The sequence below is a fragment of the Solanum dulcamara genome, chromosome 10 (assembly GCF_947179165.1).
Source record: "Solanum dulcamara chromosome 10, daSolDulc1.2, whole genome shotgun sequence".
Lineage (NCBI taxonomy): Eukaryota > Viridiplantae > Streptophyta > Magnoliopsida > Solanales > Solanaceae > Solanum > Solanum dulcamara.
In genome coordinates, this window is record NC_077246.1 from 28559467 (window position 1) to 28624930 (window position 65464).

General features: G+C 35.9%; 1 long non-coding RNA gene across 5 annotated transcripts; it reads right to left on the reverse strand.

Moving 5' to 3' along the window:
• Window positions 1-13887: 13887 nt before the first annotated feature.
• LOC129870877 (uncharacterized) lies at window positions 13888-57426 on the reverse strand. 5 transcript variants are annotated; one of them, XR_008762145.1, is made up of 8 exons: window positions 57346-57426; window positions 56664-56711; window positions 53793-53879; window positions 39023-39136; window positions 22444-22507; window positions 16828-16881; window positions 15402-15449; window positions 13888-14281 (listed from the first exon to the last, which is right to left on the reverse strand). It is a non-coding gene; the product is annotated as an uncharacterized LOC129870877 (long non-coding RNA). The 5 variants fall into 5 exon arrangements; XR_008762144.1 differs by lacking the exon at window positions 53793-53879; XR_008762147.1 differs by lacking the exon at window positions 39023-39136.
• Between the last annotated feature and the right edge of the window lie 8038 nt (window positions 57427-65464).

A 65464-nucleotide genomic window follows, 5' to 3' on the forward strand; every position in this document is an offset into this window, starting at 1 on the left:
ATGGGATTTTAGAGTTGGTGATTTTGAATTGCTTTTCAACTCTCGTCTCTAATTATTTCCTAAGAAGTTAAAGTCTAAATGGTCTGGGCCTTTTAAAGTCATTCATGTGTTTGAAAATGGTTCTAATGAGGTTGAAAAAAAACACAGTTAGGTGTTCAAAGTCAATGGGCAGCGCCTCAAGTTGTATTTTGGTGAAGGCCCTAATCTAGGAATGATTGAAGTGGTGTATTTAGACGATGCTTCAATGCATCTCCACGTCATGCCATGACATTAACTAAGGCACTTCTTGGGAGGCAACCCAAGTTTTAGTGTATTTAATAATTGTGTGTTCATTGTGTAGGTTGAAGTTGGACTCAATCGAAGTGCCTCAGTGGGAAAGAAAAGGGACCTAATTGGCGAGCCGCCAAACTTGGTAGGTGAGTCCGTTGGGGAGAACCTTTTAGGCGTCAAGATGGCTACTTTATCCCTGGAGGTTTTGATCATTTAGGTGAGCCAATTTTCTATTTGGAGACTCACCCAAGTACCAAGGCGAGTTCGTATGAGATCCCATGTCGGACCTCCAGAAGACTTCAAGTCTCCAGGTGTTCTGCAACTATTGGCGAGAGTGAGTACAATTCTGCGACTCGCCTACTATAATTGGTGAGCCCCATCATCCTCGCCAACTCACCAAACTAAGATCCTAATTATTAGGGCTTATTCAGCGAGCTCCACAATGATTGTAGACTCACCAAACGTGTCAGCAATGTTAGTTGTTCCTACACTGTTCACCTCCCCTATTTTTCTTATTTTAGTAGACTTTCTTTCTTTTGATTGTCAATCTTTTGCGCATCTGCTTGAATTAAACTTTTGCTCCCAACCGTCTTTATCTTGCTCAGTTGGTTAAGCACCTCCACCCACGACCGGTAGGTCCTGGGTTCGAGTCACATTGGAGGGGAAGTGTGGAAACACTATAAATCCTCCAAAATGGGGGGTAAAAAAAAAAAGAAAAAAGAAAAAAAAAGAAAACTTAGCATTTTATAGGTGTGTTCCTTGGTTCATATTGTTTATTGATTTTATTTTTTTGTTAATACTTTGAATAGCTTAGATGTTCTTAACTCTATGTTTATTGGGCATGAGGATATACGTTGTTTTTGTCATGAATGTTCAAATTTGTAATTTTTTATTGGTTGAGAATCATGTTGACACCTTTGGCATGAATTGCATGTGGGGATCTTTCAATGTTAAATGCTAGGGTATATGTTTAATAGCCTGTTTGGGGGTGAAGTTTGAGTAACCTCGACTCTATGAATTCTTTATTTTGCCAATGATAGATGGGTGACGTCATTCTTAAGGGAAAATTTTGTCAAATTTATAGTGAGTTTCTTAGTTTCGAAGGGAATTGGAGTTATTATATTGTTGGATAATGGGGAAATTCCATTATTTTTGTGCAAATTGTATTTGGGTATGGTTGGAATGCCTATGGGAAAGAGTATTACTCGGAAAATTTGAAATTTGTGTTTATGGGATGATTTGCGGTCTCAAATGAGTTCGCTCTAGGTGTTTGGAGAGTAGCAAATGGATGAGTTTACTCACCTTTTTTGATATCATGTACCACTTCTTTTTGAAAGATTTTGTGAGCTACTGATGGCTCACCGATATGCCTCCGCGACTCGCCATTTTTGAACTTTCACTCGAACTTTTTACATACAAAATTGAGTTTTAGGCCAAAATCATTATGTCATTTTTGGCGAGCTGACCCTGCCAGCCGATGATGTTCGGTGGCTTGCCAAATTTTTCAGAATCTCTCCTAATGAGCTACCCTTTTGTCTTTCTGTGTTTGGAGGGCTCGACTGATCCTGCCTTTATTTATTAGGTGACTCACCCTGTTTTCTTTGGTGGGCATCAGTTATGTTTCACCCACTTGATTGTTTATTTTTATTTTAGCTTATTTTTGCACTCACCTATCTCCCCATGTGCTTTGCTAGTGTATATCTAGTGTGAAGGTATGGCTCGGGACAAGCATCTTATGCATAGATGAAAGTTATAGACCACTTCGAAAAAAGGCCCAAGGTATTACTATTGATGAACCATTCGTGCCTCACCGCTCCACTTAACATCCAACTTGGCATGTGAGTAAAAAAGACAAAGGGAAAGGCAAACGTCAAGTAGTTGCTGAATCCAGTTCTCATGAGTCCTCCTCTAATAAGGAAATGCCACGACGTGAAGGTGAGGGGTCCTTAAGCCCATTGCATACACATATTATGGAAACTTAGCCAGCTTCTTTAGCTATAGAGCGAGGCCACGAGCGCGCCTATATTGAAATGCCCTCCAAGGCAACTCATGACCTAGCAACGAATAGGGTAGTCCCGATGGTTGCACCTCGATCAATGAACCGTTTAAAAGTTGCTGGTCTTCATACAATCTTAGAAGAGAAACAACTCTCTACTGATAGAGTAGTCGATAGGTACCCCGACATTTGGAGAATGATTCAGTTCCACCAATTCAAGCGGTTCACTAGAGCTCAAACTCCATATTTTACTTCTTGTTTTTATGAATTCTATGAAGCTTATGAAAATGCCATTCCAAAGGGAAAGAAAAAGGATATTGTAGTAGGGATGTTGGAAGTTGTTACTATTCGGGGTAAAGAGGTGAAATGCAGTCAAAACAATATCAATGATTCTCTGGGCTGCACTTTTTGGTATCATCATTCCCTAGAAGACAAACTCAAAACCTGCACTTTGGATGATTTAAAATGATGGTTAGCCCTATTGATTTCAGATATTACTCCAACGTGGATTGGGAAAGGTGTTGTGATTAAAAAGAAGGATATAAATGTGGCTGCTAGGTATTTTTTTAGTTTCATCAGTAGTACGTTAATGCCTAGTCAGAATGAATCTATTTTAAGGCATCCCAAGGCTGCGTTGTTGGGAAGTATCATGGATAGGGAGGGCCAGAACTTAGGCTCTATTATCTTTCTAGAGATCATTTTATGGGTCAGGCAGCAACATACATTGCTTCCTTTCCCTATTCTTATTACTGACTTGTGTGAGAGTGCAGAGGTACCATTTATTGAGTCTACAAATGTGAGAGTGGCACCTGCATCGTCTAATGATATCCGTCAAATTGAGGCAGATTATTTTTGTGATGTTGAGGCTAGGAGAAGGCCTCCATCAGTTGACACTACGTCGATTATTGATATAGAGTCTTTGAAGACTGGTACTCTACCTCTCATTTCTGATATGCTGGGTTTGTCTTATACCCCATCTGCTTCTACAGCCCCAACAGCTGGTTCTACACCTCGTCCTCCATTAACATAGGTTTTGATTTATAAAATGGGCAATCTAGCTCATTCAGCTGATGTAAGGACCTCTAGATTGGAGACGGGTGTTCCTTCTATGATCTCTACTACTATTAAGGCTACTCTTGCACTGTTACAAGCTAAGGTAGCAGGAAAGTGGACCACATTGACTGAGATAGCTGAAACGCTACCCATTCTCACCCCTCGAGTTGAGAAGCATGAAAAATTTGAGGGCCCATCTGCTGATTTGGAGTCCATTTGGACTGATATTGTTAGACTGAAAAAGGATGTGGACGAGTTGAGGTCCACAGATATTTTGATGTAATGGGGTGGGGTTGACGCTCCCGAGGGACCTAGTTCTGAGCCTCCTCTTTCACATGGTCCTATTCATTCTACTGATCTTCCAGTTTCGTTGGATGGACCTATGCCTATTGTTGATGATGTTTTTCCTCTGGCCACTATGACCGGAGATGATTCTTTGGTTGGTATTGATGTTGAGGAGCTATCCGAGACTAATGAGGAGGACTTGGAGTCGGCTGAGTTAAAGGTTGAGGATACTTATAAGGGTCTAGCTGATTTAAAGGATGTGTAGTTATAGACTTCCATGGAGTGTTCTCTTGCTGATTCTACTCAGTCTCGTGATGATCCTTCTTCTGCGGCACTATCTCTAGTGCCTTCTAGTAAGACACCACTATCATCTGCTGCCATGAGTGAGCTGTCGCGCACTGATTCCCCAGTTGAGGATGTTGCTGCAATCCAGAGATCTCCTTAAGCTTAGCCTGACAAGGGGATACTTATCTCACTCTCTTTTACTTTTTGTTTCCTTTTCGCATTGAGGACACTGCTTATTATTTTTGGTAGAGTGAGGGTTCTAAGTACCTAAAAACTAGTACTTTTTCTTTCATTTTGGTTTGTAAATAAGGTTTTGTTAATTCAGTCATTTTATATATATGTGATTTGCATCCCTACTTAAATTGCTATGCCATTATCCAGTGTTCATTTACATAATCAAAAACCGGTTTTGATCAATATCTATGACTTGAATAGTGTTTTTGATGAATAACCTATTTTGTACGAATCCAATGAGATGAAAAAGAGTAAGCATAAGTCTTGTGTGAACTCTTGGCATCTCGTTGTGACTGGTTGGATTTCAAGTGTGAGTTCTGTAATGATTTATACGTGTGAGTTATGTTCAATTTTTGTAATTGAAATGCGATGAGTGCTGAGATCTACCTGAAAAAAATGCATGAGAACACCTAGAACTTACCTTGTTAGTCCAGTTGGTTGTGATCGGTGATTAAGGGAAATGATCTTTAGCATAATTTTGATGAGTGAGCCCGAAATGGCCTTAATCTATTGTGATTCCTTTATGAGCGTGTGAGCCCAGCTTGGCACCGTTTGAGCCTAACTTTTTCTTTTCCTTAGATACAACTCATACCTCAAAAATCAACCTTTAAAGTCCATTATTTCTACCTACCCATAAACTCCTTGGAGCATTAGATATGTTGGATAGCCAACATAGGCCAAAAGCCTAAGTTGGGGGTGTGGTAAGATTGAGAAGGAAAATGGTAAAGTAGTTTGTGAAAGGTTACCCTTGGATGATCAATAGAAGGAAATAGAACACCTTCATATACCCTTTGCATAAAAAAGAGAAATAAATGAACCTCGGGTTAGCCTTTTCAAATGAGTAAAAAAGGAGAGAAGTCCAAATGAACAAAGCAAAAATACAAGAGTAACATGAATGAAAAAGGGTGATTTGTGACGTCAAAAGAGGAAAAGAAAAGAAAAAGGGATATGTCTACAAAAATTGATCCATGCTCCTAGAAAATTAAGTCACTAAAACTATAATAATCATACCTTGCATGTTATTGTCATTTTGAGTGTGAGAGTAGTGTGTGATTACAATGCTATAACATGTTATTGACCTATTGAGAGTGTGTAAAGGAATCATTTCTTTGATGTGATGGCATTCTAATTTGAGCATTGGACATACATTTTCACTTGGAAGTGAACAATTGAAAGCATGAACTTGCATTGGGAATTGATTAGTCATTATTTGATGCCTTGAGTGCACGATTGAACATTTCAAGCTAATTTGAACCTCGTGTGCACTTCTTAAAGTTGGGGTGTTGATGAATAGGGAATTTGGACTCATTTATAACTCAAAACGCAAAAAAATAGTGTCCTCTTTGCCTTTGTTGTGTCCAAAATTGACTACAAAGTGCTCATTTACAGGTGGAAGGTGTTAACGATCAATCATGAGTTAAACGTCTAAGAAAAGAAGTTAAAAGGACAAAATTGAACAAAATGGAAACTAGAGAACGCAAAGATCTTTATGCGGGTCACCAAATATGTCAAAACCTCACCGATTGCATCAGAACTCAAGGCTAAAAGATTGAGATTTATTGCAAGGAAGTGGATTTTGGCAATTTGCCGAAGTTATTTAGGAAAGTTACATCATCACTACCTAAATTCCATTGACAAAAGGCATCAAAAGAACATCGAAATGGCGAGTAGGGAAGTAAATTCGCGACATGCGAATAGGAATGGCAGGCATGTCCAAGCCCGCCTAAAATATCAGAGCCTCAAGGGAAGAAAGCAAATGAAGAACCATGTGAGAGGTAAAATCGATAACTCACCGAATGTGTTGGTAAGAGAGATCGAGCTCGCCTAATCAGAGATCATGAACTGAAGGAGAAACATTCCAGTAGGCGAGTCAAAGGACAAATTGGTGATACGCCGACCACTTCGGCGAGCCTGGCTAACATCATCGAAGTGGCTCCAAGGGACAATTTTGCCTGATGTTTTGTACTCATATAAATAGGGTTTTCAAAGTCAAATGAGGCACGTTTTCACTACTAAGACTTAGAGACAAGATCTTTGAAGCTATATTGGGGTTTTAGAATTTGTTTTGGAGATTTTAGCTTTGGGCTTTGGATTTTGGATTTCAAACTTTGCTGAATCAAACGGATGATAATTACTTTGGTTTAATTTCTTTAATTTCTGTTATGTGTACTTAAATCCCCTACTTCTAGGGGGTGCTATTGAGTTAGATTGTTGTTCTATATCTAGGTTTTTGTTACAGCTCATAAATTGTTAATTTGAAATGGGTTTTGTTAATTTGGTGTGGAATAAATTATGAATTATGGTTGCAAAAATATTTCTATGTTAGATCTTCATTATTAGATATAAATTGTTATGTGAAGTGACCAAATTATCAAATAGTCGTTGATTCTTGTTTACCAATTGTAACCTCTTTCGTGAGAGGAGGTTTTGCTAAAGAACGGGTTAGTGTTGTTAGATTGCATGTTTAGGTTCAAAAGTGCTTGCATGTAGAAATGAATAGCGATCGATAGATTCTATATCATACAAGTGATTAACATTTGCCTATCCATTGAGAATTAATAATGTTGAGCTGTGTATTTACCCTTATTAGAACCTCAATTTCAACTTTGTACCTCCCCTAGAAGCCTTTGTTAATTCGTTACAAATCAAATTGGTCAAATGTCTTTAATATCGAATCTTGCTAACTCTTAGAATTCTGATAATGAAATTTACAGATTTACTTTATGTTACAATCTACTTATTTTTACGCTACAAAATTCTAGAGCACGTTCTTACTTCGTAATTGAAGTCTATTCTTAACCGTTCTTGTGAGATTCGACCCTGCCTCAAACATTAGGTTTATATTGCTAGCGATCGCCTACACTCTGAATTGTAATAAGTGTACTTGAGCATTATCAATAAGTGGGCAGCATAACCTGGCTTTGAATATGTAAAGATAGCGGCTACCGAATAATATCATGTCATTTCATCATTGTGAAACCACCGTGGATCGACTTCTACTCTCAGATAATCAATTCAGCACTCAAAGCTTGACCCATACCCGGTTCTAAATCATCAAATGAGGCCCAAAAGCTCAAAGTGTTCACAACAAGCCATAAGAAAAGGAAGGGAGGGTAGAAGGTTGTTAAGCTGAGGTGACGCCTAATCTAAGGTTCAAACTACCAGACCTAAGTCTGCTATTCCAGTCTACAGGATCTAAGTCATACGTATCGACGTCGGAGTAAAAGCAATGCGTAAAGTCTCAAAATATCACAAGTCTATGGAAAATACTAGTCTAAGACTAGACTAAGGCAAATATTCTCAATATCAACATAAAATAGTAATTTTCAAGGCCACAAGGTATGGATGATTGCATTTAAAATAATAGCACGCTCACAGTTACCTAGTACTACCCGAAAATGCCTAAATAAGGATTTCAATACACATTCAAGCATGCTTAATCACTAACCAACCCAAATTCTAAATAATCTTCATGTTATCACATAAACAAACTCCATCTATGGAGAGGGAAGTCGTAGTCTACCTGTAGCCCAATGGCACGCGCTCCAAAATTAAAAAACTGAAGCTTTCCCTTTCCAAATGACCTCTAAATGCTGCCATACTATTAAAAATAGGTACATAATCTCAAGACGGTCATTTTGACACTAAAATTAGAGACAGACCAATTTCAGAGGCAAAAAGGAAAATTTGTGACCTGGTTTGGTAATTTCAAAATAAACTCCGTGACAAGGTCCTATTTACCTCTTGAACTTGAGTTTCAAAATGTAAAACAATTCGGGGCTTGGAACAGCCCAAACACCGAACATGCAATTTCTCACACTATAAGCTAAAAGAACAACTATGACAACAACTAATTTACAGAATTTACCTCAAACAAAACCTCCCCACTAACTTCCTAAGAATTATATATATTTTCCCGTTGAATACCCACAATCCAGGCTTTGAATATCCCTAATAGGACCTCTACGGCTTGAGATATCACTCTTTGAACTTTTGGTACAATAGTTGATCGTGTATGGTCTTAAGTTAAAAGACCAGACAAACATATACATCGTGATCACGAGCAAAAGTGTTGCAATCGCGACAACCCCATAAAATGACCATTGTAATCATGTAGGTCAGGCCTCGCGATTACGAAGACCAAGTTGTGGTCAACCCCAATCAACTACTCATTACAATCGCAGTTAAGAGCCTTGTGATCGTGATGTCTATGCTGAGTACCCCTCCGAGATAGCGTAGGCTTCATCACGATAGTGATGAACAAAATCACTTTCACCAACAGCTACTAATATAAGGAATTTTTGGTATTGTCCAAGTCTTCGATGGGGTGCTCGGGATTCATTAGGAATTTTGTACGCACAAACGAGATATGCTACTCCATCAATTTTGATGTTCTGGACTTAATGGCACAGTTAAAATTTTAATACAAGACCATTTTGATAAAAGTAGGTACCACACTCAAGTGTCATTTTTATTCAAATTCCACAAAAGGCCTCAAAATTACACTGGAAGCCTCGAAAAGTGCACGAATGGTTGTTCTAGACCAAACTCAATATTCTAAAGCTAACCGCACTGACCAAATTTCTATCTGAGCATGTTTTCCAAGAATGTCAACAAAAATCAAACTTTGACTAAATTTCAAAGGCTAAAATTTCTAATAGTCCAAACTCACAAGAAAAGTCTCGATACTCATGCCGACCATGCTACTAGCATGATTTGGCCATTTTGAAGTAGATAGAATCATCAAAGTTCCATTCTGAGGTTGTTTATTTGATTTTTTGATCGATATCAACTTTTCAAGTTTCAAAAGCTCCATGACATGGAAATGGGCCTATAGCCCAAAACAAACGACCAAGCAACCAAACAATTAGTTCTAGCAAGTCATAAATGACTTGAGGTCGCTATAGGAATGCTCTAAATGATAAAATAAATACATTAATTAAAAAATTAACTGGAGGGTCACTGCACTTTTTCATATGTACTTATAAATCTATTTAACTATCTTAATATCTTAACAAATCTCTATATTTATATGACAATTATATTTAGATAATAAAAAGAATTATAAGGGACAACCCACGAATTGTCAAGGAGATATTTTTTTATCTCCATATAATTTCCTGTATTGCCTATTCTATAAATAGAATATGAACTTTTTTCTTTTGTTGTTTCATCAGCAAGCTCTTTTGGATACTTAAACTTACAATAACTTTTTTCATACAAGGACTTGTTGAATTTAGTTCACGTAAGGCCCATGGATCATGTGTTTTGTAACAAGTGAAAATAGATGAGAAATAATAAAAATAACAAGACAAGAGAAATTAATAACAGTATAAACCATGAAAGAACATATGTTGTTCATAAATAATGAAAATACTAAATTAACTAATTATACATTTCTTGAGTTCTATAATTATTGCTCCTTGTAGTAACACTTCAGGTTGTCTTCTTCTTCTTAAATATTCTTTTGATCTTATTTCCTGACAACTGTGAGTTAGGATCTTCTTCATCAACTGTTGCGGCATCAATTTTTTGTAAATTGTTAGGTGGTGTTGAGATAGTGATCAACTCAATATCTTCGGTGGAATTCAACATATATAAAGTAGTGAAGTTTGTAAAGTCGGTTTTGAAGGATTTTTGGGTTTGTATTCATAAAATGAATGAATAATATATAGAAAATAAAAGAATATTAACAATACATTGTAAAATAACCATGAATTCACGATCGTCAAGACTAACTTGGTTATCATTGAAATTTGGATCCTAAAAAATGTGTATAAATATTATAATTTAGTTCAATCGTAGAAATCAAATTTGACAAATATTTCAATATAAAATGATACCTTGAATGCCTCTTCACGTGGAGGAGGATTGTATTTTTCTATAATGTCATGGTCATCAGTAAACATAACAACTTTAAAGACTTCATCTTGACTTTATTGTCGGAGCTCTTTAATTCCAGTTTTAACATGTATGTATTTTCGACAATATTGTCCAACTTCATAGGATATTCATAGTTATTTGCAGGACTAGTAGTCTTAAGAAAAGTCATATAATGCAAAGTTAAGTATAAAATACAAGAACAAAATGTACTAACCTCTTTAAAATGACATAATTTAAAGAGGTTAGTATAAATAAAGATCATAAACTCTTGAATGAAGAAGGGGACAGAGAGATTGTGTTGGGAGATTTGGAACATACAGGGAGGCATCACGATTTTGGGTGTTGTAAGAGTATTATGGTGGAAGAGGTTAAGGCTGCTGTGCGTAGGATGCGCTGGGGAAGAGCGAACGGACCTGCTGAGATTCGTGGGGAATTTTGGAAGAGCGCGAGCTCGGTAGGTTTGGAGTGGCTGACTGGGTTATTTAATGTCATCTTTCAGATGGCAATGATGCCCGAAGAATGGAGGTCGATCATAATAATCCCTCTATACAAAAACAAAGGGGATATCCAGAGCTGCAATAATTATAGAGGTATCAAGCTTCTAAGTCATACTATGAAAGTGTGGGAAAGAGTGGTAGAGATGAGGGTGAGGAGAGGCATGTATATTCTAGAGAACCAATTTGGATTTTTACTGGGACGCTCAACTATAGAAGTCATCCATCTTATGAGGATACTGGTGGAGCAGTATAGGGAGAGAAAGAGGGACTTGCATAAGGTATTTATTGACCTAGAAAAGGCTTACGATAAGGTTCCATAAGAGATACTATGGAGATGTTTGGAGGCTAAAGGTGTACATGTGGCATACATTAGGGTGATCAAGGACATGTATGAAAGTACCAAAACCAGGGTAAGAACAGTAGGAGGGGACTCAGAGCACTTTCCAGTTGTGATGGGGTTGCATCGAGGATCATCTCTTTGTCCATTTTTATTTGCCTTAGTGATGGATGGATTGAAGCGAGAAATTCAAGGTGAGGTTCCATGGTGTATGCTTTTCGTGGATGACATAGTCCTGATTGATGAGACTCGCAGCGGAGTTAACACTAAGCTGGAGGATTGGAGACATGTCTTGGAGTCTAAAAGGTTTAAGCTGAGTAGGACAAAGACAGAGTACTTAGAATGCATGATCAGTAAGATACCTCAGGAGGTTTACGTGGAAGTTAGGCTTGGTGACCAGGCCATCCAAAAGAAAAGTAGTGGCAAGTACCTTGGGTCTATCATACAAGGTAGCGGGGAGATTGACGATGATGTCACACATTGTATTGGGGTAGGGTGGATGAAATGGAGGCTCGCTTCTGGTGTGCTATATGACAAGAAGGTGCCACCACAACTTAAGGACAAATTCTACAAAGTGGTGGTACCGGCTATGTTATATTGGGTGGAGTGTTGGCTAGTTAAGGTCTCTCACATTTAAAAGATAAAAGTTGTCGAGATGAGAATGCTGAGATAGATGTGTGGGCATACCAGGAGAGATAGGATTAGAAATGAGGCTATTCAGGACAAGGTAGGAGTGGCCTTGGTAGAAGATAAGATGCGAGAAGTGCGACTGAGATGGTTTGGGCATGTGAAAAGGAGAGACACAGATGCCCCAGTGCGGAGGTGTGAGAGGTTAGCCATGAATGGTTTCAGAAGAGGTAGGGGTAGGCTGAAGAAATATTGGAGAGAGGTGATTAGGCCAAGGGTCTCCCAGAAACAGTCGTCCTACCTTGATAGGAGTAAGGTCTGCGTACACATTACCCTTCTCAGACCCCACATTGTGGGATTTCACTAGGTTGTTGTTGTTGTTGTAGTAGTAGTATAAGTTAAGAAATCAAAGTTAATCATGCTTATAGTCTTAAATTATCTCAAATAAATCAGTAGCAAATGTTTTGATCATCCTTGTTGCTACCTAATCCCACAACATCAGAAAAATTGTGTCAATGTAATTCAAAACTTTAACTTTTAGTTTGTACTTTAAAATAGTTAATTTTTAAAATTATTGAGTTTGTATGATACATTCATAGAGGAATGTGAATTTTGATCATACCTAAGGATTGTTGATTCAACATGCCCACATCTTATATAGTATAATTTGTCCCCCACTTCATCAACCCCCTTTGGGCATTGCCTTAATGCTAAATAAGTATTAGGACCAAAATAATCAGGTGTCATGTGAAAACTAACAAAGCGAACATCAAAAGACCATAAGCAAGAAGACAATGAGAAATATACCAAAATAGACACAAATAATTAACATGATTGGGTCAATCAACCTATATCCACAAGAGAAGATGAGCAATCCACTATAAATATGAGAGTACAAAATATCAAGAGAAATAACCTCACACAATTCACTCAGAATAGAGTACAAAATATCAAGAGAAATAACCTCACACAATTCACTCAGAATATGAAGAGGTTCTCATAAATTCTCACCCTAAATTAAACTCTCAAAGACCCTAGGATGACATTGTGAATGCTACCAATTTAGAAAGAATGAACCTCTTTTTATAGAGTCATAAACTTGTACATGCTATTGGTAAATGGATGCCATAATGTTCTTGTGATCTTTGTGTGTTTTATATACTCTAAATACTGTGTGATTGCTGAATTTGAAAGGGACGAAACTAATCAAGCTCTAAGCTATGCTCTGTCTAGACTAATTGATACAAAATATCTTTCAGGAAGTGCTACTACCATCCATTGTTTGTGGAACTTATTTTTTTTCCAAATACCATAGTTATTGTTGTGTATCATTTATTTCAATCAACACAAAGTCAATATTTTTCAATATGTAATACTTCTAAAGAATCACTAAGGTCCAAGATTAGTATTGTTATACCCAATCCTACACCTTGTATATTTGTATGATTATTACATGTCAACTATTTTATACCCAATACAAACATTTCATAAGATAATCAAAATTGATTTTTCCTAGATATACAATTTTCACAAGGGTTCAAGCCTTGGAAATAGCCTCTCGCAGAAATGCAAGGTAGGGGTGCGTACAATAGACCCTTGTGGTCAGGCCCTTCCCGAACCCCACGCATAGCGGGAGCTTTAGTGCACCGGACTTCCCTTTATACAATTTTCACAAAGAACATATTTCATGGAACATTTTCCTTCCTACCAAACATTGTTAAGAATCCCACATTGGTTGTGGGCCTGAATTGTAGTCTCTTTATATGATCTTAGAAAATCTTAATCTCATGAGCTAGAGAATCATTATACATAACAAAATTAATTGATTAACAATTATAAAATATTAAAATATTAAGGAAATATTACATAGTGAATTCCGATATATTGACAATAAATTACTTAAATGATTCAATGCTTATTTGGGTCATGAATATGAGCAATTAGAAGACAGATGAAAATGAATCATATGATTCCAAAGAAAAATTAAGGTTTTTGAAAATTGGTTATTTTGATTTGTATAAATTTCATCAAATTTTATTTTTGGGGGATTTTGAATTTTTGGATTATTGGTTGACAATTGCTTGCTTTCTCTTTTTTGCTCAAGTAGGTGTGAATATTTTTGTCAGCACTATATTCATCTTTCAATGGTATTGTGTGTTAAATCACAAATTGTTGGACTTTTTGATTGTTGATTATTGTGATTGAAGTTTTCACTTTGGCCCGTGTCTTAAATTGAGGAATTAAATTTCAAAGTGAGCATATTTTTCCTGTTGGTTGTTGCATGTTATCATTTACCTATATTTGCAATCTGATTTGCTTTTATTTCTAAGCTAGCCTATTGTCACGACCCAACCTCATAGGTCGTGACTGGGGCCCGACCTGGACACCCACATACATACCTATCAGATGTAGTCAAGCTGAACCACGAACAATATGATAACTTACATAAGAACTCCAATGGTTCATAATATTTTCATATAATACATCCATATCATTTGTCTCCGGAAGAGTCACCACCATTATATCATGAAAGGAAGCACAAGCCGACAAGGCTGCCATTACATGTCAATATCCATAGCACATCGTATAGAATCAGCTAGACAAACTTATACACAACCCACACATATATCTACAAACCTCTAAGAGTATCAATAATATCATATGGCGGGACAGAGCCCCTGCCGTACCCCTGAATAAACATATTTATACATCAAGAGGATCGGTACCAAAATCTAGGCTCCGGTACAATAGAGCACTCCAAAATAGCTGAGTGGAAATCCTAAGCTGGCGGATTCCCAAAACGATTATCTGTACCTGCAGTCATGAAACGCAGCTCCCCAAAGAGAGGAGGTCAGTACATAATACGTACTGAGTATATAAAGCATAAAATATCATAAAGGAGATCACATCTGAAATAAAGATTTAGGAGACAAGTATGATAATCAATAAATCACTATACCTGCATCTTATGAAATAAAGTCATGCATATCATCATCATATACCGTACCCAGCCCATTATGGGACTTAGTGTCATAATTATATCATTATATCGTCATATATATATATATATATACCCGGCCCTCTAGCAAAGGACTCAGTGAATAGAGTAGTCTACACTTTACCGTACCCGGCCTATTATGTGACTCGGTGTCATAACCATATCATCATATACCTTATTCGGCCCTCTAGTAAGGGACTTGGTGAATAATATAGTAAAATTGTGCATAACAACATATCTGACTCGGGACTCGATAAAAGAGGTAATAATAGTATGCACGAGTAGAATATCATGAGCAATCATATACAATTAGATCATCATCTGAGACTCAACAGAATAAGTAACACTCGAATGCCTAAAGTATGGAATTTATTGGCCAAGTCAATGTAGTTTGTGACAGGTCCGCATCACGAATCAAGCCATGAGGAATAACCCAAGCAAAATCAAGAATTTGAGTCAGTATGGTCCGCGACAAGTCCACATCGCAGACTTTTGACATGTAGCGACCAAATTGAAACTTAAACTTAATCTGCGAGGCAGTGTGGTTCTCGACAAGTCTGCATCGCAGACCTGGGACAAGTATCGATCAAAATTGAAGCTTGAATATAATTTGCTAGATAATGTGGTCCGCGACAAGTCCGCATCGCAGACCTGGGTGTGGGTAATGCAATAAGATGACGCGAACAGCTATTGTAAGTTAAGGATGCTAAGTATGATAAAGTCCGTAAAAATAGGACTTTTATATACCAGCAACTATCCAATATATAGAGGATTTGAGGGGCAATAGCTCAATCACATTAGGAGCTCTAACATCAAGAATTAAATAAGGATTGTGAATTACATTCGGAATTTATGAATAGAATAACCCCAAATTTATATCATTCATTACTTAAATCTAAGACATGCCAAAAACAAAGAAGGGATAGCTTTACATACCTTGAATTCTATCTAAATTTCCAACGTATACTTCTCGAGCTCGTGGGTCTAAAATTAAGATGACATAGGCCACAATTAGATAATCACATCACTTACTAACTAAGCCAAGTACAAATGAAACTTAACAAAATTCCGGCAGCATTTCCCCTACAAACATAATAATGCTCAAAATTATAATTTATCCACACACCAATTAAAATATCAACAACAATTTCATATCAATATAGAATTAAATGCATCCTTAAGCTACTTCCAAAATAGCCCAATATACATTCGGATGTTAATGCTTGTATTCACTCCTTTATTTCCATATACCCATAGTATAACAACAATGACAACTACAGCCAATCCTCCGATATTTCATCCCACAAAATAGTTCGTAATAACCACGAAACAATCCCTAAAACATCATTGCAAAACAGCCAGAAATATTATACCAAACCGCCCCAAAATATATACAATATCTTCATACACTTTATTCTTCCAAATTTAAGAACAACAACTCATAAACAACATCAACAATTATTATACATCATAACTCAACTAATTCCATCCATTTAATCCACCCAAAATATCCTTTTAATCCATAAATCTCAACAAAATGACAAACGAGTTTATAACGCTATTTTCTCTGTTCTAATCCGTTAAAACTCTAAATAAAGTTGTTAATAATAGAAAAGGGACTTTAATGACAAACTTCTCAGAGGCTTTTTTGGCAATGTTTATCCTACGGAGCATTCGGGATCAGCTCCACGATCAGTTTTTGAGGTTAGTAAAGGGCTTTATGACCATATCAGAGTACGAGGTCAAATTCCATGAGCTCTCTCGTCATACCACCATGATTTTACCTACTGAGGAGGAGAGAGTTCGGTGTTTTGTTAGAGGATTGAGACTCCAACAGCGTATTGAGAATCAGTACATGGTTTCAATGGAGCCATCCATTTCTAGACATTATGGACCATGCACCATACATATGAGCAGCTCTACTGGGAGGCCCATGGGGCAACGACAAGAGGGCTACACAGAAGGATAGCCACAACGAGGCCCATTTTAGGCCTAGAGACTCTTATGATAGGATCCGTCTCAGGCTATGATAGTGCCTATTGTGACCCACCAGTAGGCAAGGCAACCCATATGTCAAAACTATGAGTAATAGGATATTAGGGTAGAAGACCAACAAATTAATCTAAAACAGTAAGAAAAATAACAGGAGCATACATGAACGGGCAGAAGCAACTAAATATATATAAACCAAAAAAGAATCCCTCCCAAAACCTGGAAGTCACCTATACAGAGCTGCTAGTAAAAGAGAACAAGTTCCAAAAATGGACCACGGAAACAAAGTTGTCTTAAAAAGCAAAAGACAGACAAAATATATATACAGAAGGAGACACATAAATCCAGAACATTATGTGTTCACCCTCACCTCCGATCATGACCGCAGCTGGCTCTAATTAACGTCGATAGCTAGAACTCAAACCTACATCACGAAAACAAATTCAGATTATAGCATGAATACCAAAAACAACAGGTACCCAGTAGGCATCATAGGCCGATTGAGCAACATAAGCAAAACTAAACTAAAATGCGAGTAAAATATCACAATCAAAGACAGGGCAAGAACTAAATATAGGTATGTACACGAGCGTACAAACAAATAAGAGAGAGAATTTAACTAACTCCGTTGGGCTCCTATAAACCCCGATGGGTATGCATGTGCACAAGTAAAAGTAACCACCTGCATGGACTCCCATAAGCCAGACAGATGCAAGAATAGCTAGGAGAAAATAAATGGAACAAAAAGGATTTCAATAATATTACCATTTCCCAGACTTGAACCGAACCATTTCCAACTCTCATACCTCAACCCAAAACTGAGAGTAGACGAAGACTTAATCGAAGATTCATCAGGGAATTAGGAATTTAACCATATGCAAGCTGGACCACTGACTACAACCGGGTAACTGTAGCTAATGAGTCGACATGAGTAGGCTAGACCACGGACTTTAATGGGTAACTGTAGCCAAAGGTCAATCACGGGTAAGCTAGACCACGGACTTTAATTGGGTAATTGTATCTAGGAAGCCTGAACAGGTACGTATAGCTAAGGAGCCTAACACAAGTAAATTTGACCACAAACTTTAACCGGGTATCTGTAGCTAAGGAATCATACCGAATTAGAATCAGTGACCAATCGTGCATCACGGGGAGTACCCCTAAACCAATTTTCATCAATGCACCACTCCAGCCCACCAAATATAGCCATAATCGCCGAGAAAGATCCAAACATAAAGAATCGAATGATACAGGACCAATAGGAGAATAGGGCATTATAGAGGTAAGGTCACAATCTGATTTGCTGCCTAGCTAAGGCTAAGACTATCAGACTCAAGTCTTCTATATCAGTCTACAGGGATCTAACCATCCAGAACGACGTCGGAGAAGTTCTAAGGCCCAAAGGCACCAAAACCGCACAAGTCTAAGGCAACACTAGTCTAAACCTAGACTAAGGCCAAACGTGTTTCCAAACATATAAACACAGGCACGTCATTCTTTATAGGGTAGGAACCAACCAACAACCATAGGAGTCATGCTTACACAGTCCAATAATTACACGAAATAAGGCCTAGGACATAGATTCTAGGAATTTGGCATGCTCGACACCCAAACCCCTCCAAACGCATATAAATCAATGTAAAATTACCTAAACATGCTCAGTCTTAAGAGGGAAAAATCATAGCCTACCTCTAAGCCGACCATGCATGCTCCAACTCACGAAATTAGAACTTTTTCCTTCTAAGCAGCCTCTAAATGCTGCCACAATATCAACAATAGAATCATAGCGTTACTATGGTCGTTATGACTCTAAAATTATAGAATTCGGAGATAGACTAATTTTGAGGTCTAAAACAGGAAATATGGGACCCACATTTGGAATTTTGGAATTGACCCCCAAAAATAGTTTTTAAACATCACCCCAAGCTCACAAATAAAAATTATAATACAATTTGGGGTGGAAATTGATGCGAGACAAACATGCAGCTAAAATTCAAAAAATTCAAACTAAAAGATGAAAATGGCATCTTCTTGATCAGCGAATTCTGGAAAAAAAGAAGACCCTCCCAATCCAAAAAAGTAACACCATGACGTTCCTTATGAAAATCCCCACAATCTAGCCTAAAAAATCACTTAAACGGAGTTAAATTGGCATAGTTACAATTCTCCAAATTTCAATAACTATTCACTCCAAAAATCACAAGAGCAGTAGCTAAATATGAATTCTTACCTCACACAAAGATTACCCTCACATTTACGAGCTCACCACTAGATTTCCCACGAAATTTTCTTGAATTTGGCCTTGGAATCACCTAATTTGAGCTTAAGATGGAGGAAATATCTATATTTGAAGTTGAGGAAAAAGTGTTGAAGTAGTCCTTGGTCTTTATTAAAAAACCAGGAAATTGGCCTCCGCATTCGCAGAGCAGTGGAAACTTGACCTTTGTGAATGCGGCCTGAGGCCCGCGATCGTGGAGGACAAAGACTCAAGCCTCCGCTAATGCAGTCAAGGGCTCATGATTGCAGAGAGCAATTTAGTTGCACTAGATATCAGCTAAAAGCTGAGTTTTTCACCAAGTTTAAATACTCTGATGGGTTGCTCGGAATTCGTTCGAAATTCCACGCGCGCAAACGAGATATGCACCCTACCAAATTCAATATTCCAGACTCAATGGCACATTAAAAATTTTCATACAAGGTCATTTTAACGAAAATTAGGTCCCACACCTAGGGCCATTTTGCAAAATTCTAAAATGAGCCTCGGGATTATACTAGAAGCCTTAGGAAGTGAATGAAGGGCCGTTCAAGACCAAACTCGACATTCCAGAAATAACCGCATTGTCAGAATTTTCCTCCAAGTACATTTTCCAAGAATGTTGACCAAAGTCAACTATAGGCCAAATTTCAAAGGCAAAATTGCCAAATGGTCCTAAACTCGCACTGATTGCCTCGGTACTCATACCAATTATGCTACTAGCCTAATTTGGCCATTCCAGAGCTGATGAGATCATTAGAATTCTGTTCTGAGATTGTTTTCCTGAAGTGTGATCGAATTCAACTTTTCAAGTTATAAAAGCTCCAAAACAGAGAGACGGGCCTAAAATCTAAACGAACGACCAGGCGACTGAACAGTCAAAGCCAACAAGTCATAAATGAGAAGGGTCTCTACAAGAATGCTTTAAACAATAGAATGAATGCTTTAATTTAAAAATGACCTGGAGGGTCATTATATGTCTAGTCTAGGGGTGGGCATTCGGTAATTTGATTCGTTCTCGATTTTCTTATTTCAGATTTTTAGATTGTTGGTTTTCGAATTATGTGTATCAAAAACTGAACCAAATTAATTAAATTAAGTTTGATTTTTGTAAATTTAGTTCGGTTCAGTTTTGATTTAATAATTTTAAGTTTTTTGATTTATGGCCTGTTTAATAGGATAAATTTTTTGTGTAAATTGGACTATTTTTTAAGGTTAAAATTTGATTTTCCCAGAGAAGTTACAGATGAGAAGGGTGTCAAATCATCTTTCAACTCTATGTCTCAATTTGCTTGGGAAATAGAAAATAATTTCCTGATGCATTTTTATAAAAGGTGAAACAAATGAAAAAGATAGAGCATAAAGGACTTTGTAGAATCAAATTAACAATATTTGTCCCGATGGTTGTGTAGTTATGAGTTATAATATGTTGAGAAAGCATTATTTTTCTCGGAATGATCAATGCTATTTTTCATTAGGATAGGTGGTAGAATTACAGCCGATGGTTCACCAGTGTTAGCTATCATTTGTCGCTGGAGTTCGCCACCGTTTACAGGTGGTTCTCCATCATTGCTGATGATTTGCCGTCGATTGGAGATGAAGCTTGAAATTGAAAGTGAAAGAGTGAAGAAGGTAGCAACGGTGTTGTCTCCTCACTGTTGTCTAGGTTATTTTAATTGTTTATTAGAATTAGGATTTAGGAATAGGTTATTTTGATTTCTAATTTGGGCTTGGGTAGTTGGGCTATTGTATATATGAATAGGTTGTGTGTTTGTGGGCTGCTATTTCTTTTATATATACAATATAACTATGTGTGTGTATATATATATATATATATATATATTTGAAAAGGTATATTATAAATTTTGGTTTAAATCAAAACATCGAACAACATAACTCAATAATCGAAAACCAAATCGAAATACAAAAATTTTGGAAAAATAAACCATAACCAAATCGAAATACCAAAAAACTAAAACTGAAAAATTGAAATAATTTGGTTCGGTTTGGTATTTTAGCTTTTTGGTATTTATGCCCACCCCTAGTCTAGTCATCATTTCAGGCCTCTTACATGCTTCAGAGGGTGACTAGCACCGCCCAGGTGGTTTTTGTACCAGTACAAATAACGGTCGAGGTAGTTCACAGTCGGGTTCTTTATGCCATGGTGGCCAGCCTCTAGTAGCGAATAGACCGCCACAGGGTTTTTATGATTATGGGGAGCTCGACCACTGGTCCAGAGAGTGTCCCTTCCATAGGACAGCCACACCAAATGCACAAACAACTATACTTGTCCCAGCAATAGAACCTTTGGTTATAGGCAGAGGCCAGAGTCAGGATTGTTGGGCTGGTCATAAGGGTGCATGTGGTTGTCCCTAGGGATCCAGTTCAGGTTGCAGAGTTGGAACTCGATGTAAAGACACCCAAGTTCACTTTTATGCAGCTTCAGTAAAAGCGGAGGCTGAGACATTTGAATAATATAATCATAGGTACAATTCTTTTATGCCATCAACCTACGTTAAATTTATTTATTCCAGGCTCTACTTATTTGTATGTATATATGCATTACTCTCCTCGATTGAGTATGTGTTCAGCCCTTAGCAGTACCACTGAGTGTTTCGACCCCGGTAGCTGACTCTTTAGTAGTGGATTACATTTTTAGATCCTGTTTGGTGACTATTTAAGGGCAGGACCCCCGGGCTGACCTTATATTACTTGATATGTTGGACTTTGATATGGTTCTGGGCATGGACTGGTTATCCCCTCACTGATTAGTCTTGGATTGCTATGCCAAGACCGTTACCTTACCCATGCCTTGTATTCCACCGTGGTGTGGTAAGGCTTTTGTAGTTGCATGTTGGTTAAGGTTATCCCTTTTATACGGGCTCGAGGTTAGTGGCTAGCGGGTGCTTAGATTACCTAGCATATGATGTTAGTAGGAAGGGCCCTACAGTTGATTCACTTCCTATAGTTCGTGACTATGTAGATGTGTTTCCTATAGACCTGCATGGCCATCTCCCAAATCATGATATTGACTTTGTCATTAACTTGGAGCTAGGTACTCATCCTATTTCTATCCCGCCGTACCGTATGTCCCCCTTTGATATCAAGGAGCTCAATGTTCATCTATAAGATCTCTTTGGTAAGGGATTCATTCGGTCTAGTGTATCACCTTGGGTGACCCACTCTTGTTTGTGAAGAAGAAAGACAGCTCTATGTGAATGTGAGTTAACAAAAGGCTACTAAACAAGGTAATGGTGAAGAACCGTTACCCCATGCCTCGTATTGAGGACCTATTTTGTTCAAATTCAAGGTGTCGTGATGTTTTCTAAGATCGTCTTGAGGTCCGGTGAAAATCAACTGAATATTAGGGCAGCGGACAACCTTAAGACTGCATTTAAGTATTAACTTCATTGAGTTGGTCAGACCACCTGTCACGACCCAACCTAGGGCCTAGTTGAAACACGGCGATCGCAACCTCTAAGTATTCCAACTAAGCCTCTTGATATATCATAAGCATACATAAGGTAAAGTAAATACAAAAATTAACATATGGAGAGTCTAAACATAAATCATAAAAGAAGAATGTAACTTGACGACATAGACTCAATAACATTTGTCCAACTAATACCTCTGCTAACCAAGAAGTGCAGGGGATGAGACATGTCTTTAGATCACCCCTCAATGAGACATAACGAAAAGTATTTGAAAGTAATAACCAACTCAATATCTCACCAAAAGGTTGTCGGAATGGAAGCTCACTAGCCACGTGTACGACTGTGATCCTCAACCTCAATCCCTACATTATGAGATAATATAGGCAACAAATATGCATTAGTATGTTTGAATGTAGTAAGTATGTGGTCATGTTATGCAATATAAATCATAAGATGCAATGATCAATAATATACATAATAAAGAAGATCGGTAAGGTGATGAGGACAATATAATGATCAAAGCATTTAAAGGACTTAGCTGAAAATCATAAAAATAACATAATAAGCATATACATATGTGGGATAGGAACCATAACCGACAATAAGACCATGCGAGCTATAACATGGAATCCCATTGTCTATCCATACAGTGAAGAAAAAAGGGAATCTACTTGCCAAGGTAGACTCTACCCTACTAGGTGGGTCATGTACATACGCTATATGTAGATCCACTAGCTAAGTCATGAAGACAAACCTATGGTGGCACGTAGGTTAAGGGACAAGAGGCTACTAGTAAGGATTTGGTAGGGGCCCTACCTCAAGTCCGCTCGGTGCTAAGTCAAATCCCACGGAATACATACATAGCATAGAAATCATAATGAACATAATACCATAGACATGATTATAGGTTTGAAATTCATAGAGTGGATCATTTTATAACATAATTGTGATGTGAGAATTGGTCTTTCATCATTACAAATCATACTTGCATAATTTTTATCATGAGGTTCTTAGGTCCCCACATAGGGCCCTAAGTCACCGTTCTTCATAACTTGCATGAATATTATAATTTGATCATAATTGAAATCCCTAGTCATGATTCATACTTGAATTTAGAAGAAAACTTGAATACATAATCAATTTTATTGAAAACAATAGAATACTTTGAAATCTTTGAACTTCATGTAATTCATTATAGAAAATAGATTCATGCATGGGCATTCATGACTCAACTTAAAATCATATAATTTACGTAGAAACATATCTATAATGATCATTAGTAAAGATTAAAAACGTAATTGAAATAGCCCAACACTCATCAAAATTAAAGTTTAAAAGTAATGAGACTTCATGAGATTTTTGAAGTAAACATTGGACTCCATGAGTAGAAGGGAATCATGAATCAATCCACACATATCTTGATTGAAATTGGACTCAAATTTGAGAAAGAAGGCTTGATCTTGAAGAAACCCTAACCAAAGTTCGATGAACTCTTAAGGAACCTTGGGAGAGAAGTCTAGAATTTGTTTAGGGAAATAATGAGAGAATAGAGTTTAGGAGCATTTAGGACATAATACTTAATCAATATAGTCCTTAAAAACATCCACATACATTAGTAGGATATAGGAAAAATTCCAAGCTATCCCTCATTAAATCCTGAGTTGGGCAACCCTACGTCTGGATTCTACGAATCGTAGAGACAGTGATGAGTTGCAGGAATGACTCATCCTACAAGCCCTGAGAATGACTTGAAAAAAAAAGTCTCTAAAGTTTTATTATGAGTCATGTTTATGATTGTTTTCACTTCTACGAGTCCTCGATTGGACTCGTTATGCAGGTCTGATGGAACCCTAAAATAAGGGCCTCTGATATTTAGCTACGACTTGTGGTTACAACTCGTAATCTTCCTTATGAGTCATAAAAAAACACTCGTCTTGACGGTCTGAGAAACTTGTAATTTTGGAGTTCTCTGAAGTTTCACCACGATTCATTCTTACGAGTCATCTTTGTTCCTACGAGCCATCAAGTGACTCATCAACCTTGTTCTTGCCTTTGTAAATTTCCAGCTTTTTACTTTACCTCCACGAGTCAAGTTTACAACTCGTAATATCCTAAATGAGTCGTAGACTAACTCGTAGGCCTAGGTCAGTCCAATCCTTTTGAAATTTTCCTTTCGTTTGACTTTTCATCTTACGGGGTATTACAATATCTCCCCCTTGAGAACATTCATCCTCAAATGAGATTCAACTAGCATAGGAAGGAAATAGAAAGAGGACTAGCAACCCAACATGAACATAAGGACACCTTAAAATGCATAGAACATGAAAACTTCAAACTTAACCTAAAACATGACTTTGAAAATCAACTTACATGAACATGCATGCATATGAATAACATAGGAGAGACTAAATATGTAGGAGTTTAATTGATTCGATCATAAATAACTTAGTACATTAGCTTGAGTTCAAGGAAAGAGAAATGGATAACTCTTCATCATGTCCGCTTCCTCCTCCCACATAGCATACTCTACTTGTTGATTTCTCCACAACACATTGACGGACGCAACATCTTTACTCCTTGATCTTTTCACTTGCCAGTCTAAGATTTCCACAAAAACCTCTCCATAAGTCAAATTCTCTTCAACATTCATAGTTTCCAATGCCACAATAGAGTTTGGATCCCCCACAAACTTCCTCAACATTTACACATGAAATACCGGATAACCCATAGCTAACTCAAATGGAAAATCTAACTTAAATGATACTTTACCAACATGTTTCATTATTCTATAGGGTCCTACATATCTAGGACTCAACTTTCCTTTCTTACCAAAATGCATTACACCCTTAATAGGTGAAACCTTCAAATACACTCAATCATCTACATCAAATTCAATCTCTCTTCTTCTAATGTCCGAATAGTAATTTTGATGACTTTGGACCATCTTTAATCTTTCTCTTATAAGCCTTACTTTCTCCATTGAATCAACTAACAAATCAGGACCAATCAATACCATCTCACCCACTTCAAACTAAACCACTAGGTATCTACATCTTATCCAATACAAGGCTTCAAAAGGAGACATTTGGATGCTAAAGTGATAACTATTATTGTAGGCAAACTCAATCAATGGAAAATTCTTATCCCAACTACCTTTCAAATCAATCACACATGCCCTTAACATATATTCCAAAGTTTGGATTGTTCTTTCAGCTTGTCCAACAGTTGGATAAAAAGTAGTACTTAGCTTAAATTTTGTACCAAGAGCCTTTTAAAATGATTTCCAAAAATGTGAAGTGAATTGAGTACCTCTATCTGATATAATAGACAAAGGAACACCATAAAGTTTTACAAGTTCATGAATGTACAGCTTAGCATAATCTTTGGCACCATAAAACGTCATAACTGGTAGGAAATGTGTCGACTTAGTCATTCAGTCCATAACAACCCAAATAGAATCATATTGCCTTCTAAAATGAGGCATACCCTTTACAAAATCCATATTCACATCTTTCTACTTCCAAGTAGGAATTTCAATGTCTTGAGCTAAACCTCCCAATTTTTGATGCTCAACTATCACTTGTTGGCAATTAAGACACTTAGCCACGAACTCAGCTATGTTCTTCTATAAGATATTCCACTAATATACTTCCCTCAAATCATGATAGATCTTGGTGTATCCCGGATGAATTGAATACCGAGAACTATAGGCCTCTAGAACACCCTAAAAATTTCTACACTAAGTCTTGAACCACTCTTCATATGTGTATAGGATCGAACTCGATGACTTTTAGATTTATCTATGAATTCGGATCAATTCATAAGTATTTTAAGTGTATTAGATGTGTTTTAGGGTCATAAGGAATCTCTACTACCAAACCAAGTCCAATGAATTTTTATCGATTAGGTTTTTGGATGACTCCGTATAAGGGTCAACTTCATTTAGCCATATCTCTCATAATATTAAGATTTATATAGCCCATGAACTATCACATTAAAGGTATTTTATTTTTCTTTCCAACTCCACCAGTTTTATCTCATTTGGAATTTGGAGTATAAAGTTATGGTCATTTTAGCAATGCATGTGCCGACAAGATAATTTGGCGAGCTCCCAGCCAATTGGGCGACTCATCGAATAGTTTGGCGAATTGCGACCTAGATCGCTGAATAGTTCCTGAAATCCTTTAGAAAATATTGGATTAGGTGAGCTAAAGCAACATTTAATGACTCGCCGAATAGGTCGGCAAGGAGACCTCCAACTCGCCGATTTGGCCGACGGAACTCATTAAATTGTCACTTTTCCAAATCTTACAACCTAACAATATTTTTACACTCTCAAATCTCCTCCTACAAAAAAACTCCTCGCAAAATCATGAGATTCAAGGCTTCTTATGAAAGGCCAAACATCTATATTTCTTCAAACTTTACTCTAAGGTATGTGGGTTTCTTCATTCATGGGTTCTTCCACCCATGGAGTCCCCAACACGCTTTCCAACTAATTCCTTCGAAATCAAGTGTTAATTATTTGTGGGTTTTTCTAATTTATCCTTACTAGCATGAAACATAATTCAAATGGTAGTTATTGACTCAAATTGCATGAAATTGATTACTACCTATAAATGCCCTAATTTCCTATCTTGGGTTTATGAATTTTCAAATGGGTATTGTTCAATCCTTCTCAAATTGCTAAATTATGGTTCAAATTATTGATATTATGTTCAAGTAATTTTCTATCTCAAGCTATTATGGATATTTTAAATGAAAGGTGGCTTATTTGTAGTATGTTTTTAATTGATTCAATCGATAATGTTATTGCATGGTTCTTTGAAAAGCGTGTTTTAAGGATGAATTGAATAGAATTCACCTCTTTTGAATATATTTTTAATGAAGTTTGATTTAAAAGTTTTTGACTATAAATAAAAGTTTACGAAATAAAAGCCTATCTTTAAGGGAGTCTTGTGAAATGATTGAATGATGATGAAAGAGCTTTTAGCCAAAAAAAAGGATTCAATGTGAAAGGAAAATTCTCCCATATTTAAATCAAATGAAATATTTTAATGAGTTATTCTACCGAATATCATGTTTGATTTCTCAAGCTATATGATATGACTATTTCAAAGTATTAAACTATTCTATGGGGTTGACTTTATGGTTTATGATTTATCTATTCCGTTGAAATCTTACCTAGCACCAAGTTGGACTAGGGGCGAATACCCATATCCCAGAAATACATTCCACCATAGATATAAAGTAGTTAAGGTGAATACCCAAATCTCTAAGAGGTGAGTACCCAAAATATCAAGGTTTGGAGGTGAGTACCGATGTCTAGGAACTTGAGGTGAGTACCCGGTTCACAAAATCGCTTAGTGGATCAACTTAGGCATGCCAGAATCTACCTTGGCAAGTAGTCTCCCCCTTTCTTCCGGTGTAGGGGTAACATCGAGAGTCCATGTTATAGATCACATGGTTTATGTTGTTTAACGGTCTCTCTCATAAAGGTACAAGGTCCTTCTCCTAATATTTAAGATATTTCCTATGATGTCTACTATAATGGTTCCTCTTACAAAAAGGTAAAACATCTCTCCCAAAATGATTAATGTATTTTCTTACTATAGCGGTTTCTCTCACAAAGTAAAGTATGTGCTCTCACAAGGTTAAAAGTTTCTCCCAAAGGATTTATGGTATACTTCGTTATGATTTATGGTATTTTCAAATTATATGTTTTCCCATAATAACTCATTATTTCCATTATGGTGGTTAAGTTCTTTTATGTTTTCATAATTGTTCCTATATTGCATTGGCCAAGTCTCATTGTTTCAAATAGTATTTCAAATGGTTTCATAGTTTTAAAATGGCCCATTATATCACATTTTCTATCATGACATTCTAGAAGGAAAATGACTTCTTTATTTGACTTATGATCATTACTATAATGTTTATGTTTTCACGTGACTCCATTATGGTTTCCAAATTGCAATGAGGGTGTTCATGAATTACTATCATGATTTAATGATTTACTTAGTATGTTTCTAACTTGATCAACTGCACATTATTATGACATGCATTGTACTGCTCACATACTTAGTACATTCAAAGCACCAACGCATGCTCTTTGCCTACATGATATCACCATGTAGGCACCAACAATCCTCTTTATCCTCCTCCACATTGCTAGTAGAGATTGCTCCAAGGTTGCCTTTAGATGAGTTCCCATGTTTTAGGGATGATACTCCTTCCCTTTCTAGCATATGTTATGTTGAGACATTAAGACACCTATTTCGGTACTTCATTGTTAGCTTATTTGAGGGTGAGCTAGGAAAATGTTTGATCCCCACCAAGTCTAAGACTAGATGATTGAGGATCGATCATCTTTTTAGAGTGCTTCAGTTCCTAAGTATCACAAGGATAGGGTGCCTAACCCTAGGTATCAAGGTGAAAATGTTAGTGGTCAAACTTTTTCTGCATGCCAAAAGTGTGGAAGGTACCATCCGGGAGATTGTTTAGCCAGTTCAGGTGTATAGTTTGGTTGTATTGAGATAAATCATAAGTTGAGACACTGTCCATGGGTTGCTAAGAATGATAAGTATAGTCATCAACGATCTCAACCCTACACCTCTATGGAGCCCCAAGCTTAGCATGGCACTTTGTCCGAAAAGGGTGAATTATTTTTTCTTTTCTTTTTTGAAATGGTAATAATTGGTATGGTATGGGTACATGTAAATTGTGCCCTTGTTAGGAGTTAATGGAAATGTGGATGTAGAGATGCTAAGGTAGGCATGGAAATTCTTAAGTAATGTTGTAACAGCCCGAATATTTCTACACCGAGACATGTCCAAAGAACTTTCATCGGCTTAGTTATTGTATGAGTATGGAATAAGGTTAACTTCAAATTCCCTATCTCCTATTATATAAAGAATTTGGGGTTCCATGACTTATCAAATTAAAGGTCTTTGAGTCCTCTTTCCAATGTCACTAAGTTCGCCTCATTCCAATTTTAGAGTCAAAAGACTACTACTACAGCAGTTTATGGGCTTGGCGTAGTGCGCCAGCAGCGCGCCCGAAACTAGCTGCAGTAGTTTGTCCCTTGGCGCGGCGCACCAGCAAAGCGCCCAAAACTAGATACAGTAATTTAGCCTTTGGCACGGCGTGCCACTACTGCGCCTGCAGGGTTTTGAGCCCATTTTCTAGATTTTTTTTATGAAAGGCATCTTAGACAATTATCTAAACAAATATATACGAACTTAGACGCGTTTTGGGCTCATTTTTCAGTCTTTCATCTCCTCAAAACCCTAAACTTCACCCTCCTTTCTCTCAAATCATCCCCTCCAATTTTTCTCTCAAACTCAAAGGATTCAAGCTTCCCATTTAGGACAAAAAATCAAGATTTCTTCAAGTTCTACTCTAAGGTATGTGGGTTTTCATCCAAGGAGCCCAAAATGTTTTCTCAACTTAGTATTTAAATTTTAAATGATAAAACCCTATGGGCTTTTATATGATGGTTCCAAACGAATAGATTATGGTATATTTTAAGTTTATTTACTCCTGTTGATATATATGTATATTGGCTCTCAATTTCAAGCGATGAGTTTTATGGATTTTTATACTACGATTCCAAATGCATAGATTATTGAATATTTGAAGTTTATTTACCTATATTGACTTATGTTGATTCTTATTTACATGAAATGGATTGTTTATCAAGGTTCTTATATGAAGGCTTGAAAGATAGTTTTAAAGTGTATGTGGTGGGTTGTTTAAGATGTCTCATATGATGCATTTCCATCACTCTCATGCATTAAATGTGTTTGAAAGTTATACGAAATAAACCCACCTAGTCTTCTTATGTTGAAATGAAGTTGAATTGAAAGTTTTGACTCCAAATGAAAGTTTATGAAGCAAATACCTATGTTTAAGGGAGTCTTATGAAATGATTGAATGATGATAAAAGGGCTTTTAGCTAAAGAAAGGATTCAACGTGAAAGGAAAATTCTCATATATTTGAAACAAATGAAATGTTTTAATGAGCTATTCCACCGATGATGATTTGATGTCTTAAGTTATACAATGCTTATGTTATTATGATATATAAATGTTATTTCATGAGATTGACCTAGCACCGAATATAGCATGTAGATAGGGACTCGACCTAAGGGGTCCTTAAGTAAAGTCTCATCTTGTATTAACTATGCGCCAACATAGGAGTTCTTGTAGGCTATTTAAGCTAGTGGATCCACAATTAGCCCTTAAAGTCAAAGTTAAAGAAATGATCAAAGTTGACGGAGTTCTACCCGGCAAGTAGTCTCTCCGTGCCAACGTATGGGGTTATGTTGGATTCCATATAATAGCTCGCATGGTCTTAAATATTGGTTATGGTCACTTCCCCACAAAATGAATATTTTAAAGCTTCATATGATGATTTCTAATGCATGCATTTACTTATGCATATTGCTTACTCATGTCTCTCTTAGGTTCTTTATTTCATAGCATACTCACATACTTATTACATTCAAAGTATTAACGCATACTTTTTCCTATATGATAACACCATCTAGGAACCAACATCATTCCTCGACCTCCTCCATGTGGCTAGCTCGGATTAGGTTGAGGATTGCTTGTGGTGAGTTCCCATATTTTGGGAACAATATCCTTTTTATTCTAAGCTTATGTTATGTAGAACATTAAAACTTTTATTAAGGCATTTCTTGACACTTATTTTGAGGGTGAGCTAGAGACATATCTTATCTCCCGCCAAGTCTTTAATGCAGAAGGTATGGTTGGACATATAAAAAAATGTTATGTTGTCGTTGACTCTTATTAAATATGAATCCCCTTAGTCCCTACATCCCTTTTGTTTTCCGCTTAATTTGTTTATCATTACCAATGAAATGCTTCATGAATGCTAAGAGGCTTGGGTGAGGTACCTCCGGGTGTCTCATTCTCCGTGTTATGTCTAGACCCTAGGCTTGGGTCATGATGGATGTTGACTTCAATGGAGCCATAAAGTAGTTAGAATGATAGGCTTGAATGCATGGTTGTAAATATGGGAGTGATTGTAGTAGACTATTGATGACTTTTGTTAAGAGTTTCAAATGAGTGTATTAGAATGGTGATATAACTAATCTTGAATATGGTGCTGATGGAATGTGGGTGATACAGGGCGTATGATGAGGGATTTTTCGGTGGCTGCTAGAAGAGGGAAGGCAACGGCTTAGGCGGTTTCATCTGGTATGTTATGGTTTCCTTTGGTCATGATAATGGTTGGCATGGATTGGTTTCATATTTGTTGTATTGTAATTGACTTGATAATCCGAGTATTTGAGTTCCCCCCCAAGTTGAAGTGTTAGATTCTCATGTCTATCCTTAAGAATTTTTGAGTTCAAGTTATTCTTATGTCTTTCCATATGCATACATGTTCATGAAGTTTAATTTTAAAGTCATGTTTTATGTTTTATGATTCTTCTTTCCAACACTACCAAGTTTACCTTATTTGGATTCGGACTAGAAAGTTATGATCGTTTGACCGAAGCATGTACGGATATGATAGTTCGATAAGCCCACCATCCAATTTAATAACTCGCCAAATAATTCGGTGAACGGCGACCTAGCTCGCTGAATGGTGCCCGAAATCCTTTAGAAACTATTGGATTAGGCGAGCTAAAGTACCATTTGGTGACTCTCCAAATAGGTCAGTGAGGGGACCTCCAACTCGCCGATTTGGCTGACAGAACTCATTAAAATATCATTTTTCTAAATATTACAACCTAACAACATTCTTATACTCTCAAATCTCCTCCTACAAAAAAAATCCTCTCAAACTCATGAGATTCAAGGCTCCTTATTGAAGGCCAAACATCAAGATTTCTTCAAACTTTACTCTAAGGTATGTGGGTTTCTTCATTCATGGGTTCTTCCATCCATGGAGTCCCCAAAACCCTTTCCAACTAATTCCTTCGAATTCAAGTGTTAATTCTTTATGGGTACTTCTAATTTCTTATTACTAGAATGAAGCATGATTCAAATGGTGGTTATTAACTCAAATTGCATGAAATCGATTACTACCTATGAATGCCTTAATTTCCTATATTGGGTTAACAAATTTTCAAATGGGTATTGTTCAATCCATCTCAATTGCTAGATTATTGTTCAAATTATTGATTTTACGCTCAAGTAAGCATATATTACCACTCAGTTAAATGGATTGTTGAATTTCAAGTAATTTCCTATCTCAAGCTATTATGGAATTTTAAATGAATGGTGGCTTATTTGAAGTATGTTTTGAATTGACTCAATTGATAATGTTATTGCATGGTTCTTTGAAAAGCATGTTTTAAGGATGAATTGAATAGAATCCACCTCATTTTGCTATGTTTCAAATGAGTTTGACTAGAAATGTTTGACTCCAAATGAAAGTTTATTAAGAAAATGTCTATGTTTAAGGGAGTCTTGTGAAATGATTGAATGATGATGAAAGGACTTTCAGCTAAAGAAAGGATTCAATGTGAAAGGACAATTCTCACATATTTGAGTCAAATTAAATGTTTTAATGAGTTATTCTACCAAATATGATGTTTGATTTTTCAAGCTCTATGATATGACTATTTTGAAGTATTTAACTATTTCGTGGGGTTGACTTTATGTTTCATGATTTGTAAATTCTATTGAGAATTTACCTAGCACCAAGTTGGACTAGGGGAGAATACCCATGTCCCAGAACTATGTGTCACTATAGGTATAAAAGAGTTAGGGGCGAATACCCAAATCTCTAAGAGGTGAGTACCTAAATTATCAAGGCTTGGAGGTGAGTACCTAAATTATCAAGGCTTGGAGGTGAGTACCCTTGTCTAGGAACTAGGGGTGAGTATCCGGCACACACAATTGCTTAGGGGATCCACTTAGGCTTGACGGAGTCTACCCTTGCAAGTAGTCTCCCCTTTTCTTCTGGTGTAGGGGTAACATCGGGACTCCATAGTATAGCTCCCATGGTTTATGTCTATTAACGGTCCCTCTCACAAAGGTACAAGTTCCGTCTCCCAATGTTTAAGATATTTCCTATGATGTCTACTATAACAGTTCCTCTTATAAAAAGTTAAAACGTCTCTCCCAAAATGATTAAGGTATTTTCTTACTATAGCGATATCTCTCACAAAGTAAAGTATGTACTCTCACAAGGTTAAAAGTTTCTCCCAAAGGATTTATGGTATACTTCGTTACTATTCATGGTATTTTCAAAGTATATGTTTTCCTATAATAACTCATGATTTCCATTATGGTGGTTAAGTTCTTTTATGTTTTCATGATGGTTCCTACATTGCATTAGTTATGTCTCATGGTTTCAAATAGTATTTCAAATGGTTTCACAGTTTTAAAATGGCCCATTATATCACCTTTTGTATCATGGCATTCTATAAGGAAAATGACTTCTTACACTTACTTATGATCATCACTATAGTGTTTATGTTTTCATGTGACTCCATTATGGTTTCCAAATTGCATTTAGGGTGTTCATGAATTACTATCATGATTTAATAATTTACCTAGTATGTTTTCTAACTTGATCAATTGCACATTATTATAACATGCATTTCATTGCTCACATACTTAGTACATTCAAAGTACTAATACATATTCTTTGCCTACATGATATCACCATGTAGGCACCAACATTCCTTCTCGTCCTCCTCTATGTGGCTAGTTGAGATTGCTCGAAGGTTGCCTTTAGGTAAGTTCCCATGTTTCGAGGACGATACTCCTCCCTTTTCTAGCATATGTTATGTTGAGGCATTAAGACATCTATTTTGGTACTTCATTGTTAGCTTATTTGAGGGTGAGCTAGGGACATGTCTTAACCCCTGCCAAGTCTAAGACTAGAGGTATTGTTGGACAAATGTAAGATACATATTGACTATGGATGTTTGCTATGATGATTTCCTATAGTCCCTTTTTTCTAATTGATTGTCATTTCCTATGAAAGGCTAAATGAATGCTAAGAGGCTTGTTTGAGGTATCTCCAGGTCTCTCATTTGTCGTGTCATGTCTAGGACCTAGGCTTGGGTTGCGACAACCTCATTCAATATTAACTCTCTTAACCCATCAATATTAGGAACACACAAACGACCTTGGTAACATAGTACCCCATCTCCCACTTAGGAGAAAGCCTCAATGGTTGTTTTGGTAACCGACTTCTTTAATTCAACCAACACTGGATCATTGTCTTGTTTGGCTTTTACATCCGCCACAAGAGATGATTCCGAGCCATTATGTACAATAACACCTTCATCATCTGAGTCAACCAAACGCACACCTAAATGTGCCAATCTATGGACATCTATGCAAATTATCCATGGACAACTAACTAAGAGCATCAGCTACAACATTTGCCTTATCCAGATCATATAACATACTCATGTCATAGTCCTTTAGGAGTGCAAGCCACCTCATTTGCCTAAGGTTCAATTCCCTTTGGATAAAAAAATATGGCAAGCATTTGTGGTCAGTAAACACATCAACATGCACCCTATAAAGATAGTGACGCCATAATTTCAAAGCAAACACAACCGCCGCAAGTTCAAGATTATAGTTGGATAGTTTCTTTCATGCACTTTAAGTTGCCTAGAGGCATAGGGTATAAACTTACTTTTTGCATCGAAATACAACCCAAACCAACATGTGAGGCATCACAATAAACAACAAACCTATGTGAACCTTCAGGCAATGTCAAAATAGGAACCGACGTAAGATGATCCTTCAATAGTTGGAAACTCTTTCCATATTCTTTCGACCATTAAAATTTCGCATAGATGAAAACCCTTCAATATCCGTCCAATCCCAAAAAGCTTCTAATATTCGAAGAAGATATTGGTCTAGGCCAATTCTTTGCTGCCTCCATTTTCTTTGGATCAACCTTGATCCCATCATCGGACAGCACATGGCCTAGAAATGCAACTTTCCTTAGCCAAAATTCATACTTACTAAACTTGGTAAATAGTTGCTTGTCTCTCAATATATGCAACACAATTCTCAAGTGACCCATATGATCCTGCTCATTCCGAGAGTAAATCAAAATGTCATCAATAAACACCACCACTAATGTGTCCAAATATGGTTCGAAAATATGATTCATCAAATCCCTGAAAATAGCGGGAGCATTAGTCAAACCAAACAACATTACTACAAATTCAAAATTACCATACCTTGCTTGAAATTCCATCTTAGGAATATCACACTCCCTTACCCTTAATTGGTGCTAACCAGGATGGAGATCAATCTTAAAGAAGTAACCTTCCCTTTATAATGGGTCAAAATATCATCTATCCTCGGAATTGGATACTTATCTTTACGGTAACCTTATTCAATTGCCAGTAATCTATACACATTCGGAGAGACTCATCTTTCTTCCTAACAAACAACACGGTTGCACCCCATGGTGAAATACTTGGCCTTGTAGAACCCTTATCCAACAAATTATTCATTTTCTCTTTCAACTCCTGAAGTTCCGTCGGGGCCATACGGTAAGGATGAATAAAAATAGGTTGGATATTGGGAATGAGGTCTATGCCAAAGTCAATTTCCCTTTCGGGAGAAATACCAGGCTAATCATCGGGAAAGACATCGAGAAACTCATTAACTATAGAGAGCGACTCAAGAGTAGGAGTTTCGGAATCAACATCCCTAACTCGCACAATATGATAAATGCACCCTTTGGAAATTATTTTTCTGGACTTAAGACATGAGATGAATTGACCTTTAACCACCGAATCATTACCTTTCCATTCAAGAGTAGGCTCATTAAAAATTAAAACTTGACCCTATGGGTTCTACAATGAATAGATATATAAGCAGCATGTAACCAATCCATACCAAAAATGATGTCAAAATAGGTCATGTCAAGTTCAATAAGATCAATGGAATAACTTTGTGCAAGACCGAAACGGGACAATTTCTATAAACTCTCTCAGCTAATACTGAATCACCAATGGGAGTATAAATTGAAAAAGGTTCTAACAACACTTCGGAGCACACATCAAATCTCACAGCAAGGTAAGGAAAAAAGACAAGTTGGCACCCGAATACATAAACATCAAAGTTAAAGACATGTAACATATCCATGACCACATTAGGAGTCTCATCCACGTCTTGTCGTACATAGAGGGCATAGAATCAGTTGTTGTGTTGGCCACCCTTAGGTTGAGCTTGGGCACCTTGTTGCACTTGGTCTCCTTAAGGATGACCTTCTCCACTTTTGTTGGCAACATGAGGGCACTCGGATATCTTATGGCCCATCTTGCTATATCCATAACAAGCACTCATTCCCATTAAGCATTTTCCTCCATGATTCTTTCCATACTTTACACACTTAGGAAAAGAAGGGCTACTAGCATTCACACCTCCTCCTCCTTGAACTTTAGGGTATAGAACCCTATCCTTAACAAACTTGTTCCCTGAATGTTGGCCTTGTTGAAAACAGACACTATTACCAACACCCATCCGAACAAGTAGGGTCAATAGTTTAGCATTTAGTCCACCGATCCTAGCATTGGAGAACTTACCTTCATATCTGGCCCTCTTGAAATCCCTCATTCTCAACTCTTTGAGCTTTTCTCCTTCAATTTGTTCGGCGAAAGTCATGAGACGAGATATGTCCATCTCTTTAAAAAGCATGGTAGTACGACATTCCTTAGTAACTAAGTAGTACACTCCCAATATGAATTGACTCATTCTGGCATGTGGATCGATAACTAATGAAGAAGCATACTTGGATAGCTTAGTAAACTTGAGGGCATAGTCCCTTATTCCCATTTAGCCTTGTTGAAGATTAATGAACTCCAATACTTTGGCTTCCCTTAGCTCAAGAGAAAAGAAGCAATCAAGGAAAGCAAGTTTTAAGGCTTCCCATTCAATAGGAACTTCGTCTACTCTCTCCAACTTTCATTGAGTGTACCAAACTTGAGCAACACCCTTGATTTTGTAAGCCACCCACTTAAAATCATAAAAATAACACGATGAGCATATACATATGTGATATAGGAACCATAACTGACAATATGACCATGCGAACTATAACATAGAATCCCATTGTATCCCCATACAATGAATAAAAAGGGGAATCTACTTGTCAAGGTAGACTCTACCCGGCTAGGTGGGTCATGTGCATACGCTATATGTAGAACCACTAGTTAAGCCATGAAAGAAAAACTATGGTGGCACATAGTTTAAGGGATGAGAGGCTGCTACTAAGGCTTTTGGTAGGGCCCCCACCTCAAGTCCGCTCGGTGCTAAGTTAAATCCCATGCAATACATACATAGCATAGAAATCATAATGAACATATATCATAGACATGATCATAGATTTGAAATTCATAGTGTAACACCCCATGTTATTCTAGCCAACACTAAGTTTGAGGTCCATAAGAAAAATGGAGAAAAATGAGTGGTGTCTGTTTGTACGAGTCGACCTATGGGTCGTAGGAACTCCTATGGATCATAGGAAGGACTCGTAGCATTGGCCTTGAATTTGAAATCTGGCCAACTTTAGAAGTGAGTCTACGAGTCGACTGATTGACGACTCGTAAAGATGTTGACGACTCATAAAATTGAGTTATGGAGTCAAGGTCTAAATTATGAAAAATGTAGGCCTCGGTACTTTGGTTACGAGTTGACAGGATGGTTTGTAGAAATGACTCATTGAGACCATTGATACTTAGCCAAAATTTGAGACTCCAAGTCACTTCTACGAGTGAAGTTGATGACTCATCGAAGAGTCTACGAGTCATACACATAACCCATAGAAGAGATTCATAGACTCAGAGATTCGGTCTGAGAATGTTTCCAAGACAAGAAGGGTTTATGACCGGTAATACTTTCTATGAGTCTTAAACTTGACTCGTAGAAATTCTTACAGACTGTAACCCAGTTTTATGACTGCTCTTCTATGACCTATAGAAGTTACTACAAGTCAAAGAATTGATCTGTAGACGGCCAGGGTTGATTTTTTTAAGGGTATTCGTGTCTTTTTTCCACCTCTCTTAGACTAAATGACCCTTACTAATATACATAAACTTTATGAAACCACAATAGAAGTTTTGCTCTTGATTGGCGCAACATCATCCTCCTCATGCACTAAGCAAGATGTTCATGAGATCTCACAACTATTATTCCTCCTTTTATACCATATCCTCAAAATACATTATTGAATCACAACCTAAATCACTCTTTCCGAATCATATCGCATTTCAAATTTGACCATATATTCTTTTCATAAGTCTATCACTTCAATCTCAAATCCCGCTCTAACACTAAATCTACACAATGATATCTCAGTTGCATATATGCAGAACCAAGCACGAGTCACCACTATAAGTGAGAGAACAAAGTGAAGTGATAGGAACTATATTGGATCAAAGATGCATGATAGAAAATCAAGAAGTAAAGATTTTTCCGAACTGTCTTTATAGCCTCTCGAAGAAAATTAAAGGCGTCCCCATATTGTTATGTAAGACTCAGCTAGACCTATCCTTGTTGTGACAAGATCACCAAACCTAAGGCTCTGATAGTATTTTTTCATGATTCAAAATGGTCATGAGTGCACCCACACTTAACCTTCTAGGTAGGCGAACCAACGAATACAACTCCTAACTTACATTAGTTATTCAACCTATGAAACATGACAATAATGCAGAATCTCAAACCTTATTAAAGTAAGAAATAAGAATCCACTAGAGTCTACTACGTATGATTTCCCAAAACATGAAAGTCATTACATCAAGTACATCTAGTCCCAAAATACTAAGTTTAGATAAATAGAGTAATTTGTGTCTGAAAACTAAGGACACCATGCCATGACTGAGAAAATCCTGCACAAACTCGAAGACATAGCTCACCCTGAAATTTGATGTGCTGGACACTAGCTAGAGATGAGGGTGAGTCGAAGTTGTTGGTACAGAATTATGTGTGATGGCGCTTATCTATTCCCACCAGACAAATTGGCCTAAAACCTAACAATTATGGAAAGATAACACAAAAGCAATTTAAATAGGATAGATATAGATATAGATATAAAACGAAAGTCTTAATCAACTACAATAACCCCTAAATACTGATTGCCACATGTACAAAACTCTAATAAAAATAGAAATAAAAGATAAACACAAGTCTCAATGTCTTTGTTTCTCAAATAGAACAAAGCGTAAATAAAAAGGAGAAGAGAGATCGTTGGACATGAATCATCTACCTCTCAAAGTCACCTCAAAGCCTCGGATAAAGGAAAGGAATACAAAGTCATGGTCTAAGATCGGAACCTACACAAGTGAAGAAGCAAAGAGAGTACCAAACAACATGGTACTCACCAAGACAAATAACAAAACAAGGAAAATCTAATAGAACATAGGAATCCCTTTCATACCAACTTAACCTCCTCAATAGCAGGCCTGCACAGAAATCAGCCCAAGCTAGATTTCACAGTTCATATGGCTCATAGGTCAACAATAGCTCATCAACATCACCAAATAAGTCACATCGATAACAGGAATGTCAATCACAAAGACATCAAGGGGTATACATAATCTTATAATCTAGACTGGTATCAAATATATATCAGTCATAAGAACACCAAGAGGTAAATACAAGTCCACAAACAAACAAAGATGTGCAACGCAATGCAATAAAGTGTCAAGTATGATGATGCATGTCTGTCATATCGGTACACATCCATTGAATCTCTGTTTGAAACCCATGGGGAAATTTTTGTCCATGTAACCTGTCATAGAGTGTGTCGCCTGACCCCTCATATAAGACTTGCCAATGAGCTTGTGGTCTGACCCCTTATATAGAATCTTCCACAGAGCGTGTGGCCTATCCCCTCATATAGAACCTGCCACAGAGTGTATGGCACGACTCCTATTTCTTATTATTTCAACAAAGTATCTTACATCAGTTGTGCCACAGAACCAATGAAAATAGGCATGTTCACACAACCAATGTCATAAAATTCGGACAAAAGGGTCAAAATGGCTCAAAACTCCAATTTCAAAAACAAAGGGTAAATCTCAAAATTAATACATAAAATACATTACCCAGAGCATTCAAAAACTAATGGTGAAAATCATTTTGAAAATGGAGGTTAAATCAGTCCATACTCATCATTTTTAATAAAATCCATGTTCTTGAAAAAATTCTCAATACCTGAATCTGAAACCCTGACTCTAATCTAAAATATTTCTTGAAAAATATCTTACCCATGTTTAGAAAACTTTAAATATGAAATTTTATCGTAAATGGAGTTATAATCAACTTTGAAATCCTTAATTTATCAAACTTTAACTTTATCAAAAAAAATTCAAATTATACGCGATTAATATGATGAAAATAATCAATGAATCAATAATTTTATGACAAAATCAGTTTACCCATAACATAAAGATCCTAAATACACCTTTTTAATAAAAAACGGAGTCCAGATCGATAAAATCCCAAAATATTTCAAGAATTTATGGATAGGAAAAGAAAACTAGGTGAATAAATCATGAGAAAATGTCGAATTGAGGACCAAATACTAACCCCATATTAAATTGAGAAGAAATCCGCAAGAATCACTCTATTTTGAGCTTTACAACTCCCAATATGCTCAAAATAGCAAATGAACACAGTCTGAAATTTATATACCTGTACAACTCTATTTCACACCAGAAAACTAGCAACTTAAACTTTCACCAAATCAGTCGTAACTCCCTCATACGGTAGAGAAATGCCCCGATTCTTTTTTTAAAATGTCTCAAATAATGATACAGACCTGCTCGTTCAATTGAATCTCAATTTCTTGCTCGTTTGTTCAGTCAAATATTATTTCATATCAGTAAATAATTATTTCATATTTTCTAATAAAAATTCAATATCGGCTTAGTGAAAATGCACCAAATTTTGAGATAAGTCCTATAATTCACGCTCAAAGTTTAAAAAGTTTTGAAATATTTAAACTACTAATGAACCTTTTAGTTGCCACAATTTGTTGAAACAAAGTCAAAGCACTTAAAAAACTTAAAAACTCACCCAAAACTCATCTGAAAGTTTTCAAATATGAAAAAATACGCTACTAGCTTGGAGATGATATTTTGGACTCAATAAAATTATCGGAATTCGAATTTGAGGTACTCTTGAGCGAAAATCAAATTAGTCGCAACTAAACTAATTTTAGGCCTAAAAATACAAAATTGAGCTCGGGACCTCTAAAAATTCGACCAAGACCACTCCTACACCTAAAAGCATCCCTTAAATTCAATGGAGTAACTGAAATTCTATTCCGAGCATCAGAACCCTAAATGTTGATGAAAGTCAACTCTATGATAAAATATTCAAAAATTTCCAACCTAGGAACTCAAATCCACATTACAACTCTAAATCTAATTCCATCAAATATCCTAGACCAAATTACATATTTCAGATCTAATAGAATTGATGGAATTCCATTTCGAAACTCGTACATTCAGTTGGTACCAAAAACTACTTTTAAACACTTTAAGCCTTTAAAATCTCAAAACTTCCAAAAATAAAACTTTTCAGAGAATTTTCCAAAACTAACTTTGAGAAATGGTCGATTATGACTCGGGGCAACTACTTAAAGGGATAAAATGGTCATTTTTCAAAAATTACCAAAAATTACCTTCAAGTTCATTACACAGGTATACATGACCCACCATACGAAACCAATGGGTTCTTGGTCACAGCCAGCTAAGGCTAAATTTTCATTAAAGAGAGTTTCCACGTGGTAGAACCTCCTCAAGAAACATAAGGTCTGTCCCATTTTCTAGAGCTTAAAGTATTCCTAAAGGGCCTTATTTCTATCCCACCATACCATATGGCCTGACAAAGCTCAAGGAGCTCAGTATTCAAGTTCAAGATCTCTTAATAAGGAATTTATTTGGCCTAGTGTATCGACTTGGGTGCCCCAGTCCTATTTGTTAAGAAGAAGGACGGCTCTATGCGAATGTGTGTTGACTACACGTAACTGAACAAGATAATGGTGAAGAACCGTTACTCTATGCCTCGTATTGATCACCCATTTGATAAGCTTCAGGATGTCTTGGTGTTTTCTAAGATTGAATTGAGGTCTGTTATCATGTAACACCCCCTAAAAACGTTGTATATGATGTTCCAATTCTCGATAAAAATGATACGGCTTCTGTATTTTGGGTTTAACTTTTTATAGTATGGTCTAAATTAGGTGATTCAAATTTTTGAATAATCCCAACATCATTCCCTATAACTTGTGAAGACCATATCTTAAGATTCGGAGACTAAGTAGGACAAATAAACTAATCTTTTCAAGACCTGCTGTTGTGACAAATAGAGTATTTGTAAAAGAAAAATCATATCTCACTGTAAAATGCTTCAAATCAGTTTATTATTGAACGACATGAAAGACGACTTATATAGATACAATTCATATTAAGACATTCAATCCTAATTAGGAATTTATTTTGTTCAAACATAGCTCTGAAAAAAGGGTATTCCGTAAAAAGGAGATTCATCTCACCAACCATAGCAGATCTAGATCCATTTGAAATCACTCATGCCATCAATAGTCCTCCATTTGAAATTATCCATGACATCACAATACTTTATTAAATTTTTATATTTTCTTTATAATTATTTTAATTATTGTTAGGTCCCTCCTTCACACCTATAAATATCCACCCTACTTCATCATTTTATTCATCAAGTTTTCTCAAACAACTCTTCTCTCTATACACTTCTTTACTCATGCTCAAAATATAGTTATATCTTTTAGTAGTATAGAAATACTATTTCAGTGATCCATATACTCCGAGTAGTACACAAAATGTTCCGGCGAGGAGAAAGGCTAGGATTCAAGAGTGTTCATTAAGTCCTTCGATTCTGAGTAAAGCTTCAGATTCCAGATATGTAAGGCTTCAATGATAGTACATTTTACTCTCATGCCTAAAGTATTTTGATCATATGATAAATTATATTTATTTACCCAATTCTCTTCAAACTTTACTCTAAGGTATGTGGGTATTTATCCATGGGTTCTTCCACCCATTGAGTCCAAAACTTTTTCAACTAAATCTCTTGATTTCAAATAAGATTTTCTTATGGATAATTTTTATTTCTACTTAATAGCATGAATCATAGTTAAACTAATAATTATTGTTCGATTTTGATGCAAAATGATTTCATATATATGAATTAATGGTTAACAAGTATTTTCTCTATTTAGCTCTTTAAATGTTCTTGAAATTCTTGGTGGCTGTTTAAAGCATAATTTTTTTAATTGATGGATTTTAAAATATTTATTCATAATTTAAATTATATTCATGTATGAAATTGAAGTAATTTGAACCCACCTAGTTTTATTATGTTTTTAATGAAGTTTGACTTGAAAGCTTTGACTCCAAATAAATATTTATTAAAGCAATGTCTATGATCAAAAAGAAGTCTTATGAAATAAAAGAATGATGAAATGCTATGAATGATGGATTCTTTATGCAATAAGGACAATTCTTGCATATTTGAATCACCAAATATTTTAATGAGCTATTCCACCGAATATAATATTTTGAATTCTCAAGTTATATGCTCTAAATATTTTGAAGTATTAAACTATACCGTGGGCTTGACTTAGGACCGAATGAGGCATTAAGGTGGGATTTGGTAAGGGGAATCCTAGTAGCAACCTCTTGTCTCATTAACTATGTGTCAACATAGGAGCCCTTGTAGGCTTATTTTAATGGATCCACGAAAGCCCTTAAATTTAAAGTTAAAGAATGAATGTAAAATTAACGGAGTTCTACCCTAGGCAAGTAGACTCCCCAGCCAACATAGGGGGTTATGTTAGATTCCATTTAATAACTCACATGATATTAATGTCGGTTATAGTCAACTTCCCACAATGAACTTTTCAAATGTTATTTACATGATTACTCGTGCATGTATATATTTACATATGTATGATTTAAATGATATCTACTTGATTACTCATGTATACACTCATTTATGTACTTTACCTTATAAATGTCCTAAATATTTTACTTTGTAATGCATGCGTACATACTTAGTATATTTAAAGTACTAACGCATACTCTTTTTCCTACATGATATCACCATGTAAGGACCAGTGCTCCTTATCATTCTTCTCTACGTGGCTAGTTGCAATTTTGTTTGAGGGCTACTTTTGGTGAGTTCCTATGTTTCGGGAACAATACTCATTTATCTTTGTAGCTTATGATATATTGAGATCTTTAGACACTTACTATGGCATTTCTTTAATTATGATTGAGGGTGAGCTTAGGACTTGTCTTAGCCATGTTAAATCTAAAAATTAGTGGTATGATTGGACATATGTAAGTTGAACATTTACTATTATAGTTTTTGCTTGTTTTTTTATAATTACCTATGAAAGGCTAAATGAATGATAAGAGGCTTGTTTGAGGTATTTTTAGGTTTCTCATTTTCTGTGTCACGTCTAGGCCCTAGACTTGGGTCGTGAGATACCGTTAGCTAAGGATTAGAGTAGAGGACATCCCTAAGACCATAATTAGGACTTCTTACAGCCATTATGAGTTCCCAGTGATGTCTTTTGGGTTGACTAATGCCCCTGCCTCCTTCAGTGACTGAGATTCATAGTTTCATCAGATTAACAGGGTACTACAGGCACTTTGTTGAGGGCTTATCTACTATAGAAACACCTTTAACTAGATTGACTTGCCAAAATATTCTTTTTGAGTGGTTAAAAGAGCGTGAACGAGCTTTCTTAGGCTCAAAGAGTTTCTTACCTTTGCTCTTATATTGACTCTTCCAATTGAGGGCGAAGTCTATAGATTATATTATGATACACTCAGTGTTGGTTTGGTTTGTGTATTGATGCGGCGAAGCCAGTTTATAGCTTATGTATTAAGGTACCTTAAGTTTCGTGAGTGCAACTATCTGACTCATGACTTGGAGTTGGCGTCGATACCATTTGTGCTTAAGATTTAAAGGAATACCTGTATGGAGTTTGTTGTGAGATCTACACTAATCACAGGAGCCTTCAATACGTTATGAGTCAACAGAATCTTAATTCGAGAGAGCGTCATTGGATTGATCTCTTAAAGGATTATGACCTCTTTATTCTCTACCATCCAAGCAAGGAAAATGAAGTAGCAGGCGCCTTGAGTTGGAAGGAAGTAAGTATAAATAACCTAGCCTTCCTGTCAGTTGTGGAACAACCTTTGGCTTGGAAATTTAGTCCTTAGCCAACAATATGATTTAGTTAGACATTTCAGATTCTAGATGGGTGTTAGCCTGTTGGGAGTTTAGTCATCCTTACACAATCGGATTTGCAGTTATTAGTTTGAGGATGAGGAATTGGCTGCTCTTCGAGATTGAGTTTTAGGAGGTGATACCAGTTAGGCTACCTTAGATTTAGATGGAGTGTTGAGATTTGTTGGTCGTATCTGTATTTCAAGAGTTGGGGATTTGATTTAACTGATTTTATATAAGGCCCATGATTCCAAATATTATATCCATCTGGGCACAATAAAGATGTATTGCGATCATAGACAAAATTATTAATGGAGTGGTATGAGGAAAGATAAAAAAGACAATATATCTTGTTACATGTATTATCAGCAGGTGAAGGTCGAGCACTTGAGGCTTAGTGGCGAGCTTCAGAGATTACCTATTCCAGAGTGGAAGTGGGAGTGTATCACCATAGACTTCATTATGGGGTTGCCTCTCACTTCTAGAGGTGTTGAATATTTGGGTTAGTGTTGATTGATTGACCAGCAAACTTCTTTCTCGTTCATACTTCTTTCATTACCGAGATATTGGCTCATATCAACATTCGAGAGGTGGTTTGTCTTCATGGTGTGCATGTATCTATTATCTCAAACTGGGGTTCACAGTTTATTTCTAGCTTTTAGAGGAATTTTCAAGAGGATTTGGGAACCCGTGTCAATCTTAGCATAGCTTTTCACCAGCAGACTGATGGTCAGTCAAAGCGCACTATTCAGGTTTTTAAGGATATGTTGTGGGCCTGTATTATGGATTTAGAAGGTCAAATAGGACCAATTTTTACCTCTAGTGAAGTTAGCATATAATAACATCTACTATTCTAGTATTCAGATAACCCCATTTCAGGCCTTATATGGTAGGTGTTGTTGCTCTCTAATTGGTTAGTTTGAGTCTATGGAGCCTAGGCCGCGTGGTACAGACTTGATTTAGGAGGCCTTAGATAACTTGAGAGTGATTCAAAATAGGCTCAAGACAGCTCACAGTAGACACCAAATTATGTTGATCATAGGTGTCAGCCATTGAGATTTACAGTTGGTGATAGAGTATTCCTCTAAGTATCTACCATTCTAGTATTCTGATGCCCCATTTTAGGCCTTATATAGTAGGTGTTGTCGCTCTCTGATTGGTTGGTTTGAGTCTATGGAGCCTAGGCCGTGTGGTACATACTTGATTTAGGAGGCCTTACATCACTTGAGAGTGATTCAGGATAGGCTCAAGACATCTCACAGTAGACACCAGATTATGTTGATCATAGGTGTCAGCCATTGAGATTTGCAGTTGGTGATAGAGTATTCCTCCAAGTATCGCCCATGAAAGGTGTGATGAGATTTGGGAGCTGAGTCAAGCTTAGCCCCAGGTATATAGGCCCTTTTGAGATTTTGAGGATAATTGGTAATGTTGCCTATGAGTTAGCCTTGCCTCCGACATTCTTAGCTATCCATCTGGTTTTCCATATTTCGATGTTATGGTGATATGTTCTAGATAAGTCTTATGTGCTCCAGTATTATTCAGTTAAGTTAGATATCGTCTAACCTTTGTTAAGGATCCAATTTCCATTCTTACCAGAGATCTGACGAGGTTGCAATGCAGAGCCATTTCTATGGTTAAGTTATATTGGAGACATCATCCAGTCGAAGAAGCTACCTGGGAGACCGAGCAGGAGATGCAGGAGAAGTTCCCTATCTTATTTGAGCCTTCAAGTATTTTTTCACTCTTACTTTTAAGGATGAATGTTGTAATGACCTTTTATGTCATTTTTGAGTAACTGCATTTTTTAGTCATTTAGAGCATTTTTGTAGCGACCCTAAGTCATTTATGACTTATTGGCACTAACTTTCAGTTGTCTGGTCGTTCGTTTGGGATTTATGTCTATTTCCTTATTTTGGAGCTTTTGAAACTTAAATAGTTGATTCCGGTCAGTACATCAGGTAAAAGTCCTCAAAATGGAATTCTAATATTTTCATCAGCTCTGGATGGTCATTTTAGGCTAGTGACATAGTCAGCATGAGTGCAGAGGTTTTCGGTGAGAGTTTGGACCATTAGGCATATTAGTCTTTGAAATTTGGCCTAAGTTTGATCTTGGTCAATATTCTTGGAAAACGCACACGGACGAAAACTCTATAAGTGCGGTTAGCTTGAGAATATTGAGTTTGGTCTAGAATGATATTTTATGCTCTTCTCGAGACTTCCAATCTAATCTTGAGGCCCCTTATGGAATTGGCTAAAATGATACTTGGGTGTGGGACCTACTTTTTGTCGAGAAGACCTCGAATGGAAATTTCAACTATGTCGTTGAGTCTGGTGTTCCAAACAAATCCCCAGTACCCTATAGCAATCTTGGGCATTGGCAAAACTCAGCTGGTGCAGTAATGTCTGGTGCATTTTCTTTTGCAAACCTGGCATCACTTTAGTGACACTTGCTTAAATGGTCAGGTCATTTCTTAAGCAACGTAGTACAGATGAGCAGGTGTCACTTTATGTAACATCCCCTAAAAACGTTGTATACGATGTTTCAATTTTTGCCTAAACATGATACAACCTCTGTATTTTGGTCATAACTTTTCATAGGAATATCCAAATTGAGTGATTCAAATTTCTGAGTAACCACAAGATCATTACCTACAACTTTTATGAAGACCATATTTTAAGATTCGGAGGTTAAGTAGGTCAAATAAATTAATCTTTGTAAGGTAGGATGCTGTGACGGAAATGAGTGTTTATAGAAGAAAAATCATATCTCACTGTAGGTTTATCCAAATTGGTTTATTCTTGAACGATATGAAACTAGACTTCCATATCTACAATTCTTATGAAGACACCAAATCCTAATAAGGAATTTATCTTATTCAAACATAGCTCCCAAAACGAGTATTCTGTCAAAGATAACTCATTTCACCTACCATAGAAAGATCTAGATACATTTGACATCACTCATGACATAAATTGTCCTCCATTTAACATCATCCATGACATCAATATATTCCACTAAATTTTCAGATTTTTATTTATAATTATTTTATTTATTGTTAGGTCCTCTTTTCCATCTATAAATACCCACCTTATTTCCTCATTTTATTCATCAAGCTTTCTCAAGCAAATCTTCTCTCTATACACTTCTTTACACATTCTCAAATATAGTTTTAGTTCTTAGTAGTGAAGAAATACTATTCCGGTAATTCATATATTCCGGGTAGTACACAAAACGTTCCGGCAAGGAGAAAAGCTAGGACTCAAGAGTGGTCATTAAGTCTTCCGGTACCAACTAAAGCTTCGGTTTCCAGGTATGTAAGGTTTCAATGAGAGTATTCCTTCCACTCTCATGTCTAAATTATTTTGATTATATGATAAATTATATTTATTTTCTTTAAGCTTTACTCTAAGTTATGTGGTGTTTATCCATGAATTCTTCCATCCATATAGTCCAAAAACTCTTTCAATTAAGTCTCTTGATTTCAAGTAATATTTTTGTTATGGTAATTTTTATTTTTACTTAATAGTATGAATCATGGTTAAACTAATGATTATTGGTCTATTTTGATACAACATAATTTTATATGTATGAATTGATGGATTGCAAGTAATTTATTTATTTATATTTTTAAAGGTTGTTGAAATTCATGGTGGGTTGTTTAAAGCATGATTTTTAATTAATGGATTTCAAAGTATTTATGAATATTTATTTACATACATATTTGCAAGTTGAAGTGATTTGAACCCACCTAGTTTTATTATGTTTTTAATAAAGTTTGACTTGAAAGCTTTGACTCCAAATAAATGTTTATGAAAGCAATATCCATGATCAAAAAAGGGAGTCTTATGAAATGAAAGAATGATGAAATGATATGAATGATGGATTCTTTATGCAATAAGGACAATTCTTGCATATTTGAATTATCAAATGTTTTAATGAGCTATTCTACCGAATATGATGTTTGAATTCTCAAGTTATATGCTATGAATATTTTGAAGTATTAAACTATTCCGTGGGATTGACTTAGCACCGAATGAGGCATTGAGGTGGGATTCGGTAAGGGAATCCTAGTAGCAACCCCTTGTCTCATTAACTATGTGCCAACATAGGAGCCCTTGTAGGCTTAGGCTAATGGATCCATAAATAGTCCTTAAAGTTAAAGTTAAAGAAATGAATGAAGTTGACGGAGTTCTACCTGGCAAGTAGTCTCCCCGACCAACGTAGGGGGTTATGTTGGATTCCATGTAATAGCTCGCATGGTCTTAAATGTCGGTTATGGTTAATTTTCCACAAAATGAATGTTTTAAAGGATATATATATGATTTATTATGCATACATTAAATTATGTTCCATATTACATAAATGTTTTAATGTTTTCTCAATGTTCATGCATCCTTACATACTTAGTACATTCAAAGTACTAACGCATACTCTTTTGCCTACATGATATCACCATGTAGGGATCAGTGCTCCTCCTCATTCTCCTCCATGTGGCTAGTTGATATTCCATTGAAGACTACTTTTGGTAAGTTCCCATGTTCCGGGAACAATACTCCTTTATCTTTCTAGTTTATGATATGTTAAGATATTTTACTATGAAATTTCTTCTATTATGATTGAGGGTGAGCTAGGGACTTGTCTTAGCCCCGTTAAATCTAATAGTTAGAGGTATTGTTGGACATATGTAAGTTGAAGATTTATTATGATTTCCGCTTGTTTATTTATCATCATTACCTATGAAAGGCTAAAAGAATGCTAAGAGGCTTGTTTGAGGTAATTTCGGGTTCCTCATTCGCCATGTCACGTCTAGGCCCTAGGCTTGGGTCGTGACACTTTAGCAGCCTAACCATCGCTAAATCAGTCCTTGCTTTAGAACCTAGGGTCTTACTTTAGAGAGGCCTGCCTCTTCGGGGGACGTCGCTTTGCCACTTTTGCTATGCTTGGAGGTCTTTTTTAGAACCGAATTTCAACTTATTCTCCAAATTTCAAAACACTATATCTCTTTCATTTTGACTCCATTTTGGGTGATTCAAAGGTTGGATTTCTAGGCAATGTTGGGGGAACTTATTGGAGTGATTGGAAAGTGTTGGAGAGTATTCGTTTGAGGTAATTTCTACGTTGTAGTTATTGTCTTAAACCTTCTTCTAAACTTAAATGGTGATCTTATTGCATGACTCGATTTTGGATTGTTCTCCCCGAATTGTGCTCCATTTTGGGACACAAGTTCAGGAAGCTAATTAGGATAGTTTCATGGAGTCAATTTAAGAATTTTCGGCGCGGATCCCACATTTCTATTTTAGAATCCAAAATTGGTTTGTCTCTATTTTTAATAATTTTTGTGTTTAAATGACCGTATTAACACCGTGATACTATTTTTGATAGTGTGACAGCATCCCAGACTGTACGAAAGGAGAAAGCTTTGACAACTTGATTTGGACTGCGTGTAGTAGACTTAAAGGTAGGTTAGGGCTTTCCTCTCTTTATACTGAGCATGATTACGTAATTATATGTTAATTTGTGTGAATTTGAGGGTGAATTGGTAGTTGATCATGCTTAATTTGTAGAATCCATGTGTTAGGCTATTTTCGAGTATTTCAGGCAATACAAGCATGTTGGTTGTATTAGTTGATCATCCATACCTTGTGGTGTGCTTAATTGTGGCTTTTGTACATTGTTGAAAGCATGTTTGGCCTTAGTCTAGACTTAAACTAGTAATTTCCATAGGCTTGAATAATTTGGAGCCATTAGGCTTTAGAATCTCTCTAACATAGCTTCGGATAACATAGCTCCATGTAGACTGATATAACAAACTTGAGTCTGATAATCTGGCCTTAGCTAGGCAGTAATTATATTTTGGAACCTTATATCCATAATTCCCTCATTTTCTTCAGTTCCGGGTCATTTATGGGGTCCGCTCGTATTTATTTAAACTTGCGCACGAGTGTACCCGCCAAGCTTATATGCCCCAGTCGGATCTAGTTAGTTGTACTCTCTTTCTTTGTGAGTTAATACACTCTTGTGCAGTTTAGTTATATTTTTGCCCTTGTTTCTCGTTGTGTTTTAGATTCTAACATTTCTTATTACTTTTACTTTTCCTACTCAGTCGGCCTATGATTCCTACTAGCTACCTGTTGTTTTGGTACTCATACTAGACTATGCATCTGTTTTTGTGATGTAAGTCCAAGCACCAGCTACCAGAGTTGAGTTCGAGCCTGCTTCAATCTGATCCAAAGGCGAGGTTGAGCACACGACGTCATGGATTTACCCATCTCCTTCTGTATATATTATGACTAATCTTATACTTTTGGAGACAAATCTTGTTTCTGTGGTCCACTTTTCTGACTTGTATTCATTTTGTAGTAGCTCTATACTTGTGACTTCCAAGTTCTAGACGGATCTTTTATTGTATATAGTTTTGGTTTGCTTTCGCTTATTCTTGTTATTTATGTTATTTGTTAAATTTTGGTATAGTTTCTACCCTTAATCCCATTACTCATAGTTCTGGGATATGGGTCAGCTTACCTAGTAGTGGGTTATTTTATGTGCCATCATGAATAGAGAAATCAAATCGTGACATTATATCTTAATCATGTATTTTGATATTATTATATCTGATGTGTATAAGCATGACATGATATAATATTTGGATTGTTCATTTAAATATTTATTTTTGTGCAATAATTGGGATAATCTCAAAAGTTTTACTTAGTTTTAGTGACTCATAGCTTGTTGCTAACATTATTAGAACAATTTGAGTTTCATTTTGTGATTTCCTTGTATGAAAGTGAGTTATCCACTCTATTCAAATAGGTTGATTGTAATACTTTGATGCCTTATCTTGAGTGTTTGCGTTCAAATTATACATTGAAACTTTGTATAAGTTAATGTTATACTTTAAGATTTTTTAATATATGACATGAGTTGAGATCAAAGGAGCTTGACTTAGTTGCAGAAACAATTACAACTTAATTACAACTGTTAAATCCAATTTAAGTTTTGATGCGCTACAATCGCAAGCAAAAAGACTATGATTAGGAAGGGTTATAAACTGATTAACCTGACAAGCAGAAATTGATCTCTACGATCGCGACACTTATTCTTCCATCGCATACTTGCCTGACTTGGTTATATATGAACAATGACATATATTCATTGTTGATGTTATACTTTAAGATTTTTTAATATATGACATGAGTTGAGATCAAAGGAGCTTGACTTAGTTGCAAAAACAATTGCAACTTAATTACAACTGTTAAATCCAATTTAAGTTTTGATGCGCTACAATCGCAAGCAAAAAGACTATGATTAGGAAGGGTTATAAACTGATTGACCTGACAAGTAGAAATTGATCTCTACGATCACAACACTTATTCTTCCATCGCATACTTGCCTGACTTGGTTATATATGAACAATGACATATATTCATAATTATTATTTTTTTTCTTTTTGAAAAATGATGAGCTAGGTGATAGTACAATAGATTGATTTTGACATAAAATATTAAGGTAGAGATTTTAAGGTAATAATCTCTATCACCCCTTGATGATTATATATGCTCAATTTTGGATTAATTTTAATCATGATGTCTAAATTGAAATTTTTGACCTAGTTTTTTAATTAGGTAATTTAACTTTAACCTTGCAATTTAATTTCAAAAAAAAACTGAAACTTAATAATAGAATTATGATTGTATTTTTGTATGTTGTTTGATTTTATAATTTTTCACTTTAAGATAATCTAGGGGATAATAAGGCCCCATGAATATAAAGTGTGTAGCTGAATATAATTCAAGGGTATACGTATATTTTTTCCTTTTTATATTATCGTATAACTATATATGTGTGTGTGTTGTGTGTGATATATGCAAGGATGACATAACATAGCATTTTTTATTATGCCTTTAAATATTTGGTTTTGTGTGAGGATTGGAGGTAACTCGAGGGTCATACTTAGTCTTTGTGACTCATTCATTTATTACTTATTGTGGGTGTTAGATTTAACATTATTATAGAGATCTGAGCTCCATATTGCGATTTTATTTTATAGAAGTGAGATATCTATTGTACCCATGTAGGTTGATTGTAATATTTTGACCCCTTGTTTTGAATGTGTGTGTTTCAAATCATATTTTGAGACTTTTTAGTATGAAAATCATGCTCAATATTATTTGATTAAATAATAGATTCAATCTCTTATTGTATTTCGATTGATATTTGACTCTTATTTTTTAAAAAGTGAATCTCGTTCTAAGAATAGTTCTAAATAAGTTTAACGAGTTAATTAACATAAGAAATTCAAAACACTAAAAAGACTATCATGATCATGATTTTCCTATCCCCCATAAGGAAAGGTATTTTTTAATTCAGGTGGTTGTGAGTGAAAATGTACTTACTGATAATCGATGATGATGAACTCTTGGATTCTACTTCCATTTAAGGCATATGATGGAGGAGTGTCGTTTATATGTTGCCAAGAATATCTTGCAGCAATTAAGGAGTTGTTAGTAAGTTAGAATATTTATGGAAAATGAATTGTATATATGTGGTAAGTATAGTGTAGGGATATGTTGGCCAGTACCAAATTCAAAGCCTAGTGGTTGATAGTCGAAACTATCAAATGATGCAAATTTTAGTTGTGTTGGTGGTAACAAAGGTTGTTTGGAAGGTTTAACATTTTTTATTGGTTCAACAATTGTGTTCCGATTGATCTTCCAGGTGAAATGATGAAGGAGATTTCCATATGTCTTGGTTGAATCGCGGATATATGCCACGGACACCAAATATGTTATGAAAGAAACAAACGCGCCTTCATAATGTATGATATTCGTACCGTACATGAGAGCTTCTATTTGAGTTTTCTATAGAAATTTTAATAAAGTTAGATCTTTCAACTATGAGTGTTGTATTTGTAATAGTATTCAAAATATAAAACTAACGTCTAAAAGACAGATCACGAGTCTAGTGTGGAGGATATAAGGTACTAAAAATATCAAATAGTTAGTATAGATATTCAAAAGCTATTTGAATCTTTGGAAATGTTGTATTTCATATATATTAAATCTAAAGCACATGACTATCGGCCTTTGGGAGGTGCCTTTTGTAAATGTAGAAAACATCAAAATAAATAATGAAATAATAGCCAGTCTTGAAATATACCAAATTAGAACGTTGAATGTCTCAAGTGGTAGATTCCCAAACAGCAATGACTCAAATATAGAAATGAAAATAGATGAAGGGAGAGGAGAGAATTCAAGGTGAGCAGAAAAGAAATAGAAAAGTTGTGGAAGAAATTTAGGAAGAACTTTGAAAATTTTCGGTTAAAACAAAGAATAAAAGAGATTTGTGAACATCAGAAGGAGAGACAAATATATTAGAGCAACTAAGTAAAACAGAAATTCATTTTTTCTAATTGTGATAGTAGAAAATAATGCAATTAAGGGGGTCATTTTATTCACATTTTAGACACTATATTTTACATCAATATTGTATATGCTTGCCGCAATTGCAATAATAAAAAATGATAGATGTGCAGAACAGATCAGTGTGCTTGACAAAAGAGTACAACCTCTTACTAAAAAAGGCATAGTTCTCCTACTATTTAACTTTTTCTGTTATTCCACATAAAAATTACACAACCACATCCTCACTAATCCTTATGATTGAAAAAGGAATGTTATGTGTGCTTGAATAAATTTGAATGAAGCAAATCAGAGCGTATGGATAAATTCGAAACAATATGGAATTATTACCTCATGCCTATGCTATATTTTTTCGTTGGTTGATGATAATAGGTATAATATAAATAATCTATGCAACTTTAATAGCTCTTGGCCAATGTAATTTTTAAAAAAGAATAGTGTATTCCTTTGTCTCTCATATGGATTTCATAATTATAGTAAGCTTTAATAGAATTCTCTTGGATACAGTACAAAGATTTTAATTAGTATCTGAAAGCTATTGGCTCATATGCATGAAGGAATCAGAGTCACTCACACAAAAAAATCAATCTTTTGTACTTAACACCAGTCACTATGGTATCAGTATCACAAAAGAAGACTTCTTGGAATCCAACCAGTTGAAAAATGCAATTTCAACTCCAAAAAACAAAAAAAAATACATATCAATTAATCAACTAATACATAATAGCAAAACATTTAGGGCCAGCTCTATGGAATATCTATAACATATCAATTAATCAATCAACTATTCCAACATGTCTTGTAAGATTAAACAAATTATTAAAAAAAAGCACTAAGTAATAAATTGTATGGTTCCTCCGTATTGAGAACTATAAGAAATCTATAGCCTGATTAGTAGAAAACACAAACTAAATTCATTTTTGAAAAGACTTATGAATTGGACGAAGGACTATGATACAAGCCTTAGCAGATTTGTTCAACATATGTAGTATGCCCAATGGTATAGTAGTCAAGTTTGGATACAGTAGAGACGGGATATACAATTCAGAAGACACTTGAATGACTGGGAGGTAGGCAGATTTTGTTGAGCTAATGCAAGTACTTGAAGAATTTGAAGGAACTACTATAGACCATGACCAAAATTAAGGTTAACCAAATAAAACGTGTCTTACATATGACGCTTGTGTAGGCTTTCTAAAAAACTAAGAAATACTTCAATGTTATTAAAAAAAATTAAAATTTATGAAAGTAGAAGTTAAAATACTAATACTCCACCCACCAAAGCTCCTATTTAGGCATATTTGGATTTCTTTCGAAATGTACTTTCTCAAGCGTATGCACACTAATAACGGATTTATGAATCAAATAGAGGAAAACTGAAGCATGTATGAAAGCCTTTATCTATTTTCTAAGCCACTTGAGTTAGAAATCGAAGCTAGTATTGTCAATCTCACTAATTTAAATTTTCAGTGGTGTTTATAAAGAATATACTCCCGACCACTTATTTTGTCTAAGTTTCCCTAAACACATCCATTTCAGAGAAGGAATCATCTGAACAACTTGTTGAAAATAAAATGTCCAAATTATCATGTGACGAACACACACTCTGTAAGAATTGATAAATGATATTGAAAAAAATTTCATGTATTTTCTTTTTTGCTCAACTAAACGAAAAGGGAAACAAAAGAATTTGTGCACTTGTCCTATTGTCTATAACTAAAAATAACAGTATTAAGAAAGCTAAAATAATATTTGAGAGATTCATAGTTGTACCAAACCATAGAGGAATCTAATGTATGAAAAAAAATTGACATAAAAGGTGGACAAAAGTATCAAAAGACATACCTGTAGCAAAAATTCTGGTATAAGTAGCTGAAGATTCCTAACTTCACACTGCAAGTAAAAATAATTTCAAAACATGTAGCTGCAGAGCCTAAACTTCACACTGCAAGTGAGGCGAAGAAACTCTAAGCTAAACCCGCAACAATAGAAAGTTGATTCACTCGAATCCGTTTAATTACATAAAAATCCATATGAAGAGAAAGAAGAACAAATTAATTACTGCACGTGGCCAAAAAACTTTGAAATACAACATAAATGAAAATTGAAGCTTCAAATTATTGGGGTCCTAAACAAAAGCAAAATTGAATATAAACAACAAATTCAAATTAAAAAAAAGCAAATATGAAGACACCCAATTCAAATTTTATCAACAGAAGAAAAAAACTAACAATTCGATTTCAAATTCAACGAAAAAACGAAGAAAAGTACAATTTTCAACCACCTAATCGTCTCAAAATGCTAATGTAAAATAAAAAATAAATAAAAATCCAAGGCTCAATGCATGAATTCATAGAAGATTTTATAGATGCAGACAACAAACAAACTAGAAAAAGAAATGCAAGAAATTCAAAACTACTCTTTTTTAACCCAAAAAAATAAAAAATCAAAGCTTCACAACAAAGATGAATCTACTTTTTCTCACGAAAATTAAATTGGAGGAAAACTAATCTCAATTATACAATACCTGGGTGAATATCAGAATCTTGGATAGTAGATGAAAGAAACGGCAGAGGAAGAACAGAAACAATTGAGGGTCTGTTTGGAAAGACACCTAGTAATAAGAATTGGTGTAATTAATAGGATAGTAATTACCAGCCTAGTAATTATGAGGGCTTGTTTATTTACCACAATGTAATTACAGTGTAATTATAATTGTACTGTTTGGTTGCATAAGTGTAATTACAAGGTTATATTAAATTTTAAAAATAAAAGATAATTATCAAAACTTAAAATTTATATTAGGCAAATAAGGACCTTTATAAATGATATTAAATTAAATAATTAATATATAAATTATCTTTTAAAAATATATTAATTAATAAACATACATTCTTACTAATATTATAAAAAATAATTGATTTACATTTTTTAAAATTAGTATATTTTAATTAATTAATGATAAAACTAAAAATACAAGATTTCTTTGAACATCATGAAATGCATGATTGACAAAAATATAAATATTATAAATATAATGTCATAAAATAATTAAAATATTTGACAAAAAGATGATCTATCAAGTCTAACTAAAAATTAAATGGCTTGCAATGTGAAATATCAAGTCAATACTACTAAAATAAATAAAACTAAAAATATAAATAAGTTCTAAATTTAAAATAAAATTTTAAACACAATACTACTCTTATGTCAAATTTCAACATAACGTACATAAATATGATTTGAAAAAAAAAAAAGAAAAACGTAAATTTACAACTTTATTCAACAATGACTTCTACTTTAATTTAAAAATATGAATACTAGCAAAATTATTCTAATGAAAATAATAAACATAGAATAAAAAAAAAGGTAATACGAAAAATTGCAAGAAATCTGTAATGACCCTCAAGGTCATTTTTGTCTTTTTCAATATTTTCTGCATTTAGATCTTTCCTGTAGTGACCTCAAGTCATTTATGACTTGCTGGCACTGACAGTTTGGTTGTCTAGTCGTTAGTTTGAGTTTATGCTCGTTTTCCTATTTTGGAACTCTTGGAGTTTAAATAATTTACTTTGGTCAAAAATCCAGGAAGACAACCTCAGAATAAACTTCTGATGGTTCCATTAGCTTTGAAATGACCAAATTAGATTAATAGCATGGTCAGCTCAAGTCTTAAGCCTTTCAGTGCAAGGTTGAGCCATTATGCATTTTAGCCTTTAAGCTTTAGCCTAAGGTTGACTTTAGTCAACATTTTTGGTAATTGCACTCGAATTCAAATTCTGTCAACGCGATTAGCTCCAGAATGTTGAGTTTGGTCTAAGACGACCTTTCATTCGTGACCCGAAGCATCCGGCCTCATTTTGAGCCTCTTTGTAGAATTGACAAAATTAATGCTTAGGTATGGGATCCAAATTTTGTCGAGACAACCTCAGATGAAAATTTCAACTGCGCCATTGAGTCTGTAATATTGAAACTAGTAGGGTGCCATAGTCCATTTCCACGCACGGGATTCTGAACGAATCCCAAGCACCCCATCGGAGTATTTTTTGAACTCCAATTTCAGTTGATGCAGCCCTTGCTGGTGCATCATATATTGTTCTTCGCGTTCAAAAACCTGGTCCTCGCAATCGTGGGGAATGTTCTAGTAGACCTTCGCATTCGCGAACCTGGTTCTCGCGATTGCAAAGAATGGTTAAGCTGGCCATCGCGAGTGCGAACTTGGTCCTCGCGTTCGCGATAGTCAATTGATTGGTCCTTTTAATTAAGGATCAGCCATTTTTTAGCCCGACCTCCTCCTTTTGTATTTGCGATTTTGGGTGCTAGGAAGCTCTAAATTGGGTGATTCTAAGCCTTGGAGCTTGGTTTTGATTGTGGCTAAACGGTCGAGTGTTCAGGGGAGCATAAAGGTCGTCAGTTTGAGGTACATTCCTCTCGAAAGGGGCTGCCCTAGCTTAGTTTATGCATTAATGGTATTTTTTAAATGTTGGGCTGATTTAGGTCATTTTGAGCATCCATTATTACCCCATTTAGGGGTACAAGCTCAATAATGTGTTTAGCATATTTTCACAAAGTCATTTTTGAGATTTCTATCACGGGTCCCATAATTCCATTTTTGACCTAATTTTGGGTCCATCTCCGAAAAATATGATTTTAGTGTCAAAACGTTCATATTGATGGGGTGATCAACATTTTTATAGCATCGAGGCATTTGGAGTCATGTTCGGCTTCGAGATAGGCTATGGTCTCCTTTTTTTTAATTGAGATTCAATAGGTAGTGTTTAGTATAATTTGCTTGTGGTTTGGATTGTATGTGATGGGTTAGGCTTGACTCTTAATTTATTGCCTCATTATCCAGTCTGAGCGTTAGACTAGGTTGCCTTTATGAGATTTATCGTCTAGTTGGTAAGATTATGGATTATGCCATAGTTTGGCCTTGATTAACCTATTTTAGGTAACTTGTTTGAGCTTTATGATGATTGGCAGATTTGTGCCTTAGACTTGAGATTTGGTTTGATCCGTAAGTTGTTGTAGCTGTTGTTGGCAGAGGTTTAGGAGACTTAATATTCTACATTATTGTAGTACAATTGTATTGGAGCCTTGATGTAGTGGTTTTAACCCAGTTAGGCTTGTAAATTACTATCGGATCCTATTTCTGGATTTAGAGTTGTATTTCCTATACTTTTTTGTCGCCTTTTGGCGGGGCTATCTATGGTTATAAATCTCGAGGTGTTATTTCCCAAATGGATCTAGAGGTATGGATTTACTAGTTGAACACCTGCTCCCTCATTTCCTCCTCCTTGTACCAGTTAGGGTTGAATTCTCTTTTGGGCCATGTGATTAAGTTAGAGGAGTAGAGTTGAGCTTTATGCTTTGATTTGAGGTCGTTGCATTTGTTGGTCCTGTTTCTATGCTCTAGAGGGCAAGGGGATTGTGGAGTCATTATTCTGTCACAACTCGACCTACGGCCTAGTCGTAACACATCGGTCGAAACCCCAAAGGGCTCCAACCAAGCCTCTTGTTCATGTCATAAGCATACATAAGGTAAAGTAAAAGTGGAAACATCATAAGAGAGTCTAAACCATTAATAGAAAAATGAAGAATGTCACCTAACAACATAGACTCGAAACATTTGTCCAACTAGATGCCTCTACTCATGACATGGGCGGGGGCTAAGACATGTGCCTAGCTCACCCTTAATATGTAACATAACAAAAGTCTTTGAAAACAATAACCAACTCGGTGACTACTCCCCGATAAATGAGGACTCACCGCAAACACCGCCGAATAGGAAAGCTTAACTAGCCACTTGGATGAATATGATCTTCAACCTCAACCCCTACATTATGAGAAAATATAGGCAAAAGTATGCATTAGTGTTTGGAATATATTAAGTATGAGGGCATGACATGCAACGTAAATAGTGCGATGCAATGGTCAAGTAAAACATATGATAAGATGAGATAAGTAAAGTCATGAGAAAATCATAATGACCAAAGCATTTTAAAAGCATAATATAAATCATGGAAATACATATGACATCGTACATATGTGAGATAGAAACCATAATCGACAATACGACCATGCGAGCTATAATATGGAATTCCATTGTCTGCCCATTCAATGAAGAAAAAGGGGAATCTACTTGCCAAGGTAGACTCTACCCCACTAGTCGGGTCATACATACATTATATGTAGATCCAATAGCTAGGTCATGAAGACAACCTACGGTGGCACGTAGTTTAAAAGACATGAGGTTGCTACTAGGGCTTTTGATAGAACCCAGACCTCAAGTCCACTCGTGCTTAGTCAAATTCCATGGAATACATATATAGTATAGAAATCATAATAACATATATCATTGTCATGATCATAGGTTTGGAATCATAGCTCATTTTCATAACATACTTGTAATGTGAGAATTGTCCTTCCAACATTACAATCATATTTGCATAATTCATATAGTTAGGTCCTAGGTCACCTCATAGGCCCTAAGTCACCTTACTTCATAGCTTGCACGAAATTCATACCTTGAACTTAGAGTAAAAACTCAATTGCATAACCAATTAACTTGAAAATCATGTAATTGATTTGAAAACATGCATGATCACATACTTTCTTTCAGCCCATACATAATTCATAAAGATAATATCACTGGAAAGTATAATTGAAAATACTCATAATTAATATCATAAACTTTAGACTCATAATTAATATCTTCAATTCAATGCAATAACCATCAATTTATATCAAAATAGACTCATAATCATAATCTGAATTATAATTCATGTAATTGGAATAAAGATCATAAAACCTATAAAATACCATACTTTAATTTGATAGAAAACTTGAGAAATTGATTGGGCTTCATGGATGAAAGAATCCATGAATCAATACACACATACATTAAGTGAGAAAATCAAATAATTTGTAAGAACTTGAGAGTTTTGATGGAGAGTTTGAGTGAATTTACTTGAAGTCTTCAATGAGGTCCTTGACTGTCTTTTCTAGAAAAAGAAATATTTAAGTAGGTGAATTGTAGAAAAATGAATAGAATTAGAGGTTTAGGTAAATTTATAGAATTGAATTAGGTTCATTAACTATCAATTAGAAAAAAAAGTCTAAAGTGCCCTTCTAAAAACTAAATTCCCGCGACGCGAACTTGGCGCGGACTTTACTATTTTATGCATTTCTTCAAAAAATATATCTTTCGATATAGGGGTCCTAAAAATCCACTGAGACTATTTTCCTGCAGATTTGACCCCCTAATCGATATTCCGAACTCGAATTTGCCAAAAAAATTAAGGATAATGCATTACATGAGCGGCTTATTCCGAAGACATTTTTAAGGCATTTATGAGCACTTTGAGGATTGGTACATATTGTATGTGATTGTGTGTGTTGTTTGGTTGCTTGTGATGGCATGAATTACATTGGATCATAGTTTTCTCACGGATGTAGTCGACCCCGGTGCATGCATTGGTTCTTCGCATGGATTTGAGAAAACTGCATTATAATCTAAACTATTTTTTACTAATTTGTTAATGAGGGGTCGTACTGCCTTTACTATCACTATTTTCAGTAGACTGGAGGCATCAAGGATGCACTCATTTTATTATATTGATTCGAGGCATCAAAGATACGCTCATTTTATTATATTAATTCAAGGCATCGAGGATGTGCTCATTTTATGATATTGATTCAAGGTATTGAGGATGCACTAATTTTTATAAAATTGATTTGAGGGATTAATGATATGCTCATTTTACAGATTGATATAAGACTTAGATTGGGACCAGAAGGTATATAGGAGCATTCTCGAGCCCCCAATTGCGATCCCATAGAGGCGCATGGGTCCTACTTCCTAACAAGAACTGGAAATAGCTATATATATCATGGTATGAGGCACTTGGCACAAATGGTACTCGGAGACACACTGTATTACTATTATTATCAGTGTATCTGTATAAGCCATGTATTCCTTATTTAGTTTAGTAGCTCGACTACCGACCGATACCAGGTCTAGGGGGTTATCATGTTGTATTGTTATTATTCTTCTTTTCTCATTATTATTATTATTTGGTTCTTTTCTTCCGGTGTGATAGTCCATTGCCTATTATTTTGAACTAAGAAGTTAGGCTTACCTACTAGTGGATTAATAGTAAGTGTCATTATGACTTGAGAAATCTGATCGTTATAAAGTGGCATCAGAGCTTAGGTTTGCTGGTATCATCGGTATAAGAGCATGTGCCTAGTAGAGTCCTGCAGATTGGTGCGGAGAGGTCCGTATTCTATCTTCGGGAGGCTATAGGGCATTTTAGGAAAACTTCATTCTTGATTCCTTATCGTGTGGAGTTTTTTTGATCAACCTCTAAATATTTTCTTAGAATTTATTCTTCCTTAGATGGATAATACAAGCTTTTTGATGGGCATGGTTGGAGCATCAACACAGACTACCCAGGCTTCAGCAGTATCTATGAATACCTCGACTTATTTGGATCCAGTGTTGGAGATTTTGCATCTTAATAAGTATATAGCACAAATAGATATGGTTTTGGGTGCATCGAGCGGCACTTATCCTAGAGTTGGACTTATAGGTCCTCGGTAGGGTTCTTCATTGGTCTCTGAGTATGTGATAGAGTTCCTACATTGGATAGGGCATGTCCTATAATAATTCCTATAGAGCAAGACATGACTCAGCGATTTATTGAGGGATTGATTTTGCCGCTCCACCTAGCATCACAGCACTTGATAGCGGTAGGATTACTTTTCCCCAAGTAGTCAATTATATGAGGTCTATAGAACATGCATTTATGGAGACTTACAGAGGTGAAGGTAGGAGATCTTGCCATCAGCGCAGGAGAGGTAGCACATGGCTCTAAGGTAGGCATTATCCTTGGGAGGGCTACCTTCATCCTCGACCTACTGTACCCATGGTGAAAGCACATCAGGTTCCAGGTGGTCCTATGATAAGTTATGGTACCCACCATACACAGAGTTTATGACAAATATCTCAGGGTTTGTTATCTGAGCATTTAGGTTTTGGGGCTCATACTAATTCAGCTAGTTTATCTCAGCGGGTTGTGTTTGGTGGGAAGTGTTTTACATGTGGTGAGTTTAGGCATTCGGCTAGGAAATGTCCTACAGTAGCACATCGCAGGTGATAGGCTCAACAGGATCGGGTTCGTAGAGCTCAAGGTCAATCAGTTAGGGGTGGTACCCCAAGTGTTGTGGTTAGTGGTTCAGCTATTCAGTTCGAGGCCAAGCGCATTCTATACCATGCTTCTACAGTTCAGACAGAGAACGAGGCTCCAAGTATCAATTAGATTTGTGTAAATTTTATTTCTAGGACCTTCCTTGCTTGTAGTGCTTAGGTATTGGGGTCTTCGTACCCATCTGTGATTTCTTGGCTTGTTAGATCCATATTGTGAATTTGGTAATTACTCTACATGAACTTATGTGGGCATGTTTGCTAGTCTAATTACATGCTTATTGTTTTCTATGACATCTTTACTTAAAACTATTTGTATATATTTCTCTTCCCTAGGTAATTTCTTTTAATAGTGGATCATTTTGGTTTTACTGTTATGTGGCAGTAGTGGTAGAATTATACCTTGTGAATGTTGAGCTTAGTTGATTTCTCTAGTGTATTTATGCTTATCCATTCTAGAATTTTCTTGATTTAGTCATTTCCCTTTCTAGTTTGCCCCTAGTGTGCTTAGCTAGTGTGAGGTTTCTGGCGAGAGAAGGGTGTGTCAGTAGTTGTGGCCATTGTGGTCTACTATAGATATCGTTCATCAATTATTTCTTTCTTCAACTTTCTATTCTTAGACCCTTGGGTGGCAAAGTTAGGGTTTGCCTTTTGAATTGACTGGGTTATCTCTTCATGGTGAGTTTGATGGTAAAGTCATTGGTTTAACTAATTGTGCGATGCGATCTCAGATGGCTATGTTTTAGTTGGGAAGACTGGAAATGAATTGTCTTTGGTTATTCTAAGTATAGTAATATTTTAGCGTGAAGTGTCATGTAAAGAAGGTTCTATTGGGATTCATGGAAGAGGTAGAGTAATACAGTTGTGATCAACCAATAATTAGCGAAAGAGGGATGAATGTAGAGCAAGGGCGTTCACATTGATGAGACGTGGTTTATCAGAATTTCCATGGTGTGCCCTTGTGACTATTGAACTTTTAGATTGTTTAATCACTAGGTCTCAAAAATTTCAGTCACAAGCTTGTTTAACCTTACAACTTGGACTATCTTCAATCTCGGTTTTCATATTGTACCTTGGTTCTGCCGATAAATTACAATGGGTGTGTCGATGGTTTAAAGAGTCATATTGTTGATTTGGGCCTACTGTTGTAGTATCTTTTGACTAATTCAAACTTTGGCTTCCATGGGCGAATGGAATTTCTGTTAGAAATCTCAACCTCAGGATGGAGTGAAACTAATTCATGGAATCACCTCCTGATTTCTTGATTGAGGTGTGAGGTTCTTATGTGTCATTATGGTTAGTTGGCAATGTTCCTTGTGGTGTTCATCACGGTGGTTTGGTTTTATTTTGGGTCACTCTCGAAAAAGGGTTTAATATGCTAATAATTTACTTATTGGGTCAGTTTTGCTCCTGGATTGGTGGTTTACTCAATTTGCGC